At 42.2% G+C, this 72,089-nt stretch overlaps 5 protein-coding genes across 5 annotated transcripts in view; 2 read left to right on the top strand and 3 right to left on the bottom strand.

Moving 5' to 3' along the window:
* Positions 1–17,178, bottom strand: part of LOC120046498 (suppressor of cytokine signaling 5-like) — a 22,227-nt gene extending 5,049 nt beyond the window's left edge. The window contains exon 1 of the mRNA XM_038991783.1: positions 16,918–17,178. The gene's annotated coding sequence lies outside the window, so the exon portion shown is untranslated. The remainder of the gene's footprint in view (positions 1–16,917) is intronic.
* A 12,111-nt stretch (positions 17,179–29,289) lies between these two features.
* On the top strand, positions 29,290–31,571 carry LOC120045601 (GTP cyclohydrolase 1-like). The gene is made up of 6 exons (XM_038990502.1): positions 29,290–29,590; positions 30,189–30,298; positions 30,536–30,591; positions 30,777–30,808; positions 30,930–31,014; positions 31,294–31,571. Exons 1-6 carry the CDS (start codon positions 29,290–29,292, stop codon positions 31,421–31,423), a joined length of 714 nt encoding a protein of 237 aa, XP_038846430.1. The 3' UTR covers positions 31,424–31,571.
* Positions 31,572–42,393: 10,822 nt separating this feature from the next.
* LOC120045600 (rho-related GTP-binding protein RhoQ) lies at positions 42,394–57,109 on the bottom strand. The gene is made up of 5 exons (XM_038990501.1): positions 56,643–57,109; positions 56,230–56,288; positions 44,977–45,141; positions 43,773–43,868; positions 42,394–43,475 (listed from the first exon to the last, which is right to left on the bottom strand). Exons 1-5 carry the CDS (start codon positions 56,782–56,784, stop codon positions 43,314–43,316), a joined length of 624 nt encoding a protein of 207 aa, XP_038846429.1. The 5' UTR covers positions 56,785–57,109; the 3' UTR covers positions 42,394–43,313.
* Positions 57,110–62,771: 5,662 nt separating this feature from the next.
* LOC120046496 (homeobox protein otx5-like) lies at positions 62,772–64,670 on the bottom strand. Its single transcript, XM_038991781.1, has 2 exons — positions 64,396–64,670; positions 62,772–63,955 (listed from the first exon to the last, which is right to left on the bottom strand). Exons 1-2 carry the CDS (start codon positions 64,612–64,614, stop codon positions 63,254–63,256), a joined length of 921 nt encoding a protein of 306 aa, XP_038847709.1. The 5' UTR covers positions 64,615–64,670; the 3' UTR covers positions 62,772–63,253.
* Positions 64,671–66,840: 2,170 nt separating this feature from the next.
* Positions 66,841–70,519, top strand: tmem254 (transmembrane protein 254). Its single transcript, XM_038991782.1, has 4 exons — positions 66,841–67,029; positions 68,221–68,324; positions 68,982–69,041; positions 69,653–70,519. The coding sequence occupies exons 1-4, from the start codon at positions 66,943–66,945 to the stop codon at positions 69,774–69,776; spliced, it is 375 nt and encodes a 124-aa protein (XP_038847710.1). The 5' UTR covers positions 66,841–66,942; the 3' UTR covers positions 69,777–70,519.
* The last annotated feature ends 1,570 nt before the right edge of the window (positions 70,520–72,089 follow it).

Here is a 72,089-nt window from a genome sequence, read left to right as displayed (position 1 = left end):
CCACTTCAAATAAGTGTAGATGAAGGGGAGACAGGTTGAGACATCGATTGTGTGTGTGCGCCATTCAGAGGGTGTAAGGGCAAGACAAAATATTTAGGTGCCTTTGAACGGGGTATGGTAGTAGGTGCCAGATGCACCAATTTGAGTGTGTCAAGAACTGCAACGCTGCTGGGTTTTTCACGCTCAACAGTTTCCCTGTGTGTATCAAGAATGGTCCACCACCCAAAGGACATCCAGCCAACTTGACACAACTGTGGGAAGCATTAGAGTCAACGTGGGCCAGCATCCCTGTGGAAAGCTTGACACCTTGTAGAGTCCATCGGCCGATGAACTGACGCTGTTCTGATGGAAAAAGGGGGTGCAACTCAATATTAGGAAGGTATTCCTAATGTTTTGTACACTCAGTGTATGTAGCCACCTGTATTGTGCTGGAGATAATGAATATTAAGATGCCCGACGAATCAGAGCCAGACTCAGCACATGACTGATTACAATGATTAACCAAGGCCTATCCTCCCCTGGCCTAGAGCAGCCAATGACTGACTAACACAACTCATGACATTCAGACTGAGCTAGAATCAGAGGAATTCTCTTAATAACATCATCATTTTTTTTTTACCAAGGACTTTCTTTAAAATTGTACCTTTATTTAACCAGGCTAGTCATTGAGAACACATTCTCTTTTACAATAACCAACAGACCAAGATGGAACACATCATGCACCCAAGTCGCGTGGGCATGACAAAATGACTGCATACGTCACGAATTCTAAAGACAGAGGCACGAGACATGACTAATATGTCACGTTTGGTAGAAGATGCTGCGAACATCACTCTCGTGATATATGCACGTGACAGAAGTGGTGGGCACAAATACCGGTATCCTTAATACATTATGACGTTGATCGCTATATCCCTCTTAATGCCAAAATAATTGTTGCATTCAACAAAACAAAAACATTCAACACACCCACATCCGAGTGGGGAGAGAGCTAACAGTGGACAGTGTGTAATGAGCATAGGCCTAATTCTGCATTTAGACGAGGGACGCAAACACCGTCATACCAGCTGGCATAGCAGGCCAAGAAAGAAAGAAAGATGGCAACGGTAACTACAAAAGCACGACGGTAAGCGTTGCTATGGTGATTTCAGTAAACAAACAGTGCAAATCGAAATGCGGTTGAACTTCAAAGCTACGGCAGACTGCAAAAGTTGAAATATTTGAACTCTGGCGGCAAGTCCCGTCTACCGTGGCGGTTGACAGCATTCACCGCCAGCCTCAACAGCATTTACCGTCGTGTGCTCATTGTAAACAATGACATCCGGTTTGCTGTCTAACTCATACCATCTAAGCCAGTGCTTCCCAAACTGTGGGTCGCGGGACGACATTGCCAAAAAACGTAAACAAACCAAATTGAATGCATGTAGAAAAGATAACAGACCTATACATTTTTCAATAATAGCCAATAATATTAAAGAATTTTAAATCAACAAAATAAAAGCTAGAAAATCAGGCCCCCATTGATTGTTATAAGAATTGACCATAAGAACACGGCATTAGCCATATCAAAATGTGTAGAATTGCAGGAAATTAGTTTAAAAACGCCACAATTTTTATTTCAGCTCCTTGGTAGGATGTGTGGAATTGCAGGTGATTAGCTTTGAAAATGAAAAAAAATTCTCTCCGCTGTCAAGATATTTTTTTCTTTGGTCTGTATGTTTTTTCACCGCTCAACCCTTATGCTGGTCACGACTCAAGACACCTCAACTGGTGGGTCACGAAGCGAAAAAGTTTGGGAACCCCTGATCTAAACTTAGCATAACTCATAAGGTTGCTCATGGTAGGCTCAAGGCTGTCGGCTAGCCTAACCGAACGAGTGTGCTCGCATGCTCCCTGCTTGTCGAACATCTCATTCCAAAATCATGGGCATTAAAATGGAGTTGGTCTCCCCTTTACTGCTGTAACAGCCTTCACTCTTATGGGAAGGCTTTCCACTAGATGTTGGAATATTTATAATAATGTCTTCATATCTCAATCTTTGTCATATGGTTAATCAAAATGCTATCCAAATCTAAATGAAGATCATACAAACCCAAGAAGTAACTTCTATTGCCATTGCAACTATGTAAAAATACCCTACAAGCCTACAAATAAAAACATTGCAGCCTGTAGGTAGAACATATCCTGATAAAAATAAATATCCAATAAATCACTGACTACACATGGCATGTCTGCAACAAACTTGAAACATTGTATCAACTATTAACTTTGGTTCAGCCAGAAGCTTGAGCTAGCGAACTTGCAACATTGTATAAAATATTCTGGTTCCTCAAGAGTTTCCCACCCCAGTGAGCTCTGGACACACAGGCTATTTGTGCAAGGGATAAGAAGCAGTGCTTGACTTGGGCAGGAGCTCACTGGACCCGAGTACCGACACCTCAAATTTTCTAGTGCTTGAGCTCCTGTTCCTATTATAGAATACTAGCTCAAAAGCGTTGTGGAGCTATTGCACCTAAATAAACAGTACCAGTACCTAAAATGAGCACCGAAACCTATTTCAATCCAAGTCAAGCACTGGTAAGAAGTAATCAGGTAGGCCTATTTTATGACGTTTCCACTGGATCCGAGCATTACATTTTTTCCTTTCACATTGAGTGGTTATCGAAAGGGAGAGAGCTGGAAAGATTTTTTAAATACACTGAGGAACTATAGTCACTCAATTGATGTAAAAACAGACTTTGTTTGCTTACTGTTTGAGGTGAAGAAAACATTACTTTGAAAAGCTCCACAGCTCATTAGTGGTGTTGTGTTAAGCCAATCAGAAATACTATCAGATCCCCAAAGGGGCAAATTTATATGCCTTCATTTGCGCGCAGGCCAGGTAGCCTATAGACCTACTTCTAAGTGTAATCAGGTGTGCGGCCTTACTCAACATTGACAGGAGCACTTCAAACAAAACACTAAATTGAATTGACAGACCTAAATTGAATGAAATTAACCAAAACTTGTTTCTCACAAGTGTTGCATAGGTTGTGTGCCATGCAAACAATGTGTCCAGTCCGACAATGAAAACAGTAAAATAAAAAAAATAACATTGAATTCATTAACAGAAATTACCGTAACCAAAAAAACATAGATCAGAAATTAAAGGAATTAACAGTAAAATGTTCTACTGGTGATATAAACAGTGCCTTCGGAAAGTATTCAGACCCCTTGACCTTTTCCACGTTTTATTAGTCTTAATCTAAAACGGACTAAATAAAAACATTAACAGGCAATCTACACACAATACCCATAATGACAAAGTGAAAACCAAATTTCTTGAAATGTATAAAAAAAAAAAAAAATACCTTAACTAAGTATTCAGACCCTTTGCTATGAGACTGGAAATGGAGTTCAGGTGCATTCTGTTTCCATTGATCATCTTTGAAAAGTTCCTACAACTTCATTGTAGTCCACCTGTGGTAAATTCAATTGATTGGACATGATTTGGAAAGGCACACACCTGTTTATATAAGGTTCTACAGTTGACAGTGCATGTCAGAGCAAAAACTAAGCCATGAGGTGGAAAGAATTGTCCGTAGAGCTCTGAGACAGGATTGTGTCGAGGCACAGATCTGGGTAAGGGTACCAAAACATTTCTGCAGCATTGAAGGTCCCCAAGAACAAAGTTGCTTCCTTGCTTCAATCATTCTTAAATGGAATGGAACCACCAAGACCCTTCCTACAGCTGGCCGCCCGGCCAAACTGAGCAATCGAGGGAGAAAAGAACCCGATGGTCGCTCTGTCAGAGCTCCTCTGTGGAGATGGGAGAACATTCCAGAAGGACAACCATCTCTGCAGCACTCCACCAATCAGGCCTTTATGGTAGTGGCCAGACGGAAGCCACTCCTCAGTAAAATGCTCACGACAGCCCGCTTGGAGTTTACCAAAAGGTACATAAAAAGACTCCTCAGACAATGAGGAAACCAAGATTAAAACTCTTTGGCCTGAATGCCAAGCGTCACGTCTGGAGGAAACCTGGCAACATCCATAGGGTGAAGCATGGTGGTGGCAGCATCATGCTGTGGGGATGTTTTACAGCAGCAGGGACTGGGAAACTACTCAGGATCAAAGCAAAAATGAACGGAGCAAAGTACAGAGAGATCCTTAATGAAAAGTTGCTCCCGAGTGCTCAGGACCTCAGACTGGGTGAAGGTTCACCTACCAACAAGACAACAACCCTAAGCACACAGCCAAAACAACGCAGGAGTGACTTCGGGACAAGTCTCAATGTCCTTGAGTGGCCCAGCCAGAGCCCGAACTTGAACCCGATCAAACATCTCTGGAGAGACTTGAAAAGCCCTGTGCATCAACACTCCCCATCCAACCTGACAGAGCTTGAGAGGATCTGCAGAGAAGAATGGGTGAATCTCCCAAAATACAGGTGTGCCAAGCTTGTAGCTTCATAACCAAGAAGACTCGAGGCTGTAATCACTGTCAAAGGTGCTTCAATAAAGTACTGAGTAACAGGTCTTAATACTTTTTTTTGGCAAACATTTTTAATACCTGTTTTTGCATTGTCATTATTGGGTATTGTGTGTAGATTGATACGATTTTTTATTTATATAAAAATAATAATAATAATCAGAATAAGGCTGTAACCTAACAAAATGCAGAAAAAGTCAAGGGGTCTAGATACTTTCCGAAGGCACTGTATGTAATGGGGAATTGATATACACTAACAATCAAACGCACACAATAAAGTTATGAAACAATGTGCACAAACTGGCGGGAGAGAGAACATTCTGGAGAAAGAAGTGCATTATGCATCTGGGCACTGCACGGTCATTCCGACGTCTGCATTGGCCATGCAGCATTTACGGAGATACGGCCTCTACAGAAGTCAGGGCATTCATACTTCTTGTGCTTTGTGGAGCACAGTACAGAGCTGTTGTGAAGGAAGTTGTCAAGAAAGTAAGTTTGTGTTTATACAGGATGTACCGCCCCGACGTGCCCTCACCAATCATGTCAATGCGGAGCTCTAGAGCCCTCCGTATTGTTACATTTGGGAGGCGCATGGCGATGCGATACAGAGCTCGATTTGGCTTTTAGTCTGCTTCTGCAATGGATTAGTTCACTTAGATGGCCGCAAATATATACAGTATATATTTTTGCCACTGCACAACTAAAAAAAATCTCATGCTGATGAGTATTTCTGTCTGTAATACAGCCCTTTTGTGGGGGAAAACTCATTCTGATTGGCTGGGCCTGGCTCCCCAGTGGGTGGGCCTATTCCATCCAAGGCCCACTCATAGAAGCACCCCTGCAGACATGTAATCCATAGATTAGGGCCTCGTGAATTGATTTCCATTGACTGATTTCCTTATATGAACTGGAACTCAATAAAATCGTAGAAATTCTCACAAGTGGCGTTTATATTTTTGTACAGTATATATCTGACACCCGTTACCTCTCATTCACAGGTGTCCATCTCAATAAACCTGGGCGTACCTGGAACTAACACTACTTTCATTGTCCGAGAGTCAGAGCATGCATTCGGCTTCAAGGATAAGGATTCTAGGACACAAATACTCAGTTCTTTGTGTGCACTGTGAACCAGTAGTTTTAACCTTGATAAAAATGAAACCTAATTCTGGGACTTCTCAGCATGCAGTAATTTAGATTAGATTGAACTACACCACAAGTAGAAGAAACTCTGTGGCACAGAGCTCTTCTGTAGTTTGTCAGCTTCAAATAGAATGCATTGAAACACCTTGAATTGAGAAGAAATGCCAACAGAGCTTTTTCAGCACACAGATAAACCTTTATTCTTGCGTCTGAAAGTAAAACGCAATACAAAATTGTTTGCTGAGAACAGACATGTAAACAAGTGTATGGAATAAAATATAAGTGTTACAAATATTTCTGACAAACAGTACAACAGTGTCTGAAAAAAAGGGTCAAATGTAAAGTGCCAAGAGTGTAGATACATATTTATAAGCGATGTAAATACACTACATGACCAAAAGCGTGTGGACACCTGCTCGTCGAAAATCAAATTCCAAAATCATGGGCATTAATATGGAGGTGGTCCCCCTTTGCTGCTATAACAGCCTCCACTCTTCCCACTAGATGTTGGAACATTGCTGTGGGGACTTGCTTCCATTCAGCTATGAGCATTAGTGAGGTTGGGCGATTAGGCCTGGCTCGCAGTCGGCATTCCAATTCATCCCGAAGGTGTTCGATGGGGTTGAGGTCAGGGCTCTGTGCAGGCCAGTCAAGTTCTTCCACACCGATCTTGATAAAACATTTCTTTATGGACCTCGCTTTGTGCACGGGAGCATTGTCATGCTGAAACAGGAAAGGGCCTTCCCCAAACTGTTGCCACAAAGTTGGAAGCACAGAATCATCTAGAATGTCATTGTGTGCTGTAGTGTTAAGATTTCCCTTCACTGGAACTAAGGGGCCTAGTCGGAACCATGAAAAACAACCCCAGACCATTATTCCTCCTCCACCAAACTTTATAGTTGGCACTACGCATTGGGGCAGGTAGCATTCTCCTGGCATTCGCCAAACCCAGATTTGTCTGTAGGACTGCCAGATGGTGAAGCGCGATTCATCACTCCAGACAACGCGTTTCAAGTGCTCCAGAGTCCAATGGCGGCAAGCTTTACACCACTCCAGCCAATGTGCATGGTGATCTTACTCTTGTGTGCGTGCGGGGGCTCAGCCATGGAAACTCATTTAATGAAGTTCCCGATGAACAGTTCTTGTGCCGACTGCTTCCAGAGGCAGTTTGGAACATGGTGGTGAGTGTTGCAACCGAGGACAGACAATTTTTACGCGCTATGCGCTTCAGCGGTGCCGTTCTATGAGCTTGTGTGGCCTACCACTTTGCGGCTGAGCCGTTGCTGCTCCTAGACGTTTCCACTTCACAATAACAGCACATCGTTTATTTATTTAACTAGGCAAGAACAAATTCTTATTCACAATGACGGCCTACCCCGGCCAAACTAACGACGCTGGGCCAATTGTGTGCCGCTCTATGTGACTCCCAATCACGGCCAGTTGTGATACAGGCTGGAATCGAACCAAGTTCTGTAGTGACGCCTCTAGCACTGAGATGCAGTGCCTTAGACCGCTGCAAAACTTGGGAGCCCAGTTGACCGGTACAACTCTAGTAGAGTAGAAATTTGATGAACTGACTTGTTGGAAAGGTGACATCTTATGACAGTGCCAAGTTGAATGTAGCTGAACTCTTCATTAAGGCCATTCTACTGCCAATGTTTGTCTACGGAGGCTGTGTGCCTGATTTTATACACCTGTCAGCAATGGGTGTGACAAATAGCTGAATCTACTAATTTGCAGGGGTGTTCACATACAAACATACATACATACTTTTGTATGTATGTATATATTGGAACAATAGTAAAAAATTAATAAAAAGTGTCTTATGAACAGACATGTAAATAACAAAAGTGTCAATGGAATAAAATGAAACAGGGTCTAGTGTCTGACTCCGGAGATGTCTGAACAATAGAACAGGTTGTTCATTTCACTGCGTTCCCAGTTGTTCGGTCAATCTCCTCTTCTTGAAGTCATGCACGAACTCATGCAGCTGGTGATCAAATTCGTCCCGGAGTTTTGACAGGAGTTCATCGATGAAATCGGCTATAGGTACCAGGACCCTGTGGAGAGGATGAGAAGAAAAATTAGGAGTGTCTGGAGAGTCGTGTGTGGTGCGGAGATGAGGAAAAAGAACAGAACAGAGGAAAGGGGATCAGAGTAAAGTCTGAAATTATTTATTTACCTCTGGGAGAAGCTGGTGGCTCAGTGCATGATGTGTCAAGGACTGCAGCTCTTTTCTCCCTTCTCACACCCCTGCTGCTCTGTGGCATCAATGAGGAGCAAGCCAGTGGAGTAGGTCTTGGAGGTGGGCCCAGGACAGAGCTTTGCAGGTCCAGCATGGATATTGTTTCTAATTCTGCACTGCAACTCATTGCAGGAAATGGGTTAAGAGCCGATCACCAGTCAGTACTGGGGGCAGAGGTAGTGCTTGGGGCCGATGAACATGCAGTGCTGGGGTGCAGAGAACAAAACCAGGTGCTGTTTTCATTCAATGGTGTTTGTGTCTTTAAAATAAAGTAGAGGGCTATTTAGTACACATATCCAAAACATTAATGAACATCAAATATCATTAACCGAGACTACAATAGACTATATAATGTTGCAAACACTTGAGTAGAGAAAGCCTGGCCTAGCTACTCAACTAGCTGGACCTTGCTACCAAAGCTTATGAATTTCTTTCTATGACAAAATTTTGTTTGCTCAAAAGTAGTAAAGATCTTAAGTTAGGTTGGTTGGCTTGCTTTCCCTGCACGAGTATGCTGCAAGTAGCCTAAGCTAGCTGGTTAGCTATTGTTAGCAAAACATGGCTGCTCTTTTCAATGGCTACAATAGAAAATACAACATGCCCCATCCTTTGGTGAAGATGCCATGCTGCTTTCAGTCTTCCCATGCCGAAAAAGAAAGCAGTAAAATTTCTGGAGTTTCCACCGACATTTCCACTGCGGTCCTTGTTTATTTTCTTTGCCTTGACGAACTTGTCCTGAAACCTAACCCACTTTATCGAACAAGGGTTCGGGTCGGACCCCAGCGTCTCTGCAATCTCCCTCCATGAATTGGCATTTACATGCTGGTCTTTATATAATGTATGGCTAGAATTGTACTGGTGTAGGTACTTTTGTAGCTCCTCGGTCAATCGATGCTCAAAGTTGTCGTTCGCCATGTTGAATCCACACCGAGTTTCGGGTCGACAAGAAGCAGAAACTCACATCACTCCTACAGTTGACCAATCATCGACGAAGGGGCGTAGACTTCGGCTTCCAAACTTTGGCTAGAACTCTTAACAAAAAAAATATAATAATTTAAGTGTACGCCCGAACCGCTGACAAAACCCTAAAGGATCTCCAAAACGTCACAAAATGTAAATATATCCACAAACTGTTTCGGTTGAGAAGCATGCGGCCGATGTAAATAGTGAGCAAATTTATTAAAAATAAAAAAACAGAAATATCTTATTTACATAAGTATTTCCCAATGCACTGTATGGTCTGCTTTGATGAATGTTCTTGAAGTCCAAGATGAACTCCTTTCTCTCAGTTGTGGAGGGGGTCTTTGCCAGACATTAGGCCAGGGTCCGTGTTCTTGTTTGGACTGAAAAAAAAAAAAAAAAGAACGGTTACATTTGGTAAATTAAGATTTCAGGTTGAGTTCAATAGCAGGCCTACAGTAGGTATCAAGCTTTGAAGCTAAGCACACTCTCGCTTGAAGATTTTCAAACAATGATAGTAAACAACAACAAAAAAGTCACAAAAAAAGTCAAAATATGTCTTGTGACTTGCTTTTGTAATTCCTAAACTTGTCACTTGTTTTGACAGCCAGAGTGCTGTGGTGGAGATAGCTAAGGAAATGTTAAGTTAGCTAGAAAGCCTAAATGACGTGATGGAGCTGATGTGACAAAGGTGGGAAGTGTGCAAGGATAATGTTAGCTAGGTAACTTGCCACTATGTAGATAGACAAAAACGTAATTGTCAAGAACAGATATTAACCAGCTAGAGCAAACCTACTAGCTAGCTAAAGCATCAGAATGCTTACCTGTTCCACTAGCCCCTCTTCTTCTTGTGTCGGAGTGACCTCAGGTGCTCCAACGCTGTTTGATGCCATTTTTTGCTAGATACTTCTCTCCTCAGACAGCTGTCATTCACTCACCGTGCTGTATGCACCCTGCACCTCTCACACAGGGGAGGAGCTACACCTCTGGCTACACTTTTCAGTGATTCAAATATATCAATGAAAACAGAGGACAAAGTGTAGATTATACAACAAGTACATGTTATTTAACTTTGCCATCAGTTGGCAGCTTATTTTTAGATTTAGAATCGTATGCATTCTCTTTGAAATTCCACAGATTTTCAGCGGAATTCTGCAAGCGCAGATTCCGTGCGGGTCTGGTTAGAAGGCATTTTCAATTGCATTAACCTATCCATCACGATTGTCATGAGCCTCATGGGAAAAAAAAAAAAATCACTATCCCATAAAAAGTGTACAGTTAATATAAGGATTTAGGCCAATCCAATTCAAACAGCAAGGTCATTCACGTATACACTAGGTTCTGATAGGCACAGAAATTCCCCCACAATAATTTCAAACTAGGGGTGGCCTCGATTACTTCCATTATAACAGTCAACCAACCAAGGCAAGCTTCATCCCACTCACAGCAAGACTAACTATGAACATACTGTACTGTACGCGCATGGGTAGCTCGTGTGAGCTAATCTATGCAGAGTACTCTGCTTGCACGTATAGTTCAACTCCATACACAGACTGACTGGGAACAGTTTCCTGAATTAGGCTTTTCTCTCACACACACACACACAAGGTGGTGGTGAAATAAAGAACTCGAGTCTACTGGACAATGCAGTTTTCAGCAAACACACTTAATAGGAGAAAAGTGCATGAGAACTAGCATAAAGCTGTTTGCTATTTTCGTTTGTTCACATTTCCCTCCCGATGGACTGGTTGGTAATATGAAGCAATATCAAAACCATCTTAAAAGGGGGCCATGTTTTTCCATGTGGGTTGGCGGACTTCATCCTGACAAAGGCTAATCACGTCCACGAAAACAAACAAAGAAAAGTTAGTTTACAAGACAAGAAGCATTGGAGGATTTACTTTCCAAAACCAGCTTTAAAATTGTGCCCAAGAATAGCTAGACCATGTGTTGTTTTACACAGAAATAAATATTGTGATTGTGCAACTTTAACAGTGGTTATGTTGGGCCGGTGAGGAATCTGAATTTTGGCGAGTGCCCGCACGCAATGCCTGGCACATAGCCTACATTTGATTGAGAATTAAAGGCTACGTTGTTTCAGTGTTTCAGAATGATAAGGCGGTGGTGGGCACTAGGATATGGGATGTAGCATAGGCTAAATGCACAGCCACAACACTGTAATGAAAACCACAGTTTTCCAGGTCTAAGAGTAGTGAGGCCCACATCTGCTTACTGCTTCTACACAGGGTAGCCTATAAGATACTGTGGTTAGGCTGTCCATCCTGTGTCCACATTAGCATGGCTGCATTCTGATTAGGCATCAAAAAGACTTGAGTGAGCGTTCCAAACGCAGCACCCAAATAATAATGCAGATGTGAGACTGGTATAGAAAGATCACTAGCAGACAAGTAGTAGGCCTACAGTGCATTCGGAAAGTCTTCAGACCCCTCCACTTTGTTACAGCCTTATTCTAAAATGGATTAAATTATTCCTCTCGATCTACACACAACACCCAATGACAAAGCAAAAAACAGGTTTTTAAAATAAAAATAAATCAATAATAATAATAAGAAGAAGAAGAAATATCACATTGACATAAGTATTCAGACCATTTACTCAGTACTTTGCTGAAGCACCTTTGGCAGCGATTACAGCTTCGAGTCGTCTTGGGTATGACGATACAAACTTGGCACACCTGTGTTTGGAGAGATTCACCCATTCTTCTCTGCAGATCCTCACAAGCTCTGTCAGTTTGGATGGGGAGCGTCGGTGCACAACTATTGTCAAGTCTCTCCAGAGATGTTCAATCAGGTTCAAAGTCCTGCCTCTGGCTGGGCCACTCAAGGACATTGAGACTTGTCCCGAAGCCATTCCTGTGTTGTCTTGGCTGTGTGCTTATGGTCGTTCTCCTGTTGGAAGGTGAACCTTCTCCCCAATCTGAGGTCCTGAGCAGGTTTTCATCAAGGATCACTGTACTTCGCTCCATCCATTTGTCCCCTCGATCCTGACTAGTCTCCCAGTCCCTGCCGCTGAAAAACATCCCCACAGCATGATGCTGCAACCAACATGCTTCACCGTAGGGATGGCACCAGGTTCTCTTCAGAAGTGATGCTTGGCATTCAGGCCAAAGAGTTCAATCTTGGTTTCATCAGAGCAGAGAATCTTGCTTGATCACGGTCTGAGAATCTTTAGCTGCCTTTTGGCAAACTCCAAGCAGGCTGTCATGTGCCTTTTACTGAGGTGTGGCTTCCGTCTGGCCACTCTACCATAAAGATCTGATTGGAGGAGTGCTGCAGAGATGGTTGTCCTTCTGGAAGGTTCTGCCATCTCCAGAGGAACTCTGGAGTTCTGTCAGAGTGACCACCCTGACCAAGGCCCTTCTCCCCTGATTGCTCAGTTTGGCCGGGCGGCCAGCTCTAGGAAGAAACTTTGAGGATCCAAATGTTTTCCCATTTAAGAATGATGGAGGCCACTGTGTTCTTGGACATTCAATGCAGCAGGAATGTTTTGGTACCCTTCCCAACTCTGTGCCTCGACACAATCCTGTCTCGGAGCTCTACGGACAATTCGACCTCAAGGCTTGGTTATGCGCTGACATGCACTGTCAACTGTGGGACCTTACATAGAAAGGTGTGCCTTTCCAAATCATGTCCAATCAATTGAATTTACCACAGGTGGACTCCAATCAAGTTGTAGAAGAATGATCAATGGAAGCAGGATGCACCTGATGTCAATTAAGTCTCATTGCAAAGGGTGTGAATACTTATGTAAAATAATTCAATTTTTTAAATACATTTGCAAAAAATTCTAAAAACCGGTTTCCACTGTCATTATGGGGTATTGTGTGTAGATTGATGAGGGGGAAAAGTTATTGAATCCATTTTAGAATATGGCTGTAACGTAACAAAATGTGGAAAAAGTCAAGGTGTCTGAATACTTTTGAATGCACTGTAAATGCAAACCTCTCTATGCAGCATGCCTGTGCAGCATCTCAGTGTATTCAATGCAAAGCTAAGATGTAGGCCTAGCCTATGAAAGGGAGAGGGGGTTGCAGAGATCAACCTATTGAGGCGACGACAAACTGACAACACAACAAACACCCTCTTAACACAACTAAAACGGCAGCAATCTGAAATTCCTGCTTTGCCAAATGACACTGAGCAACCCAATTTCACATAATACACACCAACAGCCCATATAAGACCATTATGGATGGATTGTGTTACTTCAGATATAAACTCAGCAAAAAAAGAAAGGTCCATTTTTCAGGACCCTGTCATTCAAAAGATAATTTGTAAAAATCCAAATAACTTCACAGATCTTCATTGTAAAGGGTTTAAACACTGTTTCCCATGCTTGTTCAATCAACCATAAACAATTAATGAACATGCACCTGTGGAACGGTCGTTAAGACACTGAAAGCTTACATACGGTAAGCAATTAAGGTCACAGTCATTAAAACTTAGGACACTAAAGAGGCCTTTCTACTGACTATGAAAAACACCAAAAGAAAGATGTTCATGGTCCCTGCTCATCTGTGTGAACATGACTTAGGCATGCTGCAAGGAGGCATGAGGACTGCAGATGTGGCCGGGGCAATAAATTGCTATGTTCGTACTGTGAGACGCCTAAGACAGCGCTACAGGGAGACAGGACGGACAGCTGATTGTCCTCGCAGTGGCAGACCACATGTAACAGCACCTGCACAGGATCGGTACATCCGAACATCACACCTGCAGGACAGGTACAGGATGGCAACAACAACTGCCCGAGTTACACCAGGAATGCACAATCCCTCCATCAGTGCTCAGACTGTCCGCAATAGGCTGGACTGAGGGCTTGTAGGCCTGTTGTAAAGGCAGGTCCTCACCAGACAGATCACCAGCAACAACGTCACCTATGGGTACAAACCCACCGTCGCTGGACCAGACAGGACTGGCAAAAAGTGCTCTTCACTGACGAGTCCCGGTTGTGTCTCACCAGGAGTGATGGTCAGATTCGTGTTTATCGTCAAAGGAATGAGCATTACACCGAGGCCTGTACTCTGGAGCGGGATCGATTTGGAGGTGGAGGGTCTGTCATGGTCTGGGGCGGTGCGTCACAGCATCATCGGACTGAGCTTGTTGTCATTGCAGGCAATCTCAATGCTGTGCGTTACAGGAAAGACATCCTCCGCCCTCATGTGGTACCCTTCCTGCAGGATCATCCTGACATGATCCTCCAGCATGACAATGCCACCAGCCATACTGCTTGTTCTGTGCGTGATTTCCTGCAAGACAGGAATGTCAGTGTTCTGCCATGGCCAGCGAAGAGCCAGGATCTCAAACCCATTGAGCACATCTGGGACCTGTTAGATCGGAGGGTGAGGGCTAGGGCCATTCCCCCCAGAAATGTCCGGGAACTTGCAGGTGCCTTGGTGGAAGAGTGGGGTAACATCTTACAGCAAGAACTGGCAAATCTGGTGCAGTCCATGAGGAGGAGATGCACTGCAGTACTTAAAGCAGCTGGTGGCCACACCAGATACTGACTGTTACTTTTGATTTTGCATGGACACATTATTCCATTTGTTAGTCACATGTCTGTGGAACTTGTTCAGTTTGTCTCAGTTGTTGAATCTTGTTATGTTCATACAAATATTTACACATGTTAAGTTTGCTGAAAATAAACGCAGTTGACAGTGAGAGGACGTTTCTTTTTTTTCTGAGTATAGTAGGGTTGGAGCAAAGCCTGCATACCCAGTAACTCTCCAGTCTGAGGAAGATTGGTCACCCCTGCATTACACTAATGCATAGGCCTATACGTTTCATATACATTTTAATTATGAAAACAAAATTAGCGTTGACTAGGCCAACACATCAAAATCGTATTCATGGACTTCTCCACAGTCTTTAATATAGTGCAACCACACTTTCTACTTAAACACCTTTGTGACCTAAATGTCAACTCGGACCTGGTGCTGTGGATCCGAAAGTCCCTGAGGGATCAACCCCAGAGGGTCAGTGTTTAGGGCACCCTAGTCAAGGGCTATTCAGTGCGACCATTTTACTTGCATTTGCACCTAAAAATAGATGTGTGCAAACTGAAAAATATCAAGTATGAGCACATCTGCGAGATGTGATTTTATTATCCTCAGCCTATTGAGTCCACTGGTCCCACTCTCTGAGAACTACCCTACGCCTTTACCCATTTTTCGCCTCTCTGTCCAGATGAAATCCTGCGACGTCTGGCCGCCCGACCCCACCCCCTCCTCCAGACCATCTCTGGAGACCTCCCATTCTTAACTTCCTATCAACTCATCCCTGACCACTGGCTGTGTCACTCTTGACCCAAAAAATGACCAGAGTGGCAAATATGTGGACGATATGGCTCTGGTTGCTTGCCTGGAGGGCAAGTCTAGCTCAAGCTACTCCCAGTTCCGTGACTGCCTTGTGACGTGGATTGACAACAGCTTCATTGACCTTAATGTCACCAAGACTAAAGAATTGTGCCTTGGAGGTAAGCTGGGGAGTAGGATGTGGAGCAAGTCACACATTTTAAATACTTGGGGACAATTTTTAGACCACAAACAACCTCAAGGAAAACAATTACCTCATTTATTTTAAAAAACGCAGTGTCTTCCGACTCAGTTGTAAATGAGAACTTGTTCTCAACTAGCCTACCTGGTTAAATAAAGGTGAAATAAATAAATAAAGTTTTAAAGAAAGCAAAACACACACTGACTATGGTTTACAGATCACTGATCGAGAGTGTTCTCACTTTCAACATCTCCTCGTGCTGGTATGGGAACTTCTCAGTCAGGAAGAGGCGTAAACTGGCACAAGTCGTCAATCAGGTCAGTAAAACAGTCGTCAGGAAACAGCCACAATTCCAATAAGTGTACACACAGAACATCTCCAGGAAAGAACTCCAGGTGCTCAACACCACCCACCTACTGCAGGCATCCTTCACAATGCTGCTGTCAGGTCAGAGACTAAAAGGCAAGGAAGAATGGACTAATAAAATATTTTATCCCCTCTGCAGTGACAATCCTAAATAAGACTGATTAACTGACATGTAAATGTTTAATATCCGTTCTATCGTTTTACTGTAGGCCAGAGAGGCAAAGACATTCCAATTCTGTGCAAACGTAATGAACAATAAAGTTGACTTATCTTAAATAATATGCCAGTATAGCCTTGGGATAGGCTAGCCCTACAATAAATCACGTTTAAGGTTACTGCATGACAATGGTGGAAGGCATACCAGGGACAGATAAGGAAACAATTAGCAAGGCTGTTATTCTTGGATTGACTCCATTCATTGTTTTTATATAAGGACGAAGTGAAATATTTCATAATAGCATTAGAGTATGGTGAATGCACAGAACGAAATCAGCTATAACGTAACTATAATTTGGAACATTCATTGCATTGGTGAGGTAACGTAGCTAGCTAGGCTATAACCTAGCTAACTAACTACCAACATAACTGATGAATATTTTCAAAACAATATTAATTAGTTACATTGTGAGATTAGTATTGGACATGCTAATATTTAGGCAATCAAACGAATATTTTAGCATTGCATGCGAGATAGAGCCATTTAAAAGGGTGTAGTAGTGCCAAATCAAGGCCTATTCTCGGTCAGAGCACTGGCTAGCTAGCTAACTAAACTAGCTAGTTACTGTAGCTAGCCAACTATTACCACCACTGGACATTGACAATAGTTATCATTACATCATGACCTGTAAGGAGCTGTCTAATACGAATTGGTGTTAGACAGATGGGAGTTGTGATAATACACCTCGCTAGGTCAATGGTAACGTTACTATACAAAAATAAACTTCACCGACAGATCCCCCCCCCCCCTCCAAAAGCGCTGTATTTCCCAAATAACGGTGGCTAGCTATCTAGCTGGCATGATGCTAACATGAGCTTCAATATCGAGTTGGTCTGCTAGCTAGCTAGCGAACGTTAGTTAACTTAGTTAGCTAGCATGAACAAATCTGACACGAAATTACAGACAGACGTATCTAGACAATACTGTTATCTTGCGATAGAAACTAGCTAAATAGCTAACATGTATTCCGTAATTAGTCGTGGTTATAAGTATTCTCAACTTACCCTTTTGTCTTTTATAACCAGTATTCAGTAGCTCTCTTTGTCTGCAAAAAAATGGCTATAAGTCAGGCACATATCCCCCTTGAGCTCCACGGTGTCGATGAAACACAAAAATGTATGCGGCCGGTTTTCAATTTCATTCCGAATGGTCTCTCTAATCAAATATCTAAGACAATGTACATGTTAAAAATTATAAAATGTCTCTTGGCCGACACTTCTTTTCGGCCGTGGTATTCATTCCTGTTAAAGCCGAGCAAAGAAGAGGCGTTCAGTAGATTGCAGACTATAGAATGGCAACATGGAACTCCAATGAGTAAAGCAGAACCGCGAGCTTCAGATAGTGGATACGGATAGGGAAAGTCCATGCCAGTGGCCCAGCATGACAGACACTACATATCGCCAATGACAGCAGAGTAGACGATCAAGTGGCCTGGCAACTACTTGGAAACGTGGAGACTGAACAGGCTGCTGTGGGCCCTGGGTGCCTCGGTTGATTCGTGTCAATTAGCTCGATTTTGTATAATAATTTAAATGGAAAAAACTATTTTAAGTGTTGAATCCGGCGTTGTTTTGTGTATCTGTTCATAAACCATGTGTCATGGAATCGCTACATCGAAATTCTCTTCCCAACTATTTTGCAATCAACTTAAACCATTATTCATTGTTGACACGTGTAAATTGTTCTGATGAGTAGATTTCAGTGGTCATTTCGTTTTATGATTTGAACCCACCTTAACATGCATAATGCTCATTCCAGTAAACTGTAAGCATCTGTCATAATGAGTGGTGCACATTACTTTGATGATGGTGGGAATTTGTGGTTTCATTATTGAACGTCAATTTGTTTGACGGTTTTCATACCAATTCATCATGATGAATTAGACGTCATAGCACAACAAACTGCTTAATACTGTTTCAGAAATATACTTTTCTTTCTTCAAACATGCATACAATATTGTGTAAAAGTATCATAAAGTCTACAAATGTTAAATTACACACAATCCTCTAAAAACAGAGTCACCTGACAATTTTAAGTTTAACTTCCAAAAACATAATAACTCTATATCAACACAACACAGATAAATCAAGTGTTTTTACTCAAACATGGATGTGTCTGACTACTACTTTATTATTTTAAGTAAAGATGTAAAACATAATGAAATCAAGTAAGTACAACTTATTTCAGAAATGTTAGATTGACTTAAAAATATGAAATAATCATAACTTGCAAAAACTCAACAACTTTAGATTAGCAGAACACAGATAAATAAAGTTACATTTACTCAATAACCCAATACTTGTTTACAGTACTCAAAAACATTAAGTGATAAGAACATCTAATTGACATCTGAGTGAGTACCACTTACAGTGCCTTTGGAAAGTATTCAGACCCCTTGACTTTACAGCCTTATTTAAAATGGATTAAATACCAAAAAATCCTCAGCAATCTACACACAATATCCCATAATAATGACAAATCGAAAACAGGTTTGTAGAAATGTTCAAAAATGTATTACAAATAAAAAACTGAAATACCTTATTTACGTAAGTATTCAGACCCTTTGCTATGAGCCTCGGAATTGAGCTCAGGTGCATCCTGTTTCCATTGATCATCCTTAAGATGTTTCTACAATGTGATTGGAGTCCACCTGTGGTAAATTCAACTGATTGGACATGAGTTGGAGAGGCACACTTGTCTATATAAGGTCCCACAGTTGACAGTGCATGTCATAGCAAAAAAAACAAAATATGGTCGAAGGAATTGACCGTAGAGCTTCGAGAGAGGATTGTATCACGCTCACAGATCTGATGAAGGGTACCAAAAAATGTCTGCAGAATTGAAGGTCCCGAAGAACACAGTGGCCTCCATCATTCTTAAATGGAAGAAGTTTGGAACAACCGAGACTCTTCCTAGAGCTGGCCGCCCAGCCAAACTAAACAATCGGGGGAGATGGGCCTTGGCGAGGTGACCAAGAACCCGATGGTCACTCTGACAGAGCTCTAGAGTTCCTAACCTTCCAGAAGGACAACCATCTCTGCAGCACTCCACCAATCAGATCTTTATGGTAGAGTGGCAGTAAAAGGCACATGACAGCCTACTTGGATATTGCCAAAAGGCACCTAAAGACTCTCAGACTATGAGAAACAAGATTCTCTGGTCTGATGAAACCAAGATTGAACTCTTTTGCCTGAATGCCAAGCGTCACGTCTGGAGGAAACCTGGCACCATCCCTACAGTATAGCATGGTGGTGGCAGCATCATGCTGTGGGGATGTTTTTCATCGGCAGGGACAGAGAGACTAGTCAGGATCGAGGGAAAGATGAATGGAGCAAAGTATAGAGAGATCCTTGATGAAAACCTGCTCCAGAGCGCTCAGGACCTCAGACTGGGGCAAAGGTTCACCTTCCAACAGGACAATGACCCAAAGCACACAGCCAAGACAAGCAGGAGTGGCTTCGGGACAAGTCTCAATGTCCTTGAGTGGCCCAGCCAGAGCCAGGACTTGAACCCGATCTCTGGAGAGACCTGAAAATAGCTGTGTATCAACACTCCCCATCCAACCTGGCAGAGCTTGAGAGGATCTGCAAAGAAGAATGGGAGTAAGTCCCCAAATACAGGTGTGCCAACCTTGTAGCGTCATACCCAAGAAGACTCGATGCTGTAATCTCTGTCAAAGGTGCTTCAACAAAGTACTGAGTAAAGGGTCTGAATACTTATGTAAATGTGATATTTCCGTTTTATTTTTTCTAAATTAGTAAAAATGTCTAAAAACCTGTTTTTGCTTAGTCATTATGGGTATTGTGTGTAGATTGATGAGGATCAATTTTAGAATAAAGATGTAATGTAACAAAATGTGAAAAAAGTAAAGGGGTCTGAATATATTCCGAAGAATATAATTTGAGTAACCACTACTCAATTGATGTTTGAGATGTTTGAGTAACCACTACTCAATTGCTTTCATGAGTAAGGCTAGAGACGAGCAACTTTGATGGGGATGGGGGCCACAGATTTAGAGTTAATTTTGTGCAATTCTGCACATTTTTGCAATCGGGTAGTGAGAAAATGTTTTATTTTTACAGCAAGTTTTCTGCAATCTACACATTTTGCCATGGGACGGAGAAAAGAGTTTGCAATCGTATCGCTAATTTCATGCAATTCTAATAATTTTGCTATGGGTTGGAGAGGAAAAGTTGCTGTTTTACAGCTAATTTCCTGCAATTCTACATGTTTTGCCAAAGAGTGGAGACAAATGTTTGCAGTTTTTAATATGATATCTGAGTGAGACTGACTAACAAAATCAATCAAAGAGTTACCGGCAGGTAATTCGACCATGAAAACAAGTTTAGATAGCTGTCCGCTAAAATAATCTAGCAATCTAAAAATTGTTTGTTGATATGGGCTAATTGACTGACTATCAGTGACTGACTTAACAGGAGAAACTGCTGATGCACAACCAAATTTCGAAATTGCACCTTGTGTGTTCTACTATTCTAACTCGCAACAGTAAATTGAGACCCTCAACCAACTGCGTTCCTACAAAAAATGTATCTGAGGACCTTCAAAAGGAGGGCATTGCGGTCCGCGGCCTGCCAGTTGCCCTACCCCGAGTTAGGCAATTACTTTTTACAGTGTATCAGTAAAATCATTACTTATAACTAATTGGTAGGTATACCATGATTTGTTACTTCTGTGAATGTCACGTCCTGGCCTTAGTTATCTTTGTTTTCTTTATTATTTTAGTTAGGTCAGGGTGTGACATGGGGGAAGTATGTGTTTTGTATTGTCTAGGTTTTTTTTGTATGTTTATGGGGCAGTGTTTAGTCTAGGTGTATGTATGTCTATGGTTGCCTAGATTGGTTCTCAATTAGAGACAGCTGTCTATCGTTGTCTCTGATTGGGAGACATATTTAGGCAACCATAGTCATTAGGTAGTTTGTGGGTGATTGTCTATGTCTATGTTGCATGTTAGCACTTAGTTTGTATAGCTTCACGTTCGTCGGTTTATTGTTTTGATTAGTTTGTATAGTGTTCGTTTCGTTTTCGTCTTCGTCTGATAATAAAGAAGATGTATTCATTTCACGCTGCGCCTTGGTCCTCTTCTCTTCCATGTTACGACGATCGTGACAGTGAACTTTCACTATCCTCCCTCATGAGGGAGAGAAATGATAAAATATCTTGCTATGTGGGTTTTTGCTAACGGAATTACAAGGCACAAGGCAATATTTATTAAACTTACAGAAGGAAATCAATTTCTCCAAAACTAAATATTAAAAGTGTTTTTATTAGTTGGCAGGTGATACCTTTTAAGACTTTTTCTGGAAGATGTTTTCTAAGACCCCTTTCCCATCTGCATATCCAGAAATCAAAACCTTTAATTATGCCTAATTTTAAATATGGAAAATGGTTGAAAAATGTATCTATGCCTAATTTCTAATTTCCCCAAAATATAGACTCTTGCTTTCATTTGACACCCAATTTCATATGCTCCTATGAACTTCACATCTTGGTGCTCGTTATTCACAATTCATTCATGATTATCCGTAATCGTGGTAGCATCCAGATTAATGTAGAAGTGTTCAGAAATATATTATATTCTTATTTACAATAAACAGACTCCAAAATGACACAATACATTATTTACCATTCATTTCTATTGGGCACAACATAATCCAAAACAAAACCAAAACGAAGTGCAAATATATCCAACAAGTTTGTAGTCACAAGCTTGATGTAGTCATTGCATACTATATATGGGCCAAATAGTATACTATATATGGGCCAAATACTTTTGACACAATGTAATACACTACAAGTGAATTTGTCCACATACTTATGACACCTTCAAATGTGTCATAAGATACATAATGTGCATTCATTTCTAAATGATAAAACATAACAATACCCTCAAATAAAAGGTGACATTCTCTACTGTCACCTCATATAAAACATTTTATTTCAAATCCACATTGCTGAAGTATTGAGCCAAATTAAAAGCTTTAGCTTCACTGTCCAAATAAATACGTAGGGGAGTGTATGTGAAATGGCACGATTCTGTGTTTTGTAGTCAAAAAGATAGAGGGCGATAAGTGTATCCAATGACATCATCTGGTATGTATCATGTGATTTTAACCAATTATGAGTAGACATGTCTGCTCATAAATGGTTAAAATCACATTATACACACGATACACACGAGATGATACAAACATGAGACATGTGGGTCGTTCCACGAATAGTGCCTCTATCTTTTATATATTTATTCGTAACCACCATTATACATTTTGGCATCAGCTTCTAGATGATTTGTGAAGCATTTATACTATATAAAGCCTTTATAAGTTGTAGTTCGTTTAAAGTGGGACCACATTATTTCCCTTTGCCACTGGATGGCAGGCACACCAAGTACATGTGAGTCAGCTTTGGAACCCACTTATGCAAAAAGTGTTGTGCATGTGAAGATAAGTTGTGTATGTGAACATTTGTTGTACATCAGGCTAGCATGTGACATCAACGATCCTCCTGCAAGTCATTCATATAGTCACACATAAAGTTAAAGAACGGGTTGAAGATGAGATTGCTTTGTGGATTTAATCTCTAATAGTACTTATTTCCCTTTGCGATATATACACCTGGGTTTTACAGATACTGTGCCTGCTTGCCTGTCAAATAGACTAGAGCAACCTGATTATAGACTGTTCCTAGGTCTGAGAACCAAATGTAGACACAGCAAGAAGTACTGTCCATCCTTGAATAGTTAATAATGTATGTTATTAGGGAGGGTTTCTTGGGATTTTCTTCATCAAACGGCATACCACTGTTGTTCTGCATGGATCATGAGATGTTGCGAATAGTAGATGAGACAATAATTCATTCTATACATTTCTTAAAGCCTCCCGTGCAGTCTTGGTCATTTTAACATATAATTTATCATGGAGTCATATTGAGATCATGGTTTCTTTTACAGATAAGCCCTCAATTACAGAAATTACAGAAATTACACACATACATATACATAATGAAAATAACTAAATACATTTGTAATTATTTTTTCCCCCTGAGCCTCCTTTGGCCCTCAGTCTGATTGTGTGGACCTTAGGAAACACATGTTAAGATATTTACATACAGAGCCTTGATTGACTGATAGGATCGTCTAGAGCCCACCGCCTTACCCAGATGAACAGTCATTGGTCTACTCTGTTATAATCAGATCACATTGTGACATATGACCAAAAGTTCCCCCCATCTGAACAGGCTGAAATTCAAGATTTGTTTTTCAAACAGCTCTTACACAATTTCAGTGTTATTTCAACCTCATAGTGTAGAAATGCTCACCACACAATGGCTATCACAATGAAGTAGTGAGAAGAAAAGCTTTCATCGTAAGTAAATAATTATCTTTTAAATAACAGGAAAGATGCCGTAGCATATCATTTGACCAAGCTGGCACAGTGTGCATGTTCCTCTATTGGACCCTGGTGAGACATGTGAGACAGACAGCAAATGGGGTAATATACTATCAACTTCTGACACTCATGTGACTCACTCAGCATAGATAAAGCTTTTCATTTGCTGCCCCCCACCACCACCCTCCACCCCCACAGAGAGGAGATGCCTTTTGAGGAGGGATTTATTTTTTCTCTGACTCTTAACTCTGAGAATTTGTAAGGAAAAAAAGCAAACAGTGATTTGAACCAAGGACTCATATTCAAGTGTGCTGTCTTACCTGTGTTTTTTTTACAACTTAAAAGTGTACATTTTACATTTAGCAGATGTTCTTATACAGATCGACTTACAGGACCAATTACGGTTAAGTGCCTTGCTCAAGTGCACATCAACAGATTTGTTACAGAGCCAACACTTCGATTTGGACCAGCAACCTTTCAGTTACTGGCCCCATGCTCTAAATCACTAGGCTACCTGCCTGTAAGAGTGATTTGGGCAGACAAAGTGGAGAATTAGAAATTCTGTTGAAATAATTAGTCCATACCATTTCAGAACCTTAGACCTATGGAATATTTGGTCTCATACATAACTCCTGAACATTGTAGTTCTTTTGGTGTTACATATTCATTATCAAAGGGCGAGGCGAGACACTCTGATTAAGATCAGTGGTATCAGACCTGACCTGCTTGGCTATTCACTTCCCCTTAAACACGGGACAGTCAGTCAGTCTGATGGTAGTCAAACCTTGTTACCAAACACGTGACCGCCATAATCTACACAACAGCGTTCAAGTCAATCGCACTATAGTTCAACTCCTGATCCAGAAGATAATGTGTTTTATACGGTCATTATGATTGTATCATTATTCTTAACTAGTATCATTTTGCCCTTTGTGGAAGGATATTGGGTTCACTAGGTTTACCATCATGATGTACTGCACTGCATGTCCAATCTGGGTTGTGGATAAAATAAATCAGAATAATTTAAATTCAATGTTGACAGATAAACTTATTAATTAGAACAGAAAAGTCTGCATGAGGCAGATATGAGGGTAATTCTTGTAAGCGATTTGCTTGAAAGGATTGATTTAATCCAGTGGTTGTTAAAGCTGTGCCAAATGGATCATGTGTGTATGGTTTCTTTGAATTGTCTTTATTTGAGTTCAATGAATGAACAGAGGCCAAACAACGACATGAACCTAAAACCATGTTAGGTAACAGCAGATCAGGTCTTAAAGGGGCAATCTGAGATTCAAAAAACAACAAAATGAGCACCATGCCAATGTTTTGGTAAACAGACACTGTATAGCTTCAAAGCATGGTTAAAGCTATCATTTTGATCTCACGGATAGTCAGCCATGAGATCAAAATGTTAGCTTTAATCATATGCATTTGAAGCTATGTTTGTATGTTTACAATTACATTGTATACTAACAATGGAGTAAAATAAGTTTATAGTTTGAGGGTGTAAGACAGTGAAACTAAGCTTATGAGGCATTTATAAGCTCTTCAAGAATCAATAGCTTTATCATTGATTTAAAAGTCCCAAAATAGAAGTAACAATCCAAGATTGCCCCTTTAATCAGATGGATGAATGTAAACTGAGAACAAATCTCGTGTGGACAGATTCAAGAGACAACTTTCATGAGAATTTTATTTCTGGGTAACCAAGATTGCGTGAGAATTGATTACATCAGATACAGTGACAATATTTTTCTTGGCTTTGCAGCTGTACATATTTTAGTGTTATGAGTGCGGAGTTATACTCACATTTATCCTAGCTCCTCTGAGGAGCCCCCACCTGTTCCTGATGGGTAGCCACCATGGCTCGCTCCACTGGGGCCCTGCCAGCCTCCTCCCCAGCCTACCCCTGCCTCCCAGGCCCTAACAGACTTTGTTTGATAATCCCTAATGGGTCCTCAATCACAACCCTTCACAGTACAGTAGTAGGATGTTCTAGGAACTGAGGCACCCAGGACCGGCTCTAGCCTCTTGGGGGCCCCCTTGCAAGATTTGGTTGGGGGCCCCCCACCTCATTGCAAAACATTTTAGTGGCCTCCCTCTTGATGGTGGAGAGAAATCAACATTTGAAAGTTAATTTCCTACAAACCTGCAAGTTAATTTCCTGTCTCTCCCCCCATGGCAAAATGTGTAGAATTGCAGAAAACTTGCTTTAAAACGGCAAAAAGCTAATATCCTGCGATTCTACACATTTTGCAATGACTTATGCCAGGGTTAATATGATACGAGTGAGAATGACTAACAAAATCAATGGGGGCCCCCTGGAGGTCAAGTTTAGATAGCTGAATAGACTAATTGTTACGGAATCATGGGTCGCTCCCTTTCAAAAACTACCAATCTAAAAATGGTTAGTTGACATGACTAATTGAGTGACTGTCAGTGACTGACATAAGAGAAAAACTGCTCATACACAACCAAATTTCAAAATTGCACCTGATGTATTGTACTATTCTTAATCTCAATAGTAAGTTGAAATCTCGATTGAGTTCCTAAAAAAGAGTCCGGGGGCCCTAAGTGGCCGCTTATGTCGCCTATGCCTGGAACCACATCTCCTGCAAGAATGTGGTCCCATCATGGAGATAAAACACCTGAGAGATAAAACTACTATCTCTATGGTCACCACCAGCGGAACTTGCCCCAGCCTGGCCATGTTGTTGAGACCCTTTCTGATCAAAGGGTGACAGACATCGCACTCTGTCTGGATCCTATACTTACTGACGGGCCGCCCCCAGACGGTGAAGTTAGGCAACAACACATCTGCCACGCTGACCATCAACACGGGCGCCCCTCACGGGTGTGTCCTTTGTCCCCTCCTGTACTCCCTGTTCAACCAAGACCGCGCACAACTCCAGCATCATAAAGTTTCCCGACGACACGACGGTGGTAGGACTGATCACCGGCGACGATGAGGCAGCCTAGAGGGAGGAGGTCAGAGACTTGGCAGTCTGGTGCCAGGACAACAACCTCTCCCTTAACGTCAGCAAGACAAAGGAGCTGATCATGGTCTAAATGAAATGGAGGGGCGATCACAACCCAATCCACATCGATGGGGCTGTAGTGGAGTGGGTTGAGAGCTTCGAGTTCCTCGGTGTCCACATCACTAAGGAATTAACATGGTCCACACACACCCACACAGTTGTGACGAGGGCACGAAAGCGCTTCTTCCCCCTCAGGAAGCTGAAAATACTTGCCCTCAGGTCCTCCAAAAGTTATATAGATGTACCATTGATAGCATTTTGACAGGCTGCATTACCTCTTGGTATGGCAGCTGTTGAGTACGGCCCAGTACATCAGAGCTCCCTGCCAACCAGGACCTTTATACCAGGCGTGTCAGCAGAAGGCACAACATTTTTTCAAAGTCTCCAGCCACCCAAGCCATAGACTGTTCTCTCTGCTACCTATGCACCAAGTCTGGAACCAACAGGACCCTGAACAGCTTCCACACACAAGCCATAAGACTGATAAACAAGACTGATAAATAACTAATCAAATGGCTACCTTCATTGACCCTTCTTTGCATTAACTCTATGCACACACACTGGACTATACCCATACACTTACACATGCATACTGACGCCATGCACACACTCAGCACATACGCTGCCGCTACTGTCTATTATCTGTCCTGTTGCCTAGTCATTTTACCCCTATATGTACATACAGTAGCTACCTCAATTACCTCGTACCCCTGCACAGTGGAGGCTGCTGAGGGGAGGACGGCTCACAATAATTGCTGGAACAGAGTGAATGGAATGGCATCAAATCATGTGTTTGATGTATTTGATACCATTCCACTAACTCCACTCCAGCCATTACCACAAGCCCGTCCTCCCCAATTAAGGTGCCACCAACCTCCTGTGCGGTATACTTCCTGTATCTAGCCATGTTATTTTTACTCATTATTGTTATTTGTTATTCACTGTGTATTTATTCCTTGCGTCAATATTTCTATTTTTTATCTTTAACTCTGCATTGTTGGAAAAGGACCCCTAAGTAAGCATTTCACTGTTAGTCTACACCTGTTGTTTACGAAGCATTGATTTGATTTGATTTTCCAGTTCCAGTTCAAATAGTATTTGACACATATATTTGGCCCAGGTCTGGTCCTAACTACCATTCCCTTGACAGTCACTGTCCGTTATCATTTATACCTGTCTGTCTTTCCTGTTATACATAATAAACTCAGCAAAAAAAGAAATGTCCTCTCACTGTCAACTAAGTTTATTTTCAGCAAACTTAACATGTGTAAATATTTGTATGAACATAACATGATTCAACAACTGAGACAAACTGAACAAGTTCCGCAGACATGTAACTAACAGAAATGGAATAATGTGTCCATGAATAAAGGGGGGGAGGTCAAAATCAAAAGTAACAGTCAGTATCTGGTGTGGCCACCAGCTGCATTAAGTACTGCAATGCATCTCCTCATGGACTGCACCAGATTTGCCAGTTCTTGCTGTGAGATGTTACCCCACTCTTCCACCAAGGCACTTGCAAGTTCCCGGACATTTCTGGGGGGAATGGCCCTAGCCCTCACCCTCCATTCCAACAGGTCCCAGACGTGCTCAATGGGATTGAGATCCGGGCTCTTTGCTGGCCATGGCAGAACACTGACATTCCTGCAGGAAATCACGCACAGAACTAGCAGTATGGCTGGTGGCATTGTCATGCTGGAGGGTCACCCCTGGTGAGACACAATCGCGACTCGTCAGTGAAGAGCACTTTTTGCCAGTCCTGTCTGGTCCAGCGACGGTGGGTTTGTGCCCATAGGCGACGTTGTTGCCGGTGATTTGTCTGGTGAGGACCTGCCTTACAGCAGGCCTACAAGTCCTCAGTCCAGCCTCTCTTTATTGCGGACAGTCTGAGCATTGATGGAGGGACTGTGCATTCCTGGTGTAACTCGGGCAGTTGTTGTTGCCATCCTGTACCTGTCCCGCAGGTGTGATGTTCGGATGTACCGATCCTGTGGAGGTGTTGTTACATGTGGTCTGCCACTACGAGGATGATCAGCTGTCCGTCCTGTCTCCCTGTAGCTCTGTCTTAGGCGTCTCACACTACGGACATTGCAATGTATTGCCCTGGCCTAAGGCACGTTCACGCAGATGAGTAGGGACCCTGGGCAACTTTCTTTTGGTGTTTTTCAGAGTCAATAGAAAGGCCTCTGTAGTGTCCTAAGTTTTCAGGACTGTGACCTTAATTGCCTACCATCTGTAAGCTGTTAGTGTCTTAACAACCGTTCCACAGGTGCATGTTCATTAATTGTTTATGGTTCATTGAACAAGCATGGGAAACAGTTTAAACTCTTTACAATGAAGATCTGTGAGGTTGTTTGGATTTTTACGAATTATCTTTGAAAGACAGGGTCCTGAAAAAGGAACATTTATTTTTTTGCTGAGTTTATATTTATTCTGTCCTTTCATAACCACATAGGCCTACAATGAGTGTATACATTGTACCTTACTAGTCATACAGTGACACGGTGCAGTATCCCACATTTCAGAGAGTAACGCCTGACTACTTGGGACTTCCACTCACGCGGTCTCACACTTTTCTAACACTTGTGCTGTGTTATAGTTAGTTACAAAACGGTTTATTGTTCTCATGATTAACACTAAAATCGATTTTTTTAGCGTAGGTGATAAGATGCCTTCCTCAATTAGTGCAGCGTTATGATCGTGTCTGGTGGTTGCAGACCAAAAAGTCACACTTTCTCCTGAGAAGCCATGTGCCTACTCCGTAACGAATGTAGGAACGGGCATGACAGTTAGAGGCGCACCCATAAATAGGGCCTGCAGTCACCACCCAATCCATGAGCAATAGTCTACTGTCACCTCTTACCACAACTTAGTCAACAAGCGGTAACTTTATACACAGGGCATTGAATCAAGTTATTTCAGTTTTATTAGAATGGAGTACCAAAAAGCATCAGAGATTAATGGCGTCTGCAATGGAAAAATTGTTACAGAATATCTCAACGGGTTCAGTGAAAAATCCATAGAGGCAAAGAAAGCTGAATTGATGGGCAAGGAGGAGAAGTCCCACAAGGAGTCAGAGGATGTGTGCAAGATATCTGCCATTGAAGGAGCCTACGGCGTCGTACTTCGCGAACTGGGAGAAGACGTGGAACGTGAGGGTCTACTGCGTACACCATTACGGGCAGCCAAAGCAATGCAGTTCCTCACCAAAGGTTATCACGAGACAGTAAATGGTGAGAGCATTGACCGTCCTGCACAAATAGTTGTAAATGTGTTTAATTATATCTAAAATATATGATAGATTGTGAGGTAGATTGTGATGTTCAAACGACAAGGAGAACAATCTTAAAAGGTTCTGTTCTTTACAGTTTTATTATGCATTTAATGTGTGGTCTTATATATTTACACAAGCCTATTTAAAACTAATTTAGCCTTGCTCATTCCTCAGGCTGCATAGTCTTGATAAACTGTCCACACAGCTACAGTGCAAGTTGATATGTGTGCACGATTCATTTAGCTTTGGAGATATCAGACCTCCATTGTTATTTTAAACATTACTGGAAACAGCCATAGACACATACATCATTGGAAGCAACAAAGTGTAATTCAGATTTTGACTAGCTGTTCATTTTGAGTTTTCATTGTATTCATCAGGTCATATTCTATTTGCTGCAAAGAGCGTGGTCCATTACTTTACATTTTCCTCATGGCACCCAGTGTCTCTGCAAATTGAGATCGCAAGTAGAGAAAACTCATTCTGCATACAAAGCTGCAATCTGGAGTTGGGTAAAACAATTGTTCCACTTGTCTCTCTTACCTCGTCTTCCCCAGACATCCTGAACAATGCCATCTTTGACGAGAACCACAACGAGATGGTGATCGTGAAGGACATTGAAATGTTCTCTCTCTGTGAGCACCATCTCGTGCCCTTCTTTGGCAAGGTGAAAACCAATGATGTATAATGAAGCCATGAAGCAATACATGCGTATTATTTGGACTTACATAGCATCAGTTTGGATCATTTGATACCTATAACGTATTCTGACACTCAGAACATCCCTTGTTTCATTTGTTGTTGTTGAAATCCTGCTAATGTCAATGGTATATGGGTAACAAATCAGACGTCCTCTGATTTTATTATTGAATTTGCTACTATGTGCTTTGTTTCAACACCAAAGGTTCACATTGGATATCTTCCAAACAATAAAGTGGTTGGTCTGAGCAAGCTGGCAAGGTCAGTGATCATATTCAGTTGCTATCATATTCCCAAAGATATGCATGCAGGCACGTACGCACACACACAAGTGCACACATGAACGCACACACAGACATGTGCACGCATGCACACACACACACATGCACGTTCTGAGTTACTTGGTACTGTACTAACTTCCCCTTTTATTGCTTCATTTATTTCAGGATTGTTGAAATGTTCAGCAGGAGGCTTCAAGGCGAGTATCCTTTGGTCCTTTCGGTATCACTATCACCGAGCAGCTTGCTGAGAGAGTCTGTGGGTTTGAGTGTATCTAGAGTATTAACCTCTGCTCTTTATATTTGTTGTTCCCGCTACAGTGCAGGAACGCCTGACCAAGCAGATCGCTACAGCAATCTCAGAGGCATTAGAGCCTGCAGGCGTAGCAGTCGTCATTGAAGCAGCGTGAGTGTCTTTTTACTATGTACTACATGTCTTGTATTACATGTGAATTACATTGTATTGCTCCATATATTTCTATGCCCGAATTAATTGCAAACCTATGCTACACAAACTGTGTCAGGTATTATGCCATGGCTGACAGGAGGTTGTTAAGCCCGCCTATGTTTTATGTGTTTTGGATCAATTCATTCAATGAATCAAAGAGTTGTTCTCAAGAGTGCACCAGTTGATCTGTTTTGAATTATAACAACTGAGTTTGGACCATTGTATTGTGTGTTTCAGTCATATGTGCATGGTGATGAGGGGTGTGCAGAAGATGAACAGCAAGACCGTGACAAGCGCCATGCTGGGACTCTTCCAAGAGGATCCCAAGACCCGGGAGGAGTTCTTGGCTCTGATCAAAAACAACTGACCCACTTGGACCGTTGTTACCTCACCCTGTCTTTCCAAGCAAAAACAGCAATCTCTCCAGCTATCACCAAACAATGGCAGATTGTTTTCTTATTTTTCTCTTCTGCATCTCATTCTTTCATTGATCTTAGCTAAGTATGTTCTGTCAGGTAGGGGACGTTATCTTAGTTGGTTCCAATAAGGGTGCGGAGGGGGGGGGGGGGGGGACTCTTCATGGTGGGTAGCACTGCATTTGAAGGAATATTTTCCAACTATCTGTGGAAGTACCAAACCTGGGGTTGAAATACTATTTGAAATCTTTCAAATATTTTGAGCGCTTTTCTCTAGTGCACCTGGAGTAAAGATCTGGGGTTTGCAGTTTGGGACAATCGCTAAAACTGATATATCAGGGAGTCATGATCAGGGATTAAAAACTATAAGGAACTTGATAACTTTATAAGTTATGTGTAGTCCTTGGATCGTTTCATATTAAGTGCTGCTGCCAAAGGCCCCTCTGTACCCACCTTCAGAGGAAACGCCTTACCGTTACTGTATCGCAAGTGCTTACATTGTTTAGATGTTTTCTTAGTATTTTGGCTGTATATTATGTACATGGTATTCTTAGAAACTTGAAGCTGAAATATGACCCTCATAACATTGACATTTGTTCTGTTTGAACTTATCTCTTGTGCTAGTAAGGGGTGTTAATATCTAGTTGTGCAATGGCTCAAGGTAATAATGATATAGGAGCATAACAATGGAAATGTTCTGTAAATGCCTCTAACCCAAATGTTGTATCACATGAGCATGATGATGCTGATGATTACTTGTCTCGTGTTTGGAAAAAGTTTCCCATCTAGTTAATGTTAAAAATGTTGATTTGTCAATCTTATGAGTTTGAACATTACATTTAGAAATAAATAAATATTTAACCTGCTTTAAAGTTGCTTTCTTGGTTTTGTAATTAAGATATTTGCTTTAGGAAAAGAGTTGCCTCGATTTCCCAGATTCTATAAGCTGAATTAGTGCAGAGTGTGTTCATATTCATTAAATGCACATTTATATGTATTAAATATTAACCTGGATGAACAGGTATTTTTTGTTGAATAAGATACAGGTACCTGTCAAAATAAAGGAAACCCTTGAGAAAATAAGGGATACAAAGTACTGCATACTGAAGGAAGGCACTTCCATACAGGTGTGATTCCTTAGTTAATTAAGCATCCCATCATGCTTTGTAAAATAAAGAGGTTAAAATGATGTCACACAAGCAATTAACCAAAGTTGTATGGAGATGTATGCTCAATACAAAAGTGTAACCCATTCACTGCAACTCTGTCACAAAAAAAATGGAAGAAGCAATTACCCAAAAGAGAAAGGAATGAATTGGTTTGTCTGCCACCAATGAAAACCCATGCATGCCTTAATAAGATGACTAGTAAAAATAGTATAAGAAATCACTTTCACTTAAAGTTGAAAGGGTTGACAACTATGCTGCATAAAATTCAAGATAGTTGGGAACAGATTTGACCATGGCATCAGGTTTATGAACCGATATTCAAAACAACAATTGAGGCATCAATCTGTTCTTTTCAATTTAAACTATTATATAGAAATCTATCCGCAAAATGAATGCTCAATATATGGGGCATTGAACAGTCAGCCCTGTGCAGATTCTGTCACTAGGAAACAGAATCAACAAATCATCTCTTTTGGTACTGTCCTTGAGTGGCTGGCTCTTTAGGAGTCAAGTCCAGGAATGGTTGGTAACCCCCTAAGGTCGATGTCTACACCCCTCGCGGAAATCAAATGAGCATAATACAAACATCCCCATAAAAATCTGTCAGTTTAAGCTAGAGATGTCTGTTTTGTTTTTGCTTTGGATGTGTCTAGGGCTGTGGTGGTCATGACATTTTGTCAGCCAGTGATTGTCCAGTTTATAACTGCCGATCTCCCAGTAATTGACTATTAATAACATACATTTAGCATCTCCTGGCATCCACGCATAGCCTACAAGCCACTGATGCAGACCTTCGGAACATCTACATTTTTAAAAGTTGAATAAATATTTCAGAAGAACAGAATAGCATACTCTGAGTTGTCCTTATGTTAGGCCCTGATCTGACTATGCCATATGGCTGTGGGCAACTCTCGTTCATTTAGCAAACAAGATTTGCTTAGAATGCCGGGGCATTATTTTATATCATTTTATAACATGAAGAACACAATTGAGCATAGCTGAATAAAAGTGTGCACATGCGGCTATTCTGTGTTGAGCGGTTAACAAACAAATAGGTACTCCTATATGATTAATTTAGAGTTATTAATGTAACTTTGGTTGTTCTACAAACATTGGGCTATGTGTTTTGATTTTTAATACATTGTAAGGCTGCATGATGCGACTCTAATGATGATTAGAAAAAAAAGTCTCACATTTTTTAGCGGCATCCCCTTTGTGTGGCTGTAATGCCCCCTAAAAAAATCCATGCCATTTGCAGCCAGTGGCTGTTGTGACCTTGGCCTAAATATAATAATTATAATTTCCTTCTCTGTGCTCCTAAGCACCTCTCACTCAAATGGCTCTCCATCACAAGATTGGGTCTTTCTCACAGGCTACAAGTGAAGACAGACACATCAGGGACACAAATGTGCATGTCCTTTTCCAATTCCGGGGCGCATATTGAAGATATTGGAAAAACTGTCCACATGTAATTTTCGTCAGCCAATAAGATAAGTAGACCTATTGAACAGCATAAGCACTAGCCCATGTTAATCTATTATCCTTGATAGTACAAAAGTTGACCTATTCTATTCTGTGCGAGAAATAAATATTCCAAACATAGTTAGAGACAGTTGATAGAGCCCAAATTATTACAACTGGCAGGTAGCTTAGTGGTTAGAGCGTTGGACTACTAACCGAAAGGTTGCAAGATCGAATCCCAAAGCCGACAAGGTAAACATCTGTCATTCTGCCCCTGAACAAGGCCTTTAACCCACTGTTCCTAGGCCGTCATTGAAAATAAGAATTCGTTCTTTACTGAATTGCCTAGTTAAATAAAGGGAGAAAAAAAAACTTTAAGCAATGAGGCTGACGTAACAGATCAGAATGTTGATAAACTATGTCTATTTCGTCACATTATAAGCACAGAAATCCACACAAGGCAGTAGGCTACAAGCGTGAATGTTCCATTAGCAGGAAAACACTGTTCTCAAAAGAGACTGCAAATGTGATTATGCATGTAATGCTTTTATTATAAAAGGTGCATTTTTATGGTGAAAATGATCTCCACAAAACTTTAAACTCACACGCTGCGTATGTATGCCAGTTAGGCTCTACACCTGTTGTAAAGCAGATTAATGTGCTTAATTTTCAGAAGTTATTTGACCTTCTCCCATTCCTCACTGCTGCTGATCTCATGATTAGCCATGTCTTTTGACTACACGGACTTCCCCACGACATTGTCTCAGATCGTGGGCCCCAGTTCGTAGCACGGTATTGGAAGGCCTTCTGTTCCCATCGGTGAGTCTCTCCTCGGGGTTCAAGCCTCAGTCGAATGGGCAAACTGAGCGAAGTTCCTCCGCTGCTTCGTCTCCGCTCATGCCAGCAACTGGAGCAAGTTCCTCATCTGGGTGGAGTAATGCTCATAACACACTGCCAAACTCGTCTGCTGGACAGTCGCTGTTTGAGTGTCAGTTCGGGTTCGCCCCCCATTTCCTGAACAAGAGGCCGACGTGAGGGTGCCATCAGCCAAGGCGTTCATTGTTGTCGCCGCACCTGGATCAGAGTCCGATCCTCCTTGCTCCTCTGTCCCACACCAACATCAGGCAAACCGGCACCGAAGACCTCTTCGGCTCCTCCGACTGGGTCAACGGGTGTGTCTGTCAACCCGTGATCGTCCCTTAAAAGGTGGACTCGTGGAAGCTCACTCCTCGCGACAAAGGACCATTCAAGATCCTGAGTCGCATCAACCTATCGTCTCCAGCTTCCCAGGTCCGGGGGGGGGGGTTACTGTCATGGCTCTTCCTGGCATCAGAGACCACCCTATAAACTTTTATTGGACTCAGGTGTGTCTTATTATTTCATTATTGTGTCCCTGTTAAAAGAGGTGTGTTTTCTGTGGTCCTTTGCAGAAGCTTGAATTGTTTACCATGTGCGTTCGTTTCCTGAGTGAGTTTGAGACTTAATGTTTGTTATTTTTTCATGTGTACTGTGACCCTGCGGCTACCGTATCAGTAAAGTATTATGTTTATTCTTAACCACCGATTCCTCGTCTGGTCTCTTCTCTGCACCTGGGTCCAACCTTACCACGTCACAGCAAGCTTCTGCCACAACATGGACCCAACAGAGATCCCCCAGATCCGGAATGTGATAGCCCACCAAGGATCACTGTTAGGACGTCAGCAAGAACAGCTCTCCCAAATCTCTGCAACCCTTCGGTCACTTGCAGAGTCCCTCCAACCACGGCACGCCCCCAACCCAGGAGGAGCCAATGCCCAGGTCTCTTCGCCCAGTGCTACAGACGTCGTTGTGGTTCCTCCAGGGAACCTGCACCGGGAACCCAAGATCCCAGCCCTGAGCACTATGACAGCCACCCGGGAGGATGCAAGGGGTTCCTCACTCAGAGTTCTCTGGTGTTCGAGGTACAGTCCTCCTCGTTCCACACTGATCGGGCCATGATCGCCTACATCCCTCTCTACTCTCGGGCAAGGCCCTGACGTGGGCAACGGCGGTGTGGGAACAGCAGCCACCATCTTGCAGATCCATAGTAGCCTTCACTGCCAAGCTGCGACGAGTCTTCGACCACCCAGTCGGCGGACGAGAAGCGGCCAGCCGACAGTTCAACCTCCGCCAATGGGCCAGACCAGTGGTTGACTTCGCCATAGAGTTCCGCACCCTCGCCGCCTAGAGAGGGTGGAATACAGAGGCATTGGTTACCTCTTTTTTTTTTAAGCCATGGGGCCAACTTTTATTATCCAACGATTTAAGACTGGGTGTAGTAGGCTACTGTCCCCATAGCCTTGACCTGTCCAAAACCTTACAAATAAATATTTAGAGAATCTCTCCCATCCCTAAAAAAAGTCACCACACAAACGAGCTGAGTATCTGGACGTGTGTACAAAATATAAGTAATGCACAGTACAAATAAAAATGACACAAGACCTAATGCACACAGTAAAAACAGAAACCGGTTAAGTAACAGAGTAGACTACAAAGGCTGTGTTTACACAGGCAGCCCAATTCAGATTTTTTTTTCTCCGCTAATTTGGTCTTTTGACCAATCACATCAGATATTTTCTAATCAGTTATTATCCAAACAGGTCTGGACAGGGTTGATGTTTACATATGGGGTCTTAATATTATTGCAATATCGTATTGTAAATAACCTTTAGTATAGGCCTAAACAGTACCAAAGGGGGAAAAAAGTGACATGCTGGGAGAACGACCATGGTTTAGTTTCCTCCAAATTATTGATCAGTCATAATTCACTAACGGAACCTTAGTGATAACCTATAGCAAGACGCGTGGTCAAATTATGAAAATGTAGAAAAGCGGCAATCAATAAAAAAGTGCAAAGGATCACACGTTAAGCAAATACTATGGCTTTATAAAGGAATAAAGTGTCAATCAAAAAGTAGCCTAAAGAGTCCTTCGTATTGTAGCCTACATTATATTGGACAGTGGCCTTGCGCATGCTTACAGAAGCGATGTGCCTTTATGCATCCGTTTGGACATCTTCTGCACTTTGACGAATGGAAAACGCTTGAAGATTCACAGAATATAATACAATTTCAAAAGACTGCATTATAATACAACTATATTCTTTTTTATATCTGATACAGCAACTGAAATCGACAATTCACCCACTGCCCACCGTTCATTCTGGCTAGATCTAAAAAGGTACAGGGGGAACATTAGGCCTACACATTATACCTTTGCCATACACTTGTCATGCACCGCAGCCTTCTACTGTGACTCAATCATTGTCTGTCCCATGTATCCCCAATACATTTGGAGCTCAGTTTAAATTCTGCTACTACAGTCCGTGGCCTTTCTGTAGCCTACAATGCTTTCGAATATTTGATTTTGCGCTGGCATTTGACAGGAGAACCCTTTTTCCTCATTCTGGATGATAACTCTTCATAAATATCTTTATTTCTATTTGCCCATTTTATTCAGAGCTGGACGCGATCTTGGACTGTGGCATCCGACCACAGTGCCAATAGGCACTTGGCTTCTAATGAAGACCATGATCTTAATTCTGGAGGAATTGTAGAAGTACTGTTGTCTATGATTACTTACTACCTCAACTGGCCAGTGTGATTTTTTTGAGAGTCCAGGACAAGCATAATGTCGGCCAAATGTATATGCTTTCGTTGTCAGTATTCGTACGAGATGCACCTTTGACTACCTCCAGAGGTGGTCAGGAAGCTCTAATCACAATCAGATCACAATTAGTATTTTGATTGTCTACACATGTGGGCACAATCTGAATGTGGACAAGAACACAACTAAGTATAAACGGGGCAAAAAAACACCTGTGAGATGGTAAGTCACCAGCAGTGAATTCATAGAAATAAACACTTTAAAAAAAATCCTACCTGAACTACAAAGTCCTACATTGCAGAAGTTACATTGTATCTAACAAAAGTGGTGCCACCTTATTAACTGCACAGTCGTGAAAGAAAAGGACTGAAGGTTCCAAGGAAGGAGACACTTCACATGTAGGAATTCAAAACACAGAGTAGATGGCAATAATATTGTTTTAAATGGACGTGAGGAAATGAAAGGAGAAAAGTAAGTGAGAAAACAGATTTAGGATAGGAAATAAGAAAAAGGGAGTTGGATAGGAAAAGAAAATATGAAATGAAATTAAGTGAGAAAAGACAGTCAAAGATGAAAGGGATAGATGGATAGATAGATATTCTCTGGCTGGTGACCGGCAGGTGACGGTGGGTAACTGGCAGGTGAGTGGCAGATGCGCCAGGTGATCGGCAGATGGGGCGGGTGACTGGCAAATGCGGCAGGTGACCGGCAACACCGATACCATAAGGAGATCAGGATGCCTTTCCCCTATGGGGACAAACTGAAGAACCCTATATGGTTATACTTACACTCTTACAAAAAAAGGTGCCATGTATACTGAACAAAAATATAAAAGCGCAACAATTTCAAAGACTTTACTGAGTTACAGTTCATAAAGAAATAGTCAATTTAAATAAATAAATTAGGCCGCAATCTATTGATTTCACATGACTGGAAATACAGATATGCATTCGTTGGTCACAGATACCTTCAAAAACAAAAAGGTAGGGAGGTGGATCAGAAAACCAGTCTGTATCTGGTGTGACCACCATTTGCCTCATGCAGCACAACACATCTTCATATAGAGTTGATCAGGCTGTTGATTGTGGCCTGTGGAATGTTGTCCCACTCCTCTTCAATGGCTGTGCGAAGTTGCTGGATATTGAAACACGCAGTCGTACACGTCAAGCCAGAATATCCCAAACATGCTCAATGGCTGACATGTCTGGTAAGTATGCAGGCCATAGAAGAACTGGGACATTTTCAGCTTCCAAGAATTGTTGCACAGATCCTTGCGACATGCTGAGATATTGCTGAAACATGAGATGCTGGCAGCAGATGAATGGCACAACAATGGGCCTCAGGATCTCGTCACTTTATCTCTGTGCATTCAAATTGGCATCGATAAAATGCAATTGTGTTCGTTGTCCATAGCTTATGCCTGCCCATACTATAACCCCCACCACCACCATGTGGCACACTGTTCACAACGTTGACATCAGCAAACTGCTCGCCCACACAACGCCATACACGTGGACTGTGGTTGTGAGGCCGGTTGGACATACTGCCAAATTCTCTAAAACAACATTGGAGGCGACTTATGGTAGAGAAATTAACATTAAATTCTCTGGCAACAGCTCTGGTGGACATTGCCAATTGCAGGCTCCCTCAAAACTTGAGACATCTGTGGCATTGTCTTCTGTGACAAAACGGCACATTTTAGACTGGCCTTTTATTGTCCCCAGCACAAGATGCACCTGTGTTAATGATCATGCTGTTTAATCAACTTCTTGATATGCCACACCTGTCAGGTGGATGGATCATCTCGGCAAAGGAGAAATGCCCACTAACAGGGGGGTAAAAACATTTGTGCACAAAATTAGAGAGCTTTTTGTACATATGGAACATTTCTGAGATATTTTATTTCAGTTCATGAAACATGGGACCAACACTTATATTTTTGTTCAGTATAAGTTGGGAGTCATTTTACAGCTTGCATTGATGGTAGTTCCTATAACTAAATAGATTACAAAATTTAAAAAATGACTACATGATAGCAGTTTGTCGGACGGCGAACTCTTTCGAGCTGTCACCAGCTGTGTTCAGTGCCTTAGATGCGGAGAATGTGATTGGCAGATGTGATCAGCAGAGACGGTCCCTGGATGCGAAAGTGGGATGGGCAGGGGCAAAATCATGAATATTCATGAGTCTTGATATAGAACCCGCCGGGTGATTGGTTGAGCCTTCTTGAGTGTGACGTCACATAGATGCTCTACAGAGACGTCTGTTTAGCTAGATCGTGCCGCTACCATGAGCAGTTAGCGCCAAACAAACGACTTGGAAAACTCAGCTTCAGCTTGATCACTAAATTAATTGGGAAATAAATTAAAGCATCACCATCTAGCAACCAATATATTTCTGTTTATATGTCTGATCATTCAAAAAAATGGCCCACAAATTGTTATTTTTTACTTTTCCACAAACGGTCTGGTATACGTTGCTTGATATGAGCAAGTTAATGCGTCCACGATTAGTTGGTGGCTACTGCCTGGCCAGTGATCTAGCTAGCTATTTTTCAGTAATTAGCTATCATCCTCAACGTGGTGGTCAGTGGATAAACTATTATTGTCTTAAAACGAACTTGTCACCAGGTATTCTTGCCCGTGGTGTAATCATTTCTAACAAGTTGAATAATGTAGCCTGTGTGCCCATGAGCTCCCAAGTCTTGATAGCTGTGTCTTTTGGTATCCACAATTACTTAGCTAGCTAACTAGTTGGCTACTACATGGCCAGTGTGAACCAGAATGCTAGCTAGCCAGCTACATTTCAGGCAGTAGCTATCCTTCTATATGGTTACTGGATAAACTAGTTTATGAGTTGAACATACAGAACCTATCAAATGTTTGGACACACCTACTCATTCAAGGGTTTTTCTTAATTTTTTACTATTTTCTACATTGTAGAATAAATCAATGAAATAATAATCACTAATATGGAATCATGCAGTAACCAAAAAAGTGTTAAACAAATCTAAATATATTTTATACTTTAGATTCTTCAAAGTTGCCACCCTTCGCCTTTGACAGCTTAGCACACTCTTGGCATTCTCTCAACCAGCTTCATGAGGAATGCTTTTCCAACAGTCTTGAAGGAGTTCCCAAATATGCTGAGCACTTGTTGGCTGCTTTTCCTTCACTCTTCGGTCCAACTCATCCAAAACCATCACAGTTGGGTCGAGGTCAGATGATTGTGGAGGCCAGGTCATCTGATGCAGCATTCCATCATTCTCCTTCTTGGTCAAATTGCCTTACACAGCCTGGAGGTGTGTTGGGTCATTGTCCTGTTGAAAAACAAAATGATAGTCCCACTAAGCGCAAACCAGATGGGATGGCGTATTGCTGCAGAACGCCATGGTAGCCATACTGGTTAAGTGTGCCTTGAATTCTAAATAAATCACAGTCAGTGTGACCAGCAAAGCACCCCCACACCATCATACCACCTCCTCCATGCTTCACGGTGGGAACCATTCATGCGGAGATGATCCATTCACCTGCTGATGATTGTCATGATAGTCCCACTAAACCCAAACCAGATGGGGTGGCGTATTCCTGCTGTAGCCATGCTGGTTAAATGTGCCTTGAATTCTAAATAAATCACTGACAGTGTCACCAGCAAAGCACCCCCACACCTCCTCCTCCATGCTTCACGGTGGGAACACATGTGGAGATAATCCGTTCACCTACTCTGCGTCTCACAAAGACATGGAGGTTGGAACCAAAAGTCTGAAATTTGGACTCATCAGACCAAAGGACAGATTTCCACCGGTCTAATGTCCATTGCTCGTGTTTCTTGGCCCAAGCAAGTCTCTTCATCTTATTGATGTCCTTTAGTAGTGGTTTCTTTGCAGCAATTTGACCATGAAGGCCTGAGTCATGCAGTCTCCTCTGAACAGTTGATGTTGAGATGTGTCTGTTATTTGAACTATGTGAAGCATTTATTTGGGCTGCAATCTGAGGTGCAGTTTACTCTAAATGAACTTATCCTCTGCAGCAGTGAGTCTTCCTTTCCTTGTGAGAGCCAGTTTCATCATAATGATTAATGCGACAGCATTTGAAGAAAGTTTCAAGGTTGTTGAAATTTTCCAGATTGATTGACCTTCATGTCTTCAAATAGGGCCATCTTCTGTATACCACTCCTACCTTGTCACAACACAACTGATTGGCTCAAACGCATTAAGAAGGAAAGAAATTCCACAAATTAACTTTAGGCACACCTGTTAATTGAAATGCATTCCAGGTGACTACCTCAAAGCTGGTTGAGAGAATGCCAAGTGTGTAAAGCTGTTATCAAGGCAAAAGGTTGCTACTATTTAGATTTGTTTAACACTTTTTTGGTTACTACATGATTCCATATGTGTTATTTCAGAGTTTTGATATCTTCACTATTATTCTTCAATGTATAAAATAAGCATGCTGAAGTTGCAAAGTCGATATCCACGTTTATAAAACACAGGGCATCCACAGTTATTGTTATTTGTGGTCGTAAACATTATTTTGAGCTAATTCTATGAGGGGGGAGAGTGCCATTTTTTTCATGTGAAAATATTTGTAACATTGGGGAGGGGGGGGGTGCATTTTCTTTAGGACACCATGACACCTTGTTTTTTAAAAACTGTGCTTTAATGTACAGGGATAGGTATGTGGACTGTGCTTAATGTTGGTGCTGGAGATATGTTTTTGCCGCTCTCCCCACATCCCTGTATCCCATACAGGTGTGTGCATTCAATTATTTTGGCACCATTGGGCTACCGACAACAATAAATCCAACATGTTTAATATTAGCACTGCAAGCTGAGCAAGAGAAGCAGATCGTGTCCTAAAATATGGGATAATAAAAAACTACCCATACTAGAGGGGATCAAAGTATTATATATATATTTTTAAACAGTATGCATTTCATTGGTGGTGGCTAAGGTGAGTTACCCAAAACATAATGTAAAGCACTTAGAGGCCTGATGGAAAGCGCTTTAAATAAATGCAATGCAATGCATCCATTCATTCATTTTTACAGCAGACAGTACAAAAAAGTTAAATGGAGTTAAATGGACACAATGATACCTCTGTGTTCTGACAGCTTGATACATATTTGTGTACAGGAAAAGCATTTAAAAAAAAAAAGCTTTAAAAAAAGAACATACTTTTGAAGGCAAATAAATTCTAACTGAAGGGCGTTGTTGACCTGGGTATTGTGCTCCTTTGGTAGTAAAGCTGCCCCCCCCCCCCCTCCAACTCCATTGGTCGACAGCAGGAGAGAGACAAAACCGCTCAAGAGCCCTCAACTAAAAATAGGGTCCTCATTTGTCCATTTCGGTCCTTCAGTCATTTTCCCCTTCTTATGACCTCTGTCTCTGTCATTCGTTCTGGTTTGTATTCAGGAGTGTATTCATTAGACACCAAATGGAAGAAAAACAGTCTGAAACAGGGTGGGGCTACCTGATCTTGTCCAATAAAAAAAAGAAGCTTTTTTTTGTTTCGACATGTTTTCAGACATTTTCTGTTGCATGCCCTAATGAAAATGACCCAGGTGTTGTTGGACGTTCCCATCTCTCTCACGTGATGAGGCAGCAGTTGATACAGCGCGGCCCCAGTCTTCTCTTCAGGGCGCCCTTCTTCCTTTTGGGGGTCAGGATAGCAATGATGGCCTCATCAAACACAGTTTTCAGTCCTTTCTGGGTGAGAGCCGAGCATTCCACGTAGACACACGCGCCAATCTGTAAGAGGAAGGGAGGGAAGGGCCAGGCTATCACTCAAAAAACTATCAAGGAAAGGGTTAACCTCATCCCCAGGTTAGCTTAGGGAGGAAGTCTGCTGTTAGTCTAATAACAAGGCTCAAATCAACAAAATGCCCCAAACCGAAGAGATCCAAAGTTCATTATAACGGTCATAAACAATTAGTTTGATGAGGGACAACCCATATGTGTAGAGTAGGGTAAACCAACTACGGAGTGGCCCATTTACAATCTCAATTCCTTCTGGAACCCTCTGCTGGCTCCACAGTGATTACGTACCTCCTTGGCTAGCTTCTGGCCCTGCTCTGTGGTGATGGGCTTCTCCTTCATGTCATTCAGTTTGGCAATGGTCTTGGGGTCGTCACGAAGGTCAATCTGAAACAGGGAGCGATAACGCAACACTTCCTGTCAGCACAGACAATCAGCAAGGCAGCCAATAGGCTGCTTCTTAAGAAACTTCTTCAGTTGGAGCAAACAACTTGTTCAGTTAACCATCTTCCCCATTTTCAAAAAGAGCAACTTGGGTCAGACTTCTGTAAGAAGTACTCCTCCTCTGTTTCACCATTCTTCAGCGGAGTAGAGAAAGAGAAACTCCTAGAGAAATGTGGCACATTAGTACCAGTGCAGAATTTCCAAACACAAACACTGTTTCTCTATTTTTATTATTTCATATGTTCTTGTGGGTTTGAATTTAACTTCAACCACGAGACATTAGTCCCTTTATTTACTTGTATTTAAAATGTAGAGCCGACACACAGTGTCTGCTCGACCACGCGGTTCCTCTCTTACTACCACCCAAATAAAACAAATTCATCCTTTACCCGGCCTACGCCCACTGATACCTGTAACAAATTCTTTATTGAGACACAAATTCATTAACACATCTGTGGTTGTGTTTGATTTGTGGCGCTGGTCTGTCTGAATGGATTTGGGCCCGCATCGGTATGCAGTGTGAGTTATGGTTGGACTGATAAAAGAGCGGTGACTATCAGCTGACAGAAGGATAAATCACACGCCCACTCCACTAACCTCACCACCACCACCAATATGCCCATGTTCTATTTCTGGCGGCGGATGGACACCCACAAGTGTGGTTTGAAAAGTGTCTGGACTGATCTCTTGGAAAGTATCAGAGAGCTGTGGCACTAAATAGAAGTCAACTAATACCAAAAAGCTAAAAATGTTCGATTTGGTGTTAACATTTTTTTTTTCGGATTCGAAAATATCCACCTATATTTCTTTGTGCGTGTTCACGAATGGTCTTAAGAATAAAAGAAAAACAGAGAGAGCACAGCACATTTAAGTGGAGGTTCAGCTTTATAAATCACCCCCTCCCCTGTCAATGTGAAGTAGAGTGTGAGCATGAGTAGGGTGGATGTGGATAGAGCATGCCAGGCTCTCTGTGAAACTCAGCATGTGGAATGGCTAGGACACAGTATAGAAAGAAGGTTTGGGTGTGGTGGCTGCAGCTCTTTAGGCTCACCTGAGTGCCTATGAGGAGGTATGGGACACTGGGGGCATACTCCTGCAGCTCGGTGACCCACTCTTCCCTCACATTCTGGAAACTGGCCGGGTTGACCACGGAGTAGCAGATCAGGAAGACGTCGGTCATGGGGTACGACAAAGGCCTCAAGCGGTCATAGTCCTCCTGGAAAAAGTTTAGGGAGGGTAATATATAAAAGAGTGAGACACACACACACGAGAGTAAGAGACATACAGGAGAGAGAGAGAGAGAGACACACACACAGGAGAGAGAGAGAGAGATACAGAATAGAGAGAGAGAGAGACACAGGAGAGAGAGAGGCAGGAGAGACACACACAGGGGAGAGAGAAAGACACACACACACACGAGTAAGAGAGACACACGAGAGAGAGAGAGAGAGACACGGGAGAGGCACACGGGAGAGACAGACACATAGGAGAGAGAGCGGCATTAGGGGAGGGGAACAGGAGACACGGGGGAGAAAGAGAGCAACAGCCTTCCTTAGATCCTATCCACCAAGAGACGACCAGATCGTCTGAATTATTATTCATGAAATATTCAACCGGATGGAAAATGAGCTCCAAATGCAACCATCCTTATACTCCTCCTCACTGATGCAGAGGAGAGCAAACGTACACTGTGCTTATCTACTAGACTCCACCATGCACTGCCAAGCAACCAGGCTGTTTTATGGAAAATAGTGAATACTTTTATATGAAGGGAGTGATGAGCATAATTTTTTTTTTAAAGAACGGAGCGGATGTGCAGATTTCTACAGATGACCTACATCCGACTGCTTATTTTACTGCCGTCACTCTGACTGGGGCTATTGGGCATAATTTCACATTAGCAGTACTCTACAGGAAGTATTGCGGAAGGCATCAGACAAAATTGCCATCTCCGATAGGCCTCCGTTTATTGTGTGGACCTAAATCGCTAATTCACATACCGTGTGCAACATGGTCGTGTTGGTGTAAATGAGACCTAGCGTTTCCTCATCACTCCCTGATAACTGATTCTGACAGGCTGTCCTACTACATCAGCCCATATGAATATTCATGAGTTGTCTGACTTTAGGAGCATCTACAGCACACCCAGAATGACCAGAGTTTATATACGAGGGCCATACACATCCGGAATGACCAGAGTTTATATACGAGGGCCATACACATCCGGAATGACCAGAGTTTATATACGAGGGCCATACACATCCGGAATGACCAGAGTTTATATACGAGGGCCATACACATCCGGAATGACCAGAGTTTATACAAGTGATGCCGAGCGCACACATCAAGACTAGTTATGATATGATGGTGACGGGCAAGCTTGAAGAAAGGAATATGACTTGTCTGATTAAACTTAACAAAGTAACTTAATCAACATGCCTCAAGTCAAGACCAGACTCATGGACCATTAAGAAGTCTTGGACAACCTTGTGGTGATGCCACCATAGTATCTGTTATTCCCACTCGTGGTGAGCGCAGTGGTTTCATGTGAATTCCCAAGTGTGTGTGTGTGTTAGAGCTAGAAGATATAGAAGAAAAAAAAGATATCCATATCGGGATACATTTCTTGATGTGATAAAGATAAATAAAACGATAAGTTTATAACATTAATGTGCACCACAGTTTTTTGTTATTGTCTTTGAAACTACTAGTTTGGTGGTTGTAGCCACCAATTGTCCCATTAACAATTACCCATATTAGCAAAGTTATTTCATTTCAAACTTCACATTTCTCTAGTACAGGCTAATTATTATCAAATTAGCTATATCAGCAAAATGCCTGCGATAAGTGATCGATGTGGTTGGTGTCGACCATTTTCAGTTCATCTTCCCAGCTCTAGTGTGTGTGTGTGTGTCCTCGGTTCCCCTTATGGAGAACCCCATCCCAGTGTACTGTACTAGAACACACAGTAACACTCAGCAGTGAAACAGTAAACACAACATGTCTGGTGAAGGTGGCCAATCGCTCTCCTCCATCCCCATCACATGTCAGAAATGCTTCCCCAAAGTTCCTCAGTAAAAAGCATGAAGGAGGAAGAAGGAAGAGTAAAACTACAAGAGGGGCCAGCAAAGAGGTAAGACAGAGGAAGGAGAAGAGAAAGTTAGCTGTTAGCGGGTTTATACTGGAGATGCTAATAAACGCACTGAAGGCAGGGCAGATTCCAACTATTCTCCCCGTACGCGTCCTTACATTTCCATCAGGGCAAGGCTTTTTATGGCATTTCAACTTGGCTGGTATGTGATCTCAACTGTGAGCGAGTGTGTCAAGTCAGTGACATACGAGCGTCTATAATATCAGTGAGTCACTCCCCCTTCTTCCTCGGGGCCAGCAGCTGTGTCAGAGACGCCTGTTCAGACATGACCACAGGGAGAATAATGAGCGCAGGCACTAAACTTCATGGTCCAAAACACAAAACTGGTCTGAACACTGCACTGTAAAAAGAGGTTACTGTGTATTTTACAGTTTCTTGGTTGCCAGTTGGGATTAATTTTTTATTATTACATTTTTAAATTCGGAAGCGCCCATTTAAAGCATTAAAAGAAAAAAAAGAAATTAACAGGATATGGTCACTATGCCAGGGTTCTCTCATATGGGCAGCAAGTACAAAACAGAGCAGAGGAAATGTTATAGGCGAGCGACGTGCTTTGATAATGCAAGCCAGGGATTACAGAATAAAGTTTAGGAAATTTCCTGCTAGACAGGGGTCAAGATTTGGGGTTTCAGTGGGTTTGGGACTGGATAGGAAAACAGCTTAGGCTTTAGGACAAGAGAAGATGCAATTTTCCCTCATGCCTCTTCGAATTGTTAACAGATGCCTATGTAGTAAATTGTGCATAGGCCTATCAAATGTGTCTGTGTGAAGAGTCACTATGACAGCTAAAAGAGACACGCGTTGTTTGTAGGCTATACAGTGCATTGGGAAAGTATTCAGACCCCTTGACTTTTTCCACTGTGTTACGATACAGCCTTATTCTAAAATTGATTAAAAAAACATTTAATCCATTTACACACAGACCCCATAATGACAAAGTGAAAGCAGGTTTTTAGAAATTCTTCAAAATGTATAAAACCTTCAAAAACTGAAATACCTTATTTACATAAGTATTCAGACCTTTTCTATGAGACTCGAAATTGAGCTCAGGTGCATCCTGTTTCCATTGATCATCTGGCCGCCCGGTCAAACTGAGCAATCGGGGAAGAAGGGTCTTGGTCAGGGAGGTGACCAAGAACCCGATGGTCACTCTGACAGAGCTCCAGAGTTCCTCTGTGGAGATGGGAGAACCTTCCAGAAGGACAACAATCTCTGCAGCACTCCACCAACCAGGCCTTTATGGTAGAGTCGCCAGACGGAAGCACCTCCTTAGTAAAAGGCACATGACAGCCCGCTTGGAGTTTGCCAAAAGGCACCTAAAGGACTCAGACCATGAGAAACAAGATTCTCTGGTCTGATGAAACCAAGATTGAACTCGTCGGGAACTCTTCGGGCTTCGGGACAAGTCTCAATGTCCTTGAGTGGCCCAGCCAGATCCCGGACTTGAAGCCAATCGAACATCTCTGGAGACACCTGAAAATAGCTCTGTATCAATGCTCCCCATCCAACCTGGCAGAGCTTGAGAGGATCTGCAGAGAAGAATGCGAGAACCTCCCCAAATACAGGTGTGCCAACCTTGTAGCGTCATACCCAAGAAGATTCGAGGCTATAATCGCTGCCAAAGGTGCTTCAACAAAGTACTGTGTAAAGGGTCTGAATGCTTATGTGATATTTCTGTTTATATTTTTTATATTTTGCAGAAATTTCAAAAAATATCTGTTTTTCCTTTGACATTATGGAGTATTGTGTGTAAATTGAAGAGAAAACTGTTTTATCCATTTTAGAATAAGGCTGTAACGTAACAAAATATGGAAAAAGTCAAAGGGTCTGAATACTTTCCGAATGCACCGTATGTAGGGGTTTCCTGTAGGGTTTATTAATGGCATTCGGGTCGCGTGTGCAGTCCGGCAGTATCAATTAGGCGTGTGCTTTGAATTGATGGTGACTGTGTGTGAAGTAAATACACTAGGCTAAAGGCTTCCATGTGACAAACTGTTTGGATAAATGTGCCATTTTGTTTTTTGCTAATCTGCTGCTGCGCATGTGTGTATTAGTGCGAGATCGAGGAACATTTCTATTTCCCAGGTCTTAATTTTTTTTTTTTTTAATTCAAATCGGGAAATGTGAAGAGTTCCCAGACAGTCCCGGGATCCAGGTTACAGGTTACCCATGTTAATCCCTAGTTGCCAGCTAGTTACTGAATTTCATATTACTGTACTTCACCCAAAACTGTCTGAGCATTTCCCAACACGGGATGAACCGTGTAGAATAGATTGCTAGTTCAATCTGAGGTATCACATTCAAGGTGATCACATCGCACGCCATACAATGGCGCTTTAGACCCATGATGGTCAATGGGGAAACAGTTTAAAAACATCCACCCGCAGGCTGTAGTGTTCAAATGAACATGACATGTCTAGCTACCTCCCATTGGGGTTCAGCTGAGTGGAGAGGAACGAGGCCCTGCGGCAGCAGCAGATCCCATTTTAATCTCTACCCCCTGCAGGGATGTCTAGGGGGTCACATCTCAGGGAGGGCATCGAGTCACAAACTTAACAAGGCACTGTACAAAAAAACAACGGGGGGAGGGTAAATAGTCATAGAAGAGTGATTAAAGGATGTGCAACTGAGTGTGAGTGCAGGAGGGAGTGAGAAAATTAGGAACTGAGCAGCAACAAAAGGGAGAGAGCGAAGAGAACGAGTGAAGAGACCGATCCCAGCGGGACTCCGTTCTGAGCCCAGTGTTGCCATGGGTACTACAACAGCACATAACATCCACTTCCTGCTCCGATACACAGAAGCAATGCTATGCTAGCTTGCTAGGATGAGTGCATCAGCTAGGGAGAGGATGACTGAATGAATAAAGACTCTCCATTCCATTCCTTCTGTTCTTGGCCCACATGTTCAAGAGCGAAGAGATGTGTTACGTATAGATCTATGGAATATGCGGGCCTCCCGAGTGGCGCAGTGGTCTAAAGCACTGCATCGCAGTGCTAGCTGTGCCACTAGAGACTCTGGGTTCGAGTCCAAACTCTGTCGCAGCCGGCCGCGACCGGGAGACCCATAGGGTGGCACGCAATTGGCCCAGCGGCGTCCGGGTTAGGGGAGGGTTTGGCCGGCAGGGATGTCCTTGTCCCATCACGCACTAGCGACTCCTGTGGCAAACCGGGTGCAGTGCATGCTGACACGGTAGCCAGGTGTACGGTGGTTCCGACACATTGGTAAGGCTGGCTTCTGGGTTAAGTGGGCATTGTGTCAAGAAGCAGCGCGGCTTGATTGGGTTGTGTTTCGGAGGACGCACCTTCGCCTCTCCCGAGTCCGTACGAGAGTTTCAGCAATGAGACAATTGGATACCATGAAATTGGGGAGAAAAGGGGGTAAAAAAAAAATGAATAAAAAGATCTATGGAATATACAGGTGGTGTAATAAGCAATACCCAGACAAAAACATAGGGCAATGCAGATAGAACACAGTGACACACCTTACTGTATGCTGTTGTGCTCATGTGACTGTTAATGGGTTCACATGTGACAGCATCACAATTGCTTAAAAATACATCCTCTCCTTCATCCGACTTCAAGAGACCTGACAGGTGAAAACAATATGGCGGAAGCGCATCTTTACGCTGGCTTTCACCACGTCTGTTCTTCCAGATCAGAGTGATGAAGAGCCGAAGAGAATATGAATTTAAGTCAGTTGAGACAGAGCGTGTCTGCAAAGCCTTATTTTCTCTTTGAGAAAATGGTTAATCTTCCCTTATGAAACAGCTGAGGATTCTGGGAGCTTCAGATCTGCCAGGTACATAAATATTAAAAAGGGTCCTTGGAGCCAATAAAACATGTGTAATGCAGAGCAAGAGGTGGGGACTGTAGCAGGAGAGTGTGAATTGGGGGGGGTTGGTGGCTGGGTTGGACAAGGTTCCTCAACAGAGGTAAAGCATTAATTGTTGCACTCTTCTATATCCCCGGCCTGAGCCTCCTAGGGTTGAATTACATTTACATTTACGTCATTTAGCAGACGCTCTTATCCAGAGCGACTTACAAATTGGTGCATTCACCTTATGATATCCAGTGGAACAGCCACTTTACAATAGTGCATCTAAATCTTTTAGGGGGGGGGGGGGGGGTTAGAAGGATTACTTTATCCTATCCTAGGTATTCCTTAAAGAGGTGGGGTTTCAGGTGTCTCCGGAAGGTGGTGATTGACTCCGCTGACCTGGCGTCGTGAGGGAGTTTGTTCCACCATTGGGGTGGAATTACAGGATTCAAGAGCAGATTTGCAGCGGTCCACTCCCCCTTACTCCCTCTCAGCCAGCCCCTCGGTCTCGATCGCTTCCTCTTTCCCCGCCGTCTACCTCGCTTCCTCTCCATCTCTTGGTTTCCCCTCGCTCTCTGGCACTCCCTTCTTTGATCAGACGCCGAAGCTATAAAACATTACCAGCTGGCCTTGTGCTCAGCCTAAAGAAGTCGGTGGGGGGGGGGGGGGATTGGAGGCGCTGCGTTTGAAGGGAAGTAACTCTACTCTGTGGCCTCGGCGCCCACAGTCGACATCTGGGAAACTTCTCAATTTCACAGTTCTGAATCAGCTAAAACAAAAAGGCTCTAGACATGGAGTTGCAATCACAGACAAAGGGGTAAACAAAAAGCCGTGTGAATCACTACTGAGTAGTAGATTTACGATGATTTAGTTTCCCCCAAAGAATGAGTTATGGCAGCCACAGATTTATGTGGGAATAATGATTGAGTCGGTGGAAACGATAGCAACTGTAATTTGCTACACATGTACTTGTATTTTATTAAATGAACAAACATTTCTCAACCTCAAATCTATTCACCTTTCACCGGGCGGATAATGTTTCAGTTCAGGACCTTATTTGGACTTCACACAGATTAAAATCAGGTTCAGAGGAGAGTTAACAATTCATCGCTGCATGTGACATGCCTTCGGTTCAGACCCAGCTAGGAAAAACAGAGCTAAAAGATTTTAAAAGGAAAAAGTGAGTGAGTATGTTCTCTTTCAAAAATGTGTTTCTGTGTATCACATATGGGGATTTGCCAGGACCACCAATACTCACTGAAGAACAAGTCAATAGCATATGTTGGGAGACAGACAGGTAATGTGGTGAATGAGGTGAGCGAATGAAGGAGCCACTCTCCTGCCCTCTAGTCATTCTCGCTTCTCTTCTTCGCGAAGAGCATTACTCTCTAAGCCAGGCCAACTCCAGTCCTCGGTGGCCTGATTTTCCCCAGCCACAGCTAACACACCTGACTCCAATAATCAACTAATCATGATCTTCAGTTAAACATGCAATTAGTTTAAATCAGGTGTGTTTGCTAGAGATGGGGGGAAAGTGTGACACCAATCAGGCCCCTGAGGACTGGAATTGCCCAGGGCTGGTCTAAGCGCTCCCCAGCACAACTGGATCCCTGGTTTCCTGCTCATAAGTGAACGATATTGTTGCCTGGCGTACGTCTTTAGACCCCGTCGAAAGGTTGAGTACTGACCAAAAGTGTTTTTGCTGTGTGTGGAAATTGCTTTTCTGTTTCTCAGTCTCCGTTGGTAGCTAACTATTGAGACTCGGTTAGCCCATTCTGCAAGACTTTGGCTAACTAGGCTAGCTCACTGAGGCAAGCTAACCTGCACACACGGTAGCATTGCTAGCTCCCTTCTCTCATCTAGCTTAACCTACGTTCACCCGTTGCGTTAAATAGACCAACCATCTCAGCTTCGCGGCTCCTTCGGTTGCAGGAGCACATTACCTGAAGGCCAACTCTGCCCGGACGCGTTTCCCTTCAGCCATCACTGAGCTAGCTAGAGCAAACCTTCATAACCATCCCAAGTCCAGCGGTGAAGGATTTCTACCCTCAATGCAGCATTTGCTTGGGAAATGAACATGCCCAACAGGAGCTTGACGACCCGGAGTTCCTGTGAGCACTGCAAACTACTGACTAGAGCAGCTCTGAGGAGGAGGCTTAAAAGAGCATCTCAACATCCCCTCACCTCTGAGCCAACCGCAAAAGCGGAGGCTCAGCCACTCATTCTCAGAGCTTTCAATGTGACCTCTTTATTGTTAGCTTATCCGGCTGAGCTACTGGAGGGGGTGGGGAAGCAACTGGACTCGGTTAACCTAGATCCAGATGCGTGGGAGGAGATCACTAGGATTACAGTCCTGAACTTCTGAACCTCCCATAGCGTCATTCAAGGCTGTGGTCGTACCATGAGCTGAGCAGTGGGAGAAAAAAAAAAGGTACCTTGGCTGAGTTTAACCAGATTGACAAAGAAAAAGAAGGTGGACCTCCTGGATGCCCCAATTACACCCAAGGAGTTGGGGACCACTGTCACCGCAATGCGACAGAACTGTGATATAGGTAAGAAAGAAGGCGACGCCGTCAGCTTCTACCTGCCCTGCAGACCCGGGCTTTTTGGCAGGCCGTTGGTTCCAACATCTCACTCCAGTCTCACAGCTGGGAGGGGGCAACTAGCTGGCCTTGGGGGACTGAGGTCCCCAGCGACACAGCAGTCCCCAGCGACACAGCGATCCCCAGCGACACAGCGGTCGACACAGCGGTCCCCAGCGACACAGCGGTCCCCAGCGACACAGCAGTCCCCAGCGACACAGCAGTCCCCAGCGACACAGCAGTCCCCAGCGACACAGCAGTCCCCAGCGACACAGCAGTCTGCTAAGACTCAGGCTAGGCCCCTGAACCAGGCCAAACCTGTAGGTAAGCAGTCCTATGCTGCAGCAGGGTTCCACCTTTCTAACCCTCCTAAGGAAGGTAAGGGTCGGCCAACCTAGGGCGCGGCCCTGGCGTCTGAGGTGGATAGAGAGCAAAGCCTACGGCTCCCTGCCCTACCTTCTCTCCTCAGGTTTACCATTTGCCACTCCATCCTCTCTCTGCGTTTTGCAGCAGTGGAGAGGGCTGCATTTGAACAAAAACCTATTCTCTGTGCAGCAGCTCTCTTTGTGACCGTGCTCACATGAGAAAAATGCACCTTTTGTTCCCCCACCTTAGAGCCCACAGCTTTTTACATGTAGCCTTTCCAGAAGAGCCATGGTTGTCCAGGACACACATTGCGCAACTACTAGGATTGAACGAGCGCTCAGGGTGTTATGCTCTTTGCTCATTGGGTAACCACATTAGTCGCTCTTCTACAGTATCCTGCCGGATCACGCGGGCTATTAGATTTATTTATAATGGCGAGGGTCACAGCCTTGGGAGCGGTTTTGCACACACTTGGCATTCTCCAACGGTCTTGAAGGAGTTCCCACATATGCTGAGCACCTGTTGGCTGCTTTTCCTTCACTCTGCAGTCCAACTCATCCCAAACATCTCAAATGGGTTGAGGTCGGGTGATTGTGGGGGGCCAGGTCATCTGATGCAGCACTCCATCACTCTCATTATGGGCCAAATAGCCCTTACACAGCCTGGAGGTGTATTTTGGGTAATTGTACTGTTGAAAAACAAAATAGTCCCACTAAGCCCAAACCAGATGGGATGGCGTATTGCTGCTGTAGCCATGCTGGTTAAATGTGCCTTGAATTCTAAATAAATCAATGACATTGTCACCAGAAAAGCACCCCCACAACTCCTCCTCCATGCTTCATGGTGGGAACACATGCAGAGATAATCCGTTCACCTACTCGGCGTCTCACAAAGACACGGCGGTTGGAACCAAAAATCTCAAATTTGGACTCATCAGACCAAAGGACAGATTTCCACTGGTCTAATGTCCATTGCTCGTGTTTCTTGTCCCACACAAGTCTCCTCTTCTTACTGGTGTCCTTTAGTAGTGGTTTCTTTGCAGCAATTTGACCACGAAGGCCTGATTCACGCAGTCTCCTCTGAACAGTTGATGTTGTCTGTTACATGAACTCTTAAGCATTTATTTGGGCTGCAATTTCTGAGGCTGGTAACTCTAATGAACTTATCCTCTGCAGCAGAGGTAACTATGGGTCTTCCTTTCCTGTGGCAGTCCTCATGAGAGCCAGTTTCATCATAGCGCTTGATGGTTTTTACAACTGCACTTGAAGATATTTTCAAAGTTCTTCATTTTCTGAATTGACTGATCTTCATGTCTTACAGTAATGGACTGTCGATTCGCTTATTTAAGCTGGTCTTGCCATAATATGGATTGGGTCTTTTACCAAATAGGGCTATCTTCTGTATACCACCCCTACCTTGTCACAACAACTGATTGGCTTAAACACATTAAGAATTAAAGAAACCCACAAATTAACTTAACAAGGCACAACTGTTAATTGAATGAAGCTTAGAGAGAATGCCAAGAGTGTGCAAAGCTGTCATCAAGGCAAAGGGTCACTACTTTAAATGAAGAAAAATTCAACTTTGAAGAATCTCAAATATAAAATATTGATTTGTGGAACACTTTTTTGGTTGCAACATGATTCCATATGTGTTATTTTACAGTTTTGACATCATCACTATTCTACAATGTAGAAAATAGTACAAAAAAAATAAAACCTTGAAGCTGTCCAAACTTTTGACTGATACTGTATATGTTACAGCACTTTGGTTTCACTAATAAATGTGTTGAAATGGAATCAAATCTGTTTCTGTCTTTCATTGTTAAATAGGATAGATGGGCTATATGGTCTGCCTATAACCAGCCTGAGTAGGCCTATAACTCCATTCCTATTCTATTCAGTTTAGAGGAATTTATCAAATTGGAAATGAGCTATTATCAGGCTGGTTAATGCGATGCAAGCCAATCAAGGGCAGCTACTGAGTTGCAACTCTGGCATACTGCACACTTTTCACTAAAAGTTCCGTGCTAAACAGTATGCCACGATGAGTAAATTGTATACAGTTTATGTATGTAATATGCTAGTATGGGTATTCGGACAGCCAGTGAAAACATCCCTACTAGACACTGGACATAAGACCCCTGTTCCTCACATAATAGACCCATTGAAATGATTCGCTAGGCCTACAACCACTGTCTACCACAGACCAGACTGAAATTAGAGCAATGTGTGAAAACCACACCTGTTGCAGTTTATAGAGTCTGGTCAGAATGTCAAGCTTGTGGGTGTGTCCAGAGCACCATTGGTTAACAGTGGGGGGAGCACGTGGGGATAGGTTGTGTCCTTGGATGTGGCATGCAGCCAGAGTTATAATAAACCCACTGTACCTGACCAGCGGTGTCGTACAATCCCAATAAGTACTGCTTCCCGCCAACGTTGACACTAACTGCAAAGCAATGAAAAAGGATAGTTTAGAGAGAGAGCGAGAGAGAGAGAGGTCTCACCCCCTCCCTTCACCTGGAGGCAAACAGGTGGTTTTGATGACAGAAACAGATGTAGTCCTATGCAATCTGAGCCAAAGGTCGAAAAAGTAAGCAAAACATTCGAGCATACACTTCACCTAAACATTGGATTTCGGTAGACTATACAAGAAAATTGGCATAGATTAAACTCATGCAACTGTAACTACCCTACTGAAGGAATGATGTCAGCTTTTATAATTAACGATTGGGTAATTGGTAATGGTTCCATTCGAGAAAACACACATGTATAATCATGACATGTTCCAAATTCCCCTTACCTGCATAATGGTCAAACACAGTGGGTACGTACTCCTCTGGAAAGGCGTCGTTGGCATAGCTCATCAACAGACACGTTTTGCCCACAGCACCGTCACCAACCACAACGCATTTCAACATAATAGTGCCGGTTCCGTTTGCCATGATGCTCTTTTGATTACCATCATCCTCCAACGCCCTGTTTTCCTGAGATGCACGGCGATCCCCACACCACAGGCATCACCAGAGTCCGACTGCGCGACGCACGGAGACCAGTGGAAATTCAATTTCTTCTCATCGCCAAGGTTCACGGTTTCCAAATGTTGGCTTACATTAGTTTAATTTCCCTAATGCATACACAAACTGCACATACACTGTGTAGGGTGGCTATATACCGGTTTAGCAAAGTCTAGAAAGTCGAAAAGGGCGTCACTCCCGTCCCCCGCCCTATCGGTGATGTCTTTAGAAACCCACTGCCAAGCCTATTCCCCAGTTCGCCCCTTGACTCTCGGTCCCTCGCCTAAATTACATCGGCACTATAGACAAGGTGGGTTCGCTTGTTGTAGAGGCGGGGCTATACCCGAGACCAAGGGGCTCTGGTAAAAATCCATATATTGTGGTTAGTTTATTGATTTTAGTCTACTTTTTTGCAATATTCATATTGGAGTGTCTCTAAATATCTTATTTGTCATCGTTCTGACACTTAATTTGCATCTTTAGACAAACATGTTTAGGCATATACCTTATGCATAATGGTATTCGATTTAGACTTTCTCTTACTTTCTCTCTTACTTAATCCAAAATTATTTTAAAACATTGCACAAAATCATTAGCTCTGACTCATAGGGATTATACTGCCAAGATCTGCATTAGCAAAGTATGACAATGTCATGATGACCTGAGGATTTAGCCTAAATGAGAGGTCTGGGGGTCTGCAGTAAGAGACTGGCTGGTTGCTGGCAATGGATGAAAGGGAAAGGGGGATACCTTGTCAGTTGTCCAACTGAATGTATTCAACTGTAATGTCTTTTGCATTTAACCCAACCCCTCTGAGAGAATGGAAGGGAGTTATTGTGAGGATCCTGCAGATGGAGACAACACAGGAGGGAGTGGGTGCTGTGAAATCACCGTCGAAGAAGAGGTTGCTTCACCTCTGTGTTGCACTCATCTTCATTACCTTTCTAAAGAGGAGGAAGAACAAACTGACAAACACAAAGACACACCTGTGTTTCTGATAGTTGTGGGAACAGCTGTCTTGTTACACATGTTTGCCACACCAAACATTTGATGACTTCTCCCTTATAGTATATTTCCATTTGATGTCACATGTGCACATATGCGTACATTCCTCACCACAACAACTCTACAGTTCACGTCCCACTTTGTTGATAGTCCCTAGCCAGATGTCAACGGTCCAATCAGCATCAGGGGGCGTGGCTAAGAAGAGCTGAGAAAATGTGCCTTTGAACCTTCAGTGTAGCCCTATCATCACATTTTGACAGTTGCTGCAGCTGTCACATGACCAAACAATTACCTCATACTTGCTGTTAAAATCATGTAACATATTAGATGTTACACGTGAGCCAATCAGAGAAGCGACGCAACAGCCTTTAGTCAAATTCCAAATGAGACTATCTGCATTGCCTTTATGTAATCTATAATGAAGGCACATAAAATGCATATGTTAATTTAGCCTACTGTATATGTACTGTATATAATACTTCATTTTACCCAGCATGTATAAGCTAGGCTACTGTTGCAAGTTTGATGTTGTTAAGCTACATGCGTTCATTAGTGAGCTGCTGACCTTATTTCCCAGTGGATGACATTTAATATCAACTGTCTATTTTTGTAACCGGACAAGGTTTAAAGGTGAAGGCATCTATAAATGACAGGTCTTGTCTTGTATCCTATCCCAGTAGTTCCTTTTTGACTGTTTTGATTTACCACTCTTGTAGAGAACATTTACTTGAAATTAAATGTGCATGCAAATTAATCAAAATCTTTGTCTCAGTAGCTACGGTAACTGATAAGTCTCCAGTGCTTCATTTGGATTGGTGCGCTCTTCTACCATATTTCTAGATACTACCTTTTTTTCACGTGACATGTGCACACAAATGCATGCAGAGACACGCACATGCACATACTTACACACACAAACACACACACACACATGCACATGAACACACACACACAAACGCAAAGACGTGCGGACACACACACAGTGTCAATTTTCCAATGTGTAACAAGCTTGGGGAAGACAGGCATATGACTGATGGGTTGTTCCATCAACTGCTGACAGTTCTAGGGTATGAGTCCAGCCTTCACAAAAAATATGGCCTGTAATTTCATCAATCCCTCAGTGTGGTCCTGTATTGCACATTCTAATTTAAGAGCTCATCTCAGGGCTTTGTGATTGCTCCCCTCTCTCCTGTCTTATTGCACATCTTCACTTCCAGCCATTGATTGATGCTGCTTGGAATGGGATGGGGGGAAACTGTGTGTGTGTGTGTGTGTGTGTGTGTGTGTGTGTGTGTGTGTGTGTGTGTGTGTGTGTGTGTGTGTGTGTGTGTGTGTGTGTGTGTGTGTGTGTGTGTGTGTGTGTGTGTGTGTGTGTGTGTGTGTGTGTGTGTACATGCATATCTCTGTGTTCTCTTTAGGTCTCTCCGGTACACTACTACAAAATATCACTATGCAAATAATCCTTTTGTTATGTTCACCTCCCATATACAAACATTTTCCTAAATGTTCCTCTATGACCTGTGTAATGAATGATGCTACTGTGAATGAATTGTGCTGCTGGGTGAGAGCAACAGATGTCTCTCTTTCCATTGTGTCTCGCAGCCCATTTCCCCCTGTGGAGCAGGTGTGACTACAGAGGTAGCAGTCGCGGGAAAATGTTGGTCATAGCAACAGATATACACCTCCCTACTCAGCTGATCTGGTGGATGCTGTTGTATTATGAGAGGTAGAGTGAGGTCATCGGTTGATTCGATTTGATGTATTTCATTCATGCTTGCAGTCGACAAGACTGAATATTGCAGAATGCACAGTTACATTTAGACAAAAACTTTCAAAAAACTAAAACACAGGGTATTACATTCAATGAAAAGGTTCCTAGCTTACAAGAAACTACAGTTTAAAAAGTCACATTTGGCTATTAAAAAGTCTGATGGCAGTGGCTATGGTAGAACGTTTCAGCCTGTTTGTCCTTGTGTGGATGCTGGACAGTCGTTTCTGGTTGTAAAGTACTCTGCCAGTACTGTCTCCCCTTTCTGTGTGGTAAGACGTCATGTAAAAGGGTGGTCAGTTTGGCGCATGCCGGGAGGGATCTTCTATGGTGTCCATAGAAATCTTACAATATCATTATCATTAGACATATCCATGAGCGATAGAAAAATGGATGGTACAGACGGTCTTATTTGTATTATAAAAGAGTGTGGTTTTAGAATTATAGTTGGAAACATATACAGTCTTTTTGAACCATTTATCCTTTATTTTTCCCATGAAGGTTGACCTTTTTTGAGAGAGAGACCTGAAAAAATGTCAAAACATGGGCACTACAATACATAATGTAGAAGCAGAATGGAGTTTCAAAACATGGGCTCTACAATACATAATATAGAAGCAGAATGGAGTTTCAAAACATGGGCTCTACAATACATAATGTAGAAGCAGAATGGAGTTTCAAAACATGGGCTCTACAATACATAATATAGAAGCAGAATGGAGTTTCAAAACATGGGCTCTACAATACATAATGTAGAAGCAGAATGGAGTTTCAAAACATGGGCTCTACAATACATAATGTAGAAGCAGAATGGAGTTTCAAAACATGGGCTCTACAATACATAATGTAGAAGCAGAATGGAGTTTCAAAACATGGGCTCTACAATACATAATATAGAAGCAGAATGGAGTTTCAAAATATGGGCTCTACAATACATAATATAGAAGCAGAATGGAGTTTCAAAACATGGGCTCTACAATACATAATATAGAAGCAGAATGGAGTTTCAAAACATGGGCACTACAATACATAATATAGAAGCAGAATGGAGTTTCAAAACATGGGCACTACAATACATAATATAGAAGCAGAATGGAGTTCCAAAACATGGGCACTACAATACATAATATAGAAGCAGAATGGAGTTTCAAAACATGGGCTCTACAATACATAATATAGAAGCAGAATGGAGTTTCAAAACATGGGCTCTACAATACATAATATAGAAGCAGAATGGAGTTTCAAAACATGGGCTCTACAATACATAATATAGAAGCAGAATGGAGTTTCAAAACATGGGCTCTACAATACATAATACAGAAGCAGAATGGAGTTTCAAAACATGGGCTCTACAATACATAATATAGAAGCAGAATGGAGTTTCAAAACATGGGCTCTACAATACATAATATAGAAGCAGAATGGAGTTTCAAAACATGGGCTCTGCAATACATAATATAGAAGCAGAATGGAGTTTCAAAACATGGGCACTACAATACATAATATAGAAGCAGAATGGAGTTTCAAAACATGGGCACTACAATACATAATATAGAAGCAGAATGGAGTTTCAAAACATGGGCTCTACAATACATAATATAGAAGCAGAATGGAGTTTCAAAACATGGGCTCTACAATACATAATATAGAAGCAGAATGGAGTTTCAAAACATGGGCTCTACAATACATAATATAGAAGCAGAATGGAGTTTCAAAACATGGGCATTACAATACATAATATAGAAGCAGAATGGAGTTTCAAAACATGGGCTCTACAATACATAATATAGAAGCAGAATGGAGTTTCAAAACATGGACACTACAATACATAATATAGAAGCAGAATGGAGTTTCAAAACATGGGCACTACAATACATAATATAGAAGCAGAATGGAGTTTCAAAACATGGGCTCTACAATACATAATATAGAAGCAGAATGGAGTTTCAAAACATGGGCTCTACAATACATAATATAGAAGCAGAATGGAGTTTCAAAACATGGGCATTACAATACATAATATAGAAGCAGAATGGAGTTTCAAAACATGGGCTCTACAATACATAATATAGAAGCAGAATGGAGTTTCAAAACATGGGCTCTACAATACATAATGTAGAAGCAGAATGGAGTTTCAAAACATGGGCTCTACAATACATAATATAGAAGCAGAATGGAGTTTCAAAACATGGGCTCTACAATACATAATATAGAAGCAGAATGGAGTTTCAAAACATGGGCTCTACAATACATAATATAGAAGCAGAATGGAGTTTCAAAACATGGGCTCTACAATACATAATATAGAAGCAGAATGGAGTTTCAAAACATGGGCATTACAATACATAATATAGAAGCAGAATGGAGTTTCAAAACATGGGCATTACAATACATAATATAGAAGCAGAATGGAGTTTCAAAACATGGGCACTACAATATATAGAAGCAGAATGGAGTTTCAAAAATCTATAAAAATGTATCCTATAATATATGGTAATTAAAATTGGTCATCATGGTAATCGAGCATAAGAGTAATGACAAATGCCACTTCATACAGCAGCTTGTATGGGCAATTTAAGAGTTATGGTCAGAAACAGCATTATAATTGATACACGGTACATTGACCAGCTCCTTGCATTCCCATACTATGAATCTGTGACTTACAATCACCATCTAGTGGATATATGTTGCTTTACACTGTGCAAGAGGGACAACGGATCAAATGCATGACAAATGCAGATGAGTGTAAAGGAACGTAAATTCAAAGCCTTACTCAGTGGATTCACAACCATCTTGAAGGCCTACTTAGTCTCTCTGTGTTTTAAAAACCCTTCATTATGGCATGATACTTTATGAATCAAAACGATATTACTTCCTCTAAATCAAAGGTGTTTTAATACAATGGATTTGTTCTAATCAAATCACATGCGCCGAATACAATAGGTGTAGACCTTACAGTGAAAAGCCCTTAACCAACAATTCAGTTTTAAGAAAATACCTCAAAAAAAGTAAGAGATAAGAATAACAAATAATTAAAGAGCAGCAGTAAATAACAATAGCTGGGCTATATACAGAGGGTACCGGTACAGAGTCAATCTGTCAATGTGCAGGGGCACCGTATAGAGGTAATTATCTACATGTAGGTAGAGTTATTAAAGTGGCTATGCATAGGTAATAACAGAGAGTAGCAGCAGCATGGGGGGTGGCAATGCAAATAGTCTGAGTAGTGCAGGGAGCGATAGTGCAAGAAGTGATAGATAAATAAATAGATACATTTTAGGTTATTGAAATTAATTGGGATGAAGTACATGGGAGAATAAATTGAATCATTGTGGAATTACGAAGGACGTTTGATCCTCTCTCTCTCTCTCTCTCTCTCTCTCTCTCTCTCTCTCTCTCTCTTTCTCTTTCTCTTTCTCTCTCTCTTTCTCTCTCTGAGCGCATTTAGTCCACAGAAACACAGGCTATACAGTAAACCCTCTCGTACTCCCACAAACATACAAAATGCTACAATAATAATAACAATAAAGAGATTGTCTATCATTAAAAAAAAAGTGAGATAAGACTTCAGAAGTAAACCCGTTTGTCCCCATTGGGGTGGCTGTCCAGTCCATCTCCCTCCTGCTACTCTCCCTCCAGCTCTCCCAGAATCTCCTGCAGGGACATGGCCGGGAGCTCTGGTAAGGGGGCATAGTGCGGGGCTTGTCCTGGGTATTCTGTGGTAGACATAGCCATGCTCCAGGAGCCATCCAATCGGGAACCTTGGCCTTCCATCGGAGGGGTGTTCTCTTGTCCAACCTCCCAGCAGCCGGAATCCGGAGTGGCTGTGGCCTGGGTCTGGGAAATAGGGCCTCCATAGGCTTCCTGGGGGTTGTTGTAGAAGGGCTGCTGCTCGGCTGAGCGATGGTAGAGGAAGGCCTTGCTGGAGCCTGAGCTGTAGTTCCTCACCTCCAGAGGAGAGGGGCTCCACATGGACTGGACTGGAGTCGTCTGATCAACCGCCTGGGGCCAGGCTCCTTGAACCATCTGGTGCCCGGGGCTCTTCATGTGCGTGCTGGAGCTGTATCCCAGCACCCTGGCCTGCCTGTTGTGGCCAGTCTCCTCCGCTCCAGGGTATGGTGGAAAGTAGCGTCCATAGAAAAAGTAATCCTCCTCCTTCACCTGGGCGGGGTAGGCAGGGGGCAGGCAGGGGGGGGTGGACAGAGGGGCAATGTTGTGCTGGGTAGTGAACCCACCAGGGGAGTGTAAGTCAGAGTCTGATTGGCACATAAACTTCTTAGCTCCCTTACACTTCAGAGTCCGAGCCCTCCTGTTCTGGAACCACACCTGGAGAGAAATTGCAAAACAACTGTGTTATAACACTGCATTTAGAATGTACATCCAACGCAAACAGAAACTGTGTTTCAGTTAGTTGACTCCAGTGACTACGATAGAATTATCTGCTTTGAGCCCATGTTAATAATTTACCAAGCAGCTGTAGAATACAGTGAGAGCATTGGGGCTTATCTTGCTTTTGTCTCCTCTGTTTACTATAAGTGTTTTACATTCTGCCAGTCAGACCAAACGAACTGCAGATAAAACCGCTTACATCATCATATTGAATTAAAAGATAAACAGAAACCCTGGTACCAGTATCAGCAGCACACATGTAGGCCCCATTTTGAACACAGGGCATTTGTAATATAAACCAAGCCCACTACACTCGCGTGTGCGTGCGTCTGTGCATGCATGTTCCAGCATGCTTACATGTGTGTGTAGCTGCTTACCTGGATACGAGATTCAGGTAGCCCTGTTTTCTGGGACAGGCTCTCTCTCAGGCTGATGCCAGGGTAAGGGTCTGTCTCAAAGGTGACACGGAGTAGCTCCACGTGCTCTTTGGAGAAGCTGGTCCTCTTTCTGCGGTTGGTACTCCGGGACGAGACTCCGGTAACGGCCAACTGTCCAGGGACATCTGAGGGGAAAACAACAGGTTCCAGATCAGACATGAGCAAGAGGAGCCCAGGGCACGAAAGGTCGTGGCAGGTGGTCTTATCATGTAGTGAGTCTGTCTCCAGGATAGGTTGCTTAGGCAAGAATCTATATGTGACTCTCTATCACCTTGAAGCATTACGACTGGTAAACCTACCCCATAGGACCAAAACATCTGTAAAGTTCCTTTGATATTTCAAACCCCAAAAATTCATTGTTTTTACAAAAGCAAATGTTCAGTTTTGGAGAATTTAAAAAAAGTTACAAAATAAATACATTTCCCCCCAAAAATGACAATAATTATAATCTGTGATTCACCTGGCCTACTCAAAGATAGAAATCTGATATTGTCTATATGCTGTGTCAGCCAGTGACCTCTCCTTACCGGTGCTAGTGTCCTTCCACATGATGTGTAGGAATCTGTAGGTGTTCTGTGTTGCTATAGATGCTCCTCCATGAAGGCTCTCAAGACATAGCTGTCTCCCATATATATAGGCCGCCCTTTTATATACTCTGGACCCAACAGCTATCCCCACCTTAGTTTGGCAGTTTAGGGGCGGATAAGTTTGTGTTGCCCTGGGGGTTGTCTTAGCGGTACTGAGGCCAAGATAATCTGAATGTTTTTTGGACTAACCAATGGCCCTCTCACATTCACATCATCCTCTCATCCTCATCACATGCAAGGTCATTGGCACACAAGGAGACATAAAATACATGACTGAATAAAATACTACTCGTGTGCCTTATAAACAAGTGTTTGGCATTGTGTCCACAGAAACTATTACAGCTGCTAACTTTTTTTTGTATTCACAAATTCATTGGTTTGTTTGCACCCACTAAGCAAACAATTGTCTTGAAGAAATATCAACTCACATGCCGTCTTAGTGAAACGCAAAATGCCATTCACGAATTGAACCTTTTCCACAACTGCTGTTTTCTATTGAAATGCAACACAGATGCAAGATATAAAAAATAAGAAAAACAAGGATGTGTAATTGTTTGGTGATTAATAGGACCATTATCAACATGCTGCCTCACCTCCCATTAATGTATAGGCCCAATACAGTGAAAGGCCAGGGGTTGCGCTGGTTTCATCATGGCCTATGGGAAAGACTGACCCAGAGGACAGTGAACTTTCAGCTCAGTGACACTGATAGAAATGTAGGGACACCACACACAAGTATTTAAACACACAAGTAGTTGAACTAAAAAACAATAATATTATGTAAATAGTACAATATACTGTAATATATCTTAGTATTTTATCTCTTACTGGTATTAATATTATTATATAGTAATAATCCCAAATAACATTTAACAAAATGCAATAACAGCACTGTTATCTCTACTTTTAATATCAGCCGGTGAGACATTCCTTGTCTTTTCTTTCCTTATCTGGACTGCTAAGATCAGTGTCTCGATGTTTTGGAACGGCTACCGGACAGCAATTCATTCTGGGGGTTATGCAAATCCTATTACACATTATGCATAGCCCTTTGGTCCTTCAAGCCTCTTGCAAAATCAGTATTGTCCTCCTCAATGCATACATAGCATACATTTGCACACTTCAGAACGTGTCATATGATGGCTCCTCACATGCTGTTTCATCACTGCTTCAAATAAAAGCTATATTACAAAAGAAACAAGTTAAACTCATAGCACATGCAAATACATTGTATCTATTTCACAATGGCCTCATGTAGGCTATTCTTTGAGTTCATGAACTGTTTTGCTCAGGATTTTAAATACTTTCGACACAGTTTTACATGCAATGATCAGTGAGTAAATAAGTAATGATAACTAGTTTGACCAATTTTCCATTTGACTAATGGTGTAAAAACCATAAAGTGATTGATTCGTTATTGTCATGCAGATAGAGATATCTAGACTATGAGGATCAGATTGTAAATACCTTAGGTCCCATGACCATTTTACTGTAGAACCATTAGCTTAGATCTAGTCTACATCCATTACCCACTTTTACTGAGCTTTAATCCTATAACTTTGAATAAAATAGACGAAAATCATTGGCAAATACATTTACTTGTCAATGATTTTCGTCTATTCTATTCAGAGTTGTAAATGTATAATAAATCAAAAATACATGCACACATACAATGCATGCACTTTTAACTTTTCTCTTTATTTTAGTCACGGCTATTCCTATTTCGAAACAAAATAGCACTTGTCTCAAATCAATATTGAACCTTGGATATCATATGACTGATAAAGACATCATCCTACCGTACTCTAATCCCTTTCATAGACAGAAGTCTCGGTACAAAAAAGTTCCGTTGTTTTTGTTGCACGTGTTAATTTGAGAGCGGGACATATTAAACGCCACCATGGCCAAAAGCGATGGGTGTCATTATTTTAGAAGAACCAGTATTTTTTGGATAACTACAGTGGCGCTTTCGATGGGATACTTCACAGTAAGTCAAAGCCACAAAACGTGGATGGTTTTGAAGCAATTATAAAGCAAATTGTTGAGTTGACTGTGCCACAGTCACCGTGCCGTAAACATAGCCAAGGCGTCACCACGAATAGACTCCGGGTGAATCTCTATTTTACTCGGCCAACTTTCTGTCTTTTATTCAGACATTTGTTTTTGTTGTTTATTATTCAATTCCCGTGAAGTCCAGGACGAAGTAGTACAGTATTTAGCTTACGAAGTTAGCCTGGATGTTGCGCTTGCAATGAAAGTGTATCCAGGTCATCAACCCTGCGAGTTAAATATGAATTATTCCTGCAGTAAGATCCCGGCACATACAATTAATTTGAACATTTGTAATTCATTGAAAAAATATATATTGTATAGTTTCCGTTGTAATTACCGACTTTTAAGCTATCTATTATTGCAGTTACTTGTGGTGTGGGGGGAGTGGAAGAATGTACCTGCGCTGCGGAATGGAAAGGTTCGAAAGAATTCCATGATATTGTAACGTAAGATAGCCTTTGACATTTCTCTAACCAGGGCTATTTATCAGCCATATGAACCCTATAGATAACGCATTATGTTTGGAATGTGGGGAAAGGGTGAGTTTAACCTAACATAGCAGGCGTGAAAATATCATTTGGGTGCCATATGTCTCTTAGTAGTTTAGTTCTATTCTGGCTAAATAATATCCCCTCATTGACACATCATTTCCCCACCACATCTATCGTATACGTTGCCTTCCTCAGTCATGTCAGAGGTCATACTAATGTCAGGATGTGTGTGCCAACACGGGAACCCCAGTGACAACTGCTTGCTAGGACTGTCAGCAAAGCTAAATGAGTTTGGCTATACCCGAACAATGATGAGCCAAAAGTGGAGAGTTAGTGCACAATGGCCTCTGCACAAGCTGGAAGCCCTCTGGAATGTATTGGCCTGAATAGTCTTTTTGTTAAGCATGTTGCAACCTGTCAGAGGTGGACATAATATTCAAAACTCAATGTTGCAGTGACCGTGTGATTATATTAGAAAATGACTTGGATGGGGGACATGTGTACCTAATTAATGTTGTCAAAAGTTGTGGAAGTAATTCATGTGTACTTGGCGCTGTTTATAACATGCTATTTAGTGAAAACTATGTGTATTCCATGAGCTGACTGTCTGGTCGCATCTCTGTTCTGTGTTTCAGTGGACAGTGTTCTGGCCACAGCAGGTCCCCTATGACAACCTGGGTCCGCTTGGCACCCTGTCCAGATACCTGGTGAACAATTACCATTCTCTCATGTACAAAGGGTAAGTTAGTGTTTCTCCATGATAATGTTTACACGATTCTGTCATCAAGTAGTATTCGTCAAAATGTTGGCCAAACAACTTTATAGTCAGAATGAGGATAGTCAATGTGAAATTGAAAGAAATGCTGAATGAAACTGTAGTTACAATGTCAAGCACATGCAACTTCTACAGTTGTTAGGCCTAACTCTGTAATAACTAATCATTTTAGATTTAGCATGCAAATGAACAAGGAATAATTACTGCACTGGGTAGGTTTGCCATTACACCATATCACTGTAAATGAGATTTCGAATGATGTGCCAAGTACCCACAGAATACAGAGGCTTGGTCAGTCTGCATAATCCACTGTGTCCCACCATTTTCACACTCTTATCACAACATTTTCAAACAGTGTAACACTTCCACTCATCAATCACATACATGACCGCTTATGAAATATCAAAGAAACACTCACACATTTTATATCCGCACAAGACCAATGTGTTTTCTGTTTTTGAATCTCTAATCAATTGCTGTGGTGTGGGACCATTACACTGTAGCTTGAGGAAATCATAAAATCATTGGTCACTTGCCTGTAAGACTGTTTTTAAAGAAAGCTGTTAGACATTGACTAGAAACATCCTCATTCTGAATGTTGGGTGTTGCTCTGTGTTTCAGATGGTGGGCAACCTGGGTCATCCACGTGGCAGAAGCCCTTGTTGCCATGAAGGTCTGCAGGTAAGATGGATGTTCATATATCCATGTCTCCTCTAGGGGGTGCTATTGTTCTGCTTTCTATCAGGCTCCCTCTAGTGACATGCTATCACACCTACTTTAAAACCCCTGTAGGTCTAAGCATTTAGATCGCAATATCTACTAAGCTAACATATGTAATTGTTTTAAGATGGTCATAAAATGTATAATTTAGCCCTTTTAATTTAGAATTGTAGGACCCTTGTCATTATAAAACAAATATTTGATAATACATTGAATTTGGCCTTTACTGCTATGGCCCAACACATTGAATAACACATTGATAAATGGCAAAACCAAAAGTTCAAAAATAAATATTTTTTATTTTATTTTGACCAATGTTTGGTGGCGTTATTTTTGGCACATTTTACCCTCTACGCACTTTTAGCAATTTTTACAGCCGGGCCATTGTGTTGTAGTCACTGACACTGAACCTGAGACTAAACTGCTGCCTGTCTGTGTGTGTGTGTGTGTGTGTGTGTGTGTGTGTGTGTGTGTGTGTGTGTGTGTGTGTGTGTGTGTGTGTGTGTGTGTGTGTGTGTGTGTGTGTGTGTGTGTGTGTGTGTGTGTGTGTGTGTGTGTCACTCTCTTCACAGTGACAAAGGGGTGGACGGCACAATGACACGTTGCCTCTGGTTTGTCCAGACGGCGCTGTTTGGCTTTGCCTCTCTCGGCCTGCTTCTCAAATACAAACCTGACCACAGGACCAAACAACACTGATGCCACAAGGAAGACCCTGCTGCAGAACAGAGTCTATAGTCTTTATAGACTACACCACCACTTCCTCTACAAATAATGAGTGGCCATGGCATGATGTGAACTTTTATCTGCAAACTGGTTTATCTGTTCGGGAACAAGATAGTAATTTGTGATTCCAGATTTTTTTTTACAGTGCCCAGAGGACCATAAATAAAATAGCTTACAACATTGTGATTGTTAAGGACCTTTAGACCGTCTGATTGAACAGTAGAAACATTCAAGCCGTCAAAACTCTTCATCTTACAATACATAGCTATTGTGAAGCTTCCCAACCACACACCCAACATTCCTCAGAAAATAAATGCACTTTTTTTATCCAGAGCATATTCTAGGACAGAATGCAATGCACTGTTTATACAGAGATTATCACAAGGTTCAAAATGACAAAATATTTTGTTTTATATCATGATGGAAAAGTACCAAGTTTTCCTACAAAATGTTTTCTAATCATGCTAGAGAATTTTCAAATGTTAAGTTCAGATCACCCATTTTAATCACTGTTTACATTGCTCTATCTTGTTTTAATGATAAAGGACTACAGATGTTTCTTAACTTTCCTTAGATTACATTAGATTAATCAATTTGCCTTTAAGCATGAGCGTGCTGGGAATTAATTCACAAATTAATATAGATAAGGGATGAGATGAAGAGTGAAGTTGTCTAATTTTTAACCTGTGACAAATAAAGAGTGATTGATGAACAAACTTGGCTGTTTAAATCTACTTTATTTTTGTCCACCTCTGTCTATCATACTGTCTACACCTTGAGTGCTTGGACAGCCATGATGAGGACATAACATCATGGCGTACTGTCCAACAGAATCTCTTGTACAGGGCCTGGTTTCCCAAAAATATCTTAAGGCTAAGTTCATTTTAGAACCATACAGTGGTGACCCGTCATTCAGGGAAGGTGGGGCTGTGAGCCCACATTTGTAGCAAAAAAGAGTCTGTTTTGCATGTTATTTTGGCATTAACACGTGTCACATATCAGTTTGCAAACAATGTAAAGAAAATATATATATACAGTATATCATTGAGTTAATAACGGTGCATCCAAACATGGTCTCTTTTTTGTTTTCTTGAGTAAGGCAGCTATAAAATGCAGATGTTTCAGCCTAGCTCAGCGCTTTCTGTGGTGGGGCAAGCCAGCAGAAAATACAGAGCATTGCGCAGTGATTGGCTCAGTGTTCTGTCACTCATGGGGACACTACGTCACCGCCAAGTCTAAGGGTAGAGCTCGAAAATTCAAGGCTCTTGGGTGCTTGTATAGAGTAACATTAGAAGTGTCCATCCAAGAAGGCTCAAGATCATTGGCCACAGATAAAATGACGTCAAATCACGTTATATCTATAGTAGCTTTGATTGGACTGATCGTGTCAACATCATACTTTCAAAATCTTAGCAAGCAGTCATCTTCATGAATCAAGTCAACAATCTACTGGCAAATCCTTTTTAATCCTTGTCATATGAAGAGAAATAATAACGAAAAATTACAGATAAAACATATCAGTGCTCATCGGCCATTTGACATTAACATTACACAACAGGTTGGAAATCGCAAATTCAACAATGAGTGGTTTGGACGGAATCAGTGCCTAACTGCAAGCATTGCAAAGCATTCATTAGCCTGCTATTCAGTGGAGTGACTGTGTGGTCCCAAATCTAAGATTAATGATCTCTTTTTCTAGTTTACAATTATACACATTCAACATTGGCCATGCTATCAATGAAGCATGATTTGTGCCGCACTCAAAACCACTGTTAACTTCGAACGGCAAAATTTGACTTTAGTGAGTTCAAGACACTTGGGAGCTCGGGAAAAATGAGCTTCGACTGGGAATTGTAAATCGGGAACTCGGGCCTCTTTCTAGAGCTACGACCTGAAGATCACTGACATCATCATGATTCAACCTTTTTTTCTGAGTTCCCAGTTGTCTTGAAAGCACCATAAATCCAGAGGATGCCAGACTTTGATGACAAAATTTGCCCACTAAGGACTGCCGCGCCACTTTCCTGTTCAAGTGAGCACAGCACAACAAGCTGAGTCCAAAAATGTCTTGTATGCTGCTGCGTAAATTATGTAATATGCCAGGGAGATGTGTATACTGTAGCTAAGAAAGTAATACTAAGTGTATGTTGTGTAGTAAGCTGTTAGTAGCCCATGTGCTTCACCCTAATAATTTGGTCGGGAAGGGTCCAGATGAACCAGGATCGGAGCCGCGGTGAAGCGTTGTTTAAGGTCCCGGAACGTCCGTGGACCACGAGAACGGAACCT

Source organism: Salvelinus namaycush, chromosome 4 (genome assembly GCF_016432855.1).
Source record: "Salvelinus namaycush isolate Seneca chromosome 4, SaNama_1.0, whole genome shotgun sequence".
Lineage (NCBI taxonomy): Eukaryota > Metazoa > Chordata > Actinopteri > Salmoniformes > Salmonidae > Salvelinus > Salvelinus namaycush.
The sequence above is the reverse complement of the archived record's forward strand: the minus strand, read 5'-3'. Positions and strand labels throughout refer to the sequence as shown.

What these genes read in the sequence shown, in the direction of transcription:
- LOC120045600 (XM_038990501.1), bottom strand. Translation starts at nt 56,784, where the DNA reads ATGGCAAACGGAACCGGCACTATTATGTTGAAATGCGTTGTGGTTGGT. An exon ending in ACCTCCTCATAGGCACTCAG is followed by an intron (nt 43,869 to 44,976) that starts GTGAGCCTAAAG and finishes TCCCTGTTTCAG; the next exon opens with ATTGACCTTCGTGACGACCC. An exon ending in GCCAGAAGCTAGCCAAGGAG is followed by an intron (nt 43,476 to 43,772) that starts GTACGTAATCAC and finishes TTCCTCTTACAG; the next exon opens with ATTGGCGCGTGTGTCTACGT.
- tmem254 (XM_038991782.1), top strand. Translation starts at nt 66,943, where the DNA reads ATGGCCAAAAGCGATGGGTGTCATTATTTTAGAAGAACCAGTATTTTT. An exon ending in CATTCTCTCATGTACAAAGG is followed by an intron (nt 68,325 to 68,981) that starts GTAAGTTAGTGT and finishes TCTGTGTTTCAG; the next exon opens with ATGGTGGGCAACCTGGGTCA. An exon ending in GTTGCCATGAAGGTCTGCAG is followed by an intron (nt 69,042 to 69,652) that starts GTAAGATGGATG and finishes CTCTCTTCACAG; the next exon opens with TGACAAAGGGGTGGACGGCA.
- LOC120046496 (XM_038991781.1), bottom strand. Translation starts at nt 64,614, where the DNA reads ATGTCTGATCTGGAACCTGTTGTTTTCCCCTCAGATGTCCCTGGACAG. An exon ending in TACCTGAATCTCGTATCCAG is followed by an intron (nt 63,956 to 64,395) that starts GTAAGCAGCTAC and finishes ATTTCTCTCCAG; the next exon opens with GTGTGGTTCCAGAACAGGAG.
- LOC120045601 (XM_038990502.1), top strand. Translation starts at nt 29,290, where the DNA reads ATGGAGTACCAAAAAGCATCAGAGATTAATGGCGTCTGCAATGGAAAA. An exon ending in TTATCACGAGACAGTAAATG is followed by an intron (nt 29,591 to 30,188) that starts GTGAGAGCATTG and finishes CGTCTTCCCCAG; the next exon opens with ACATCCTGAACAATGCCATC. An exon ending in GGTCTGAGCAAGCTGGCAAG is followed by an intron (nt 30,592 to 30,776) that starts GTCAGTGATCAT and finishes CATTTATTTCAG; the next exon opens with GATTGTTGAAATGTTCAGCA.